Raw genomic sequence first — 72,089 nt, forward strand, 5'->3', positions numbered from 1 at the left:
GGAGCACGGAGCTCTAACCACCTGAGCCACAGGGCCACCCTATGTCTTTTGATTGGGGCATTTAATCCATTTACATGTAAAGCAATTTTTGATAGATGTGTAGTTATTGTCATTTTTATTTATATTTTTGATTGAGGATTTCTTTTTTTCTTTTTTTGTTTTTTGCAACTTAAAGAATTCCGTGTAACATTCTTTGCAATACTGGTTTGGTAGTGATTAACTCCTTTAGCTTGTTCTTGATTAGGAAGCTCCTTATTTGCCCTTCTATTTTAAATGATAGCTTTGTTGGGTAGAGTGATCTTGGTTGTAGGTCCTTGCTGTTCATCACTTTGAGTATTTTGTGCAAATCCTTTCTGGCCTGCAGTTTCTGTTGAGAAATCAGCTGACAGTCCTATGAGTATTCACTTGTAGGTAACTAACTGCGCTTCCCTTGCTGCTTTTAAGATTTTATCTTTGTCTTTAACCTTTACCATTTTAATTATGCTGTGTCTTGGTGTGGGCCTCTTTGGGTTCATCTTGTCTGAGATTCTCTGCACTTTTTGAGCTTCCTTTTCTATTTCCTTCCCAGGATAGGGAAGTTTTCTGTTACTATTTCTCCAAATAGGTTTTCATTTCCTTTCACTTTATCTTCTCCTTAAGGTACTCCTACACTGTGAATGTTGGTATGCTTGATGTTTTCCCAGAGGCCCCTTAAACTATCCTCACTGAATTCTCTCTCTCTCTCTCTCTCTCTCTCTCTCTCTCTCTCTCTCTCTCTCTCCTGTTTGGGTGTTTTCTGCTTCCCTATCTGCCAAATTGCTGATTCAATCCTCTGCTTTTCCAAGTTGACTGTTGATTCTCTCTCACGTATTCTTTATATCCGTTATTGTAGTCTTGTGGTTCTTTTTATGTTTTCTATCTCCAATTTATCTTTTCTATCTCTTTGTTGAAGTTCTTCTTGACACTATTGAGCATTCTTATAACTAGTGTTTTGAACTCTGTCTCTGATAGATTACTTGTCTCCATGTTGTTTAGTTCTTTTTCTGGAGCTTTATTTTGTTCTTTCATTTGGGACATATTTCCTTCCAATTTTGGCTGCCTCCCTGTGTTTGTTTGTATGTATTAGGTAGGGCTGCTATGTATCCCAGTCTTAGTAGTGTGGCCTTATCTAATAAGTGTCTTTTAGGGCCCAGTGGTGCAGTCTTTCTATTCCCCTGAGCTGGGTGCTCCAGATGTATTCCTTGGGTGGGTTGTGTGTGCGATCCTATTGTAGTTGAACTTTGGTTCTGTGTGCATCTCAATGGGAGGGATTGACCCTTGGGATCATTGGTTGGAGGGCTGGCCATGACTATAGTGGAGCAATTGTGGTGCAGGGGCTTACTCTAAGCAACTGGATTTACCTTAGCAGGGCACTGGTTCATTCCCAGTCTCTCCTTTGGCCTTTTCCTCCTTGGAGTGGGCCGGATGATACTCTGGCTCAGTCTGAAGCTAGCCACTTGGAAAACCAGCCTTAGTGTCTCTTGGGAGGGGACCCACTCTAGACCAAGTTCAGTCACAGCCTGTGCACTGCCCAGGTCCACCTGGTATGAGCCACAAAGCAATCAGCAGATGGCTGCTTCCCATGCTGTGCTTGGAGGTGTTTTAAGAGGCCATGCCATGAACCAAGGCTGACTGTTGCTAGTGCTAGGCTTAGTGCTGCTCAGACAGAGGTACAGGACATGCCAAAGCCAGATGCTGCTTTTTTGGGTTTTGTGAACCTTTCAGAGATTTTAGGAAAACCTGCATCATGAGCCAAGGCAGGCCATTTGTATGGAAAAGCCATTGGAAGTGGCTTGGGTGGGCCAGCAATTTGGGTGAGGAAGGGTCTCAGAAACACCAGACCTGGGTAAACGAATGGTGTTAGCCACACTGAAGGAGATTCAGGTATGGCGCCTGCCTGCGTCTGCATACTGGGAAGGGGAAGGGCTCAACAAAGAAACAATGTCTTCCACTTACTCCTCCATCTGGGAGAAAGCTGGCCCTCCAGCCCTCTCCCTAAGCCAGACACTTCAGTTCCTCCCGATATGCTCCTGGCTCCCTTCGAATTTCTGCCCCAACACTAGATCTCAGAGAGATTAAGTTTGTCAGCAGGTAAATATGTGTGTGAGCCCTTTAAGAGGAATGCCTGGATTGCGGCTGTCTTCTGTCTCACTTAGCTACAATTTTCACTGGTTTGCAACAAAAAGAAGTTATGGGGACTTCTCTGCCCAGCACTGAAACTCTGTGCTGGGGGCCTAGTATGGGGTGTGGACCCCTGAGTCCTACGTGGGGAGGCTTCCCCAGCCAAAATATCCCTCGCTATTTTTAATGGTCACAGACAGGTATGGGACCAGTCCATTCTGTGTCTCTGCCCCTCCTTTCTGTCTCAAGGTGGCTTCTTCTGTATGTCCTTAGTTGTAGGACTTTGGTTCAGCTACATTTTAGGTGATTTTCAATGATGGTTTTTCTGTAGTTAATTTGTAATGTTGATGTGGTCATTAAAGGAGGTAAGCACAGCGTTTACCTACTCTGCCATCTGACCAGAAGTCTCCCTATGCATTCTTCTTCAAGGGCCCACACATGGACATCACTGATGGACTCACACACTGAGCTCCAGTGTTGGGGCAGCAGCTCAAAAGGCACCAGGGACATACAGACAAGAGTTAACTTCTCTGGCTTCAGAACGAAGGCTGCAGGGACAGCTTTCTCTCAGACGGAAGTTCTGGCAGAGATGATTGTTCTGTTGTTGAGTTCTTCACCCTTCCAGCATATAGATACTGGCAGGCCCAATATTTGAGTATCCATCAACCTGGCTAACACCACTCACTCTGCCCTGGTGATTCCTTGAGACCTTGCCCCACTCAACATGCAGGCTCACCCAAGCTTCTTCCAGTGGCTTTTCAATACAAACAGCCTATCTTGGCTCATGCTTCAGACTTTCCTAAAACCTCACAAAGGTTCACAAATCCCAGACAAGCACCATGTGGCCTAAGCATGCCCCTTACCTCTTGCTAAACAGTCCCAAGTCTGGCATTAGTGGCAGCCAACCTCAGTGCACAGCTTAGCCTCTCCGAGGCACCTCCAAGCTCAGTGCAGGTGGAAGACATTTGCATACCACTTTGTGGTTCATTCCCTGTAGCCCCAGAGTGGGCACAGGTGGAAGCTAAACTTGGCCTATGGCATGGCCCCTACCAGGTGGCCCTGGGGCTAATAATCCTGATGGCCTGCTTCAGACCAGGCTGGAGCATCACCTCGGTACCTCCACAGATGAAAAAACCAAAGGACAGACTGGAAAAACACCAGAGCTTACTGAAGTGAATATTGCTCTGTGGTCATTCCTTGCACAACAGATCCTCCACTGTAGTCATGGCCATTCTTCATCACCTATCAGTCTAAGGGTCATTTCCTCCCATTGATGTGGAAAGCAATCAATACCAACTACAACAGGAGGGCTCACACAACCCACAAAAGATATACACCTGGAGCACCTGGTTCTAGTAACTGGGAAGATGGCACCAGAGGGTCCCATGAAACAACTACTACATAAGGCAAGTCTACTAAAACTGGGAGACATAGCAGCCCTACCTGATACATAGAAACAAACACAGAGGGGCAGCCAAAATGGGGAGATAAAGAAACATGTCCCAAATGAAACAACAGATAAAAGCTCTAGAATATAGACACAAGCAATATTCCAGATGCAGAGTTCAAAACACTGATCATAAGCATGCTCAATGATCTCAGGAAGCACTTCAACAGAGAGATACAAAAAATATAAATGGAGATATGATGTCTGACAATTAAGTTCATTAACTCATCCTAGAAAAAGTGCTACATACCTTATTGATGAATATCACTATGGTCACTTTTGAAGTACTCCCCTTGGGAAGCTATGCACCAATGCCAGTGCCTAGTCCACCTTCCAAGCAGTTTTGGAACTCTTTTTATGGAATGGCCATCAGAGATGTTGTCATTATTACTCTTGATGTCCTGAATGCCATCAAAATGTCTTCCTTTCAACATTTCCTTCACCTTATGGTAAAGAAAGATGTCATTGGGGGCCAGATCAGATGAGTAGGGAAGGTGTCCCAACACTGTTATTTGTTTACTGACTAAAAACTCCCTCACAGACAGTGTCGTGTGAGCTGGTGCATTGCCGTGATGCAAGAGCCATGAATTGTTGGTGAAAAGTTCAGATCATTTAACTTTTTCATGCAGCGTTTTCAGCACTTCCAAACAGTAAACGTGGTTAACTATTTGTCCAGTTGGTACAAATTCATAATGAATAATCCCTCTGATATCAAAAAAGTTTAAGAACATGTTTGCAACAAGTTCGTGTACTTAATTGTCACACGTCATGGAAAAAATAAAAAGGAACCGGTCAGAGATGAAGAATACAATTACAATTACTGAAATGAGAAATACATTAGAGAGAATCAACGGTAAATTACATGAAACAGAGGATCAAGTTAGAGATTTGGAAGATAAGGTAGCAGAAAACACCTAATCAAAGGAGCAAAAAGAAAAAAAATAGAATCTGAAAAAGAAAATAAGGATAGTTTAAGGGACCTCTGGGACAGCATCAAGCATACCAGCACTGACATTATGGGTGTACCAGAAGGAGAGAGAGAGAGAGCAAGGAATTGAAAACCTATTTTTAAGAAATAATGATGGAAAACTTCCCTAACCTGGTGAAGGAAATAAACATATATACTCAGGTAGTACAGAGAGTCCCAAAGAACATGAACCCAAAGAGGCTCACGTGAAGACCCATCATAATTAAATTGCCAAAAGGTAAAGACAAAAAGATAATCTCTAAAGCAGAAAGAGAAAAGTTAGTTACCTTCAAGGAGCCTCCCATAAGATAATCAGCTGATTTCTCAACAGAAACTTTGCAGGCCAGAAAGGATTGGCAGGAAATATTCAAAGCAAGCACCTACAACTAAGGTTACTCTACCCATAGAATTTATTACAAATTTTGCACTCCAAATTCACTCTTTTGTAAATCAAATTCACCTTTTTGCAAATCAAATTCATCCTTTTGCAGATCAAATTTTTCCACAAGAATGTTTTCTTAATCTTTGTAATAAAAATATACCAAATGTTAAGTTATTGATAAAATTAAATATTTTATTGCAGGTGTTTAACAATAAATGTAAAATACTTATATTTAACATCAGAAATACTTATATACTTATAGCTTCATTTATGTTTAATGGTTCTCCTGCCACTGCTCGTGGTAATTTCATATACATATTCATAAAATAATTATGACAATTTGTAGGAGTAATAGTTGCAACTGAATGATTAATAACATCTACTAAGTGTTCATGGTTTGATGGATAAGCCAAAATATTTCTTGTGCAGAACTTAATTTTTGAAAAACGAAGGCACAATCAAACGTTGATTCACCAGCTCATGTGACCATGTCAAAGGTTAGAGGACAAGGTTAGGGTTCCTTTTTCTCATACCATTCCCTAAATGTTTATTGCTGCAATTAAAGAAACATTTTGTCCTCTAACCTTTGACATGGTCACATGAGCTGGTGAATCAACGTTTGATTGTGCCTTCGTTTTTCAAAAAATTAAGTTCTGCACAAGAAATATTTTGGCTTATCCATCAAACCATGAACACTTAGTAGATGTTATTAATTTATAGATGATGTAATACAGAATTGTACACCTGAAATCTATGTAATTTTACTAACAATTGTCACCCCAATAAATTTAATTAAAAAAAAACAAAAAACATTTAGGGAATGGGGTGACATGAAGTAATTGCACATTCTACGGTTACTTCAAATATTTTTTTGTGTGTGAGTTTCTTCAGAGATTATTGCAAAAATTGGATAAAAATAATCTGGAGGAAGTGTGGATTGTTTTGGACAATGTAAGCCTCCACAAAACCCAGGAAGTACGTGATCTTGTTGGTCAGACAAGACACACTTTATTATTTCTATCACCATACTCTCCAATGAAGAACCCCATTGAAGAAGTTTTTTCAAAAATAAGTTCTGTGCAAGAAATATTTTGGCTGATCCATCAAACCATGAACAATTAGTAGAGGTTATTAATCATTCAGTTGCAACTATTACTGCTACAGATTGCCATAATTATTTTATGAATAAGTATATGAAATTATCATGAGCAGTGGCAGGAGAACCATTATACATACATGAAACTATAAGTAAATAAGTATTTCTGATGTTAAATATAAATATTTTGTTTATTATTAAATACATGCAATAAAATGTTTAATTTTAACAATAATTTAACATTGGATTTATTTTTATTACAAAGATTAAGAAAACATTTTTGGAAAAATTTGATCTGCAAAAGGATGAATTTGATTTGCAAAAGTGTGAATTTGGAGTGCAAAACCTGTGTTTAGCATCAAAGGACAGATGAAGACCTTTCCAGACAAGAATAAGCTATAGTAGTTCATCACCACCAAGCCAATATTACAGGAAATGTTAAAGGGTTTTTTTTAAGAAGAAGAAATAATAAAGATAAAAATGTGAATAATAAAATGGCAATAACTACATATCTATCAAAATTACTTTAAATGTAAATGGGTGAAATTCTCCAATCAATAGACATTGGGTGACTGAATGGAGAAGAAAACAAGACACTTACATATGTTACCTACAAAAGAATCACTTCAGATAGAAAAACACACAGAGACTGAAACTAAAGGAATGGGAAAAGATATTTCATAAAATTGACTCTGGGTGGTGAAAACACAATGTTATATATAAATGATGTATTACAGAATTGTGCACTTGAAACCTATGTAACTTTATTAACCATTGTCACCCCAACAAACTTTAATTAAAAATAAAAATGAAAATTAAATAAAAATCTGGGGTAGCAATAGTTACACCAGACAAAATAGACTTTAAAACAAAAGCTATAATTAGAGACAAAGAATATCTAGTAATTCCACTTCTGGGCACTTATCCAAAAAAACTCAAAATCCTACTTTGCAGAGACTGGTGCATCCATATGTTCATTGAAGCATTATTTACAATAGTCAACATAAGGAGGCAACCTGGGTGTCCAAAAATGGATGAATGGATAAAGAATATGTGATACATACATACAGTGGAGTATTAGCCACAGAAAGGAACAAAATCTTTCCATCTGCAACAACATGGATGGACCTAGAGTGTATTGTGCTAGGTGGAGTAAGTGAGACAGTGAAAGACAAATGCCATATGATTTCACTTATATGTGGAATCTGAAGAACAGAATAAAAACAAGTAAAACAGAATCACACTCATAGATGCAGAGAACAAACTGATGGCTGCCAGTGGTGAAAATGTGGGAAGCTGGGTGAAAAAGGTGAAGGGATTAAGAAATACAAACTGGCATTTACAAAACAGTCACAGGGATATAAAATACATCATAGAGAACACAGTCAATAATGTTGCAACAACTATGTATAGTGCCAGGAGTGTATTAGACTAATTGGGGAATCACTTTGTAAATTATATAAGTGTCAAACCACTATGTTGTACACTTGAAACTAATATAAAATAATATTGAATGTCAACTGTAACTGAAAAAAGTAAATAATTAGAAAAAAAAGTTGGGCCAAAAAACGTTCATGGATTAAAGCAGGGTTTGTCAAACTGCTCAGAAAAACCTAGGGTTATTCAGAGTATCCGCAAAGAGGAAAGTGAAAGCAGAAAATGTAGCTCCATGTCTCTTCCTGAAAAGAGTATCTTTTGTCTGTTGAACGTATTATACTCAAGAGATTTCTTTTCTATAAAATGTTCCTGGGATTTAAACAAGGAACTTCAGTAAATCTCACTGTAACAAGTCTAACTAACATCCATTATATCATACAGTTACAAAAAAAGAAAAAAATGTTTTTTTCTTGTGAGGAGAACTTTTACGATATACTCTCTTAATGACTTTCAAATACTATATAACAGTGTTAACTGTAGTCATCATGTTGTAGATTACATCCCTATACTTATTTTTCTTATAACTGGAAGTTTGTACCTTTGACCACTTTTCCTCCAATTCTCCATCTTTCCACCCCCGACTTCTAAGTGATTTTCAAAGCAGTGAACCTGAAAAAAAAAAGTCATAAAAAGTATACCCTATTAATGCATTGAAACTTTAAGATCGAGAAGTATCATACCAAAAGGATTTGACTCAATAAATTGAGGTCATAATCAGCGCTCTATCATATTACTTAAACAGTATTAAAATTAGGACTGTTTGATTTCATTAAAGAAATATGTCTTTCTGTTCCCTTGAGAATCTTAGTGGTAAGAAGGTCAAAATGATCAGTTCTTCACAAATATGAAAATTGACTTCATGAAAAAAACTAACCTTCCTCTTATATCTTTTCTCAATATATGTTTGGATAAATTAATAACCAAATCTTGAAAACTTTGTTTTTTTTCTATGGGTAGTCGTACTTTGAGAAGAAACTAGCAGTTCTTGGTAAAACATCAATTTATTGCAAAATATTTCAAACTCTGTTCTCATGCTGCTAACCATCAAGGTCTCTACTGGCAACATGTGGCTATTAAGCACTTGAAATGTGGTTAGTTCAAATTGAGATGTGCTATAATTGTAGAAAACACATTATATCTTGAAGACTTAATCCAAAAATGTAAATATATCATTCATCATATTTATATTGTTGACTTATTAAAGCTAATATTTTTCACACATTGAATTAATTAAATAAACCACTAAAATTATTGCACATATTTCTTCTTACTTTTTTAACATGGCTATCAGAAAATTTAAAATCACCTATGTATCTCATATTTTACATTTCCACAGGACAGTGCTGCTCTAAAAGTTTCTCCAAAGCAGGGATAAATTGTTGAAAGGAAACAAAAGACAGGTTTGGAGGCCTACTCTTCTACTTCAACAAGAACAGATCTGAATTAATTTGTTATACATAGCTGGTTCCTGCTTAAGTCTTTGTTTAAGAAAAGGTTGCTAAAAATAAAAAAGATCCTTGTTATTAATTACATAAAAATGTTCATATTTAGGAATGAAAGAAACTGTCTTAGACAGTTCTCATAATCTTTTTTTTTTTTTTTTTTTTTTTGGTCCTTTGTTTCACCTCTGCCTGGGATTTGATTCAATGAGTACACATTTAGGTTTGCCTGGGAGAGTTGATAAAACTGTTGTCTCATTTTAATTATTAATATCACTCACTTTCACTCTCACAAGTGTTCTAGTTTGGACTATAAGTTATAGGTTACCTGGGCTCTGACCAACTTTTTCAGGTGCAACCTCAGAGTCCCTGGTACCCTGCCATAACAGTGTGCCTCTTGCTTCCTGCCCCAGGGTTTCCGGTTAACACTGCCATAAACACTGTCATGGGAATCAGTGCCCTTGCTCATATATGGGCAACTTAGAAATACAAAACAATTAAAGCCACATGAGTAAACCTTTGACCAATGGGAGGAGCAAGTAAACAAATTATTCCTTCTGTTTTCTCCCCATGCCCTTCGCCTCTATATATAGTTTGTATAACATGGGGTGGGAGCACAGGTAATCATTTCCAAGAATTAGGTAATCACATTTAGCAGTAGAGGTCAATAGCACCTCTTCATATTAGCTGTTCCTAATTTCCTGATTTTTCTGTCTTTGTTCCTCACTCCTGCTCCCTAAGATGGGACTCTCTAATAAAACAATAGCATTGAAGCCTTCTCCATCAGGTCTGCTTTCTGGTGAACACACACAAAAATAGAGCCTCATCCTAAAAAGCTTAAATCTGCCAGGCTCTGCCAGTTTCCCTGTGTCAACAGCCACCATATACATTTTTTTGGCCCTTGGTTGAAAGCTCACATACATGGACACTAATCCTAAGTTTAGGCAAAAGAGTTTTAGGGAGCTTTATTTCAGAAGGAATCAGCATTAAAAAATCCTGTATTGATTCAAGCCTGGTTTTGATAACTGAGCTTCCTCCTCACATTTTTTTTCCCCAAAGATACAGTCACCATCTTGTACCTCATTTCTAAGAACCAGATCTATTTCCATATTCCTTTATTCTATACCCCAGACATTCCCATGTGAACGAATACCAACAACAAATATATTCTGTTCTCATTTTTTTACAGATACTGCATTCTGTACGTAGATCAACTTTTAGGTTCTACCTCTTTTCTTCTGTGATTTCATCTACTCCCATAGTTATCAATGCCATGAAAGATAGCAAACAAACTGGGGCAAGACTGTAATTGAGAAAATTCAAAGGACAATCAGGAATAAAACACATTCTCCTGCATCCTCGCCCATTGCTCTTTCTACTTAAATATTTGGGAAATACATAACTGCATGAATGTGCATGCACACACACACACAGATACACATACACAGAACTAATCTTTCAGTAAGTCATCGTAATATGAAGCTACTGAAGGTACCAAACACAAAAAGTGTACACCTTAAAGATCTTAAAAGAAACAAATCTCTAACAGTAAGTCATTTGACTTCCTGGCATACAGTGAAAAGGAAAAATAAAATAAAAAGTAGTCTGTAGCCTCCATTACTGACAAACATGTTCTTTCATCCAGGAAGTGCTAAAATACTGAGTTTCTCTCCATGAAATTTCTAGACCAAGGTTTTATCCAACTTTAATGTATATAAGACATATTTGTGGAGAATAACAGAAATATCGGTCCTTAAGGATATTATTGTACATGGCTGGGTCCTGTTTGCCTTACCTCTAATTTTTCATTTATGTGAATGAAAAACAGCCTTATTATTTAGACCAATTTGAGCTGAATTTTCTATTACTTGTTTCCTAAATAAAGTGCCTATAATAAACTGCCAACTATACGTAATACTGAAACAGGGAACAAATTCCCATTAGAACTGGCTTTCGTATATACAAGCAATGAAGATGCCTTTTATCACTCCTGTTATTTGACATGATTCTAGAAGTTCTAGCTAAAGATTAATAGATATAACTTTTAGAAAAGAAGCATCAAACACATTATTTACAAATAAAATAATTTTATGCTTTGAAAACCCAGTAAAATAACTAAAAATGTCCTGGAATTATAAATACTCTGAAATGTGGCCAGGAAAAGAGATACATTTATAAATATCATTATAATTCATGTATGTCAACAATAAACATGTTGAAGCCATAATGGAATAAAAATTCCATTAGTAACAGCAGCAATTTATCAAAAAATTTTTAATATGTAATGTCTGCAAGTATATTTTTAAAAATAATAAAAAACATCTACAAAATATGAAAGAAGGATTTTAGTTGCCCAGTTTAATTTCCAGTGTGATTCTTTATTCTTCCTACTTCCCCAAAACTTCTGAGGAAAAATAATGTACAGTTAACCTTGGAATAATACGGGGGTTTGCGATAAGTTACCAATCCCCACACAGTCAAAAATCTATGTATAAATTTGATTCCCCAAAAACTTAATGACTAATAGCCTACTGTTGACCAGAAGCCTTATCGATAACATAAATAGCTGATTAACATATATTATATATATTATATGCTGTAGTCTTATAATAAGTTAAGCTAGAGGAAAATGTTAAGAAGATCATAAGGACGAGAAAATACATTTACAGTATTCACTGAAAAAAAATCCATGTATAAGTGGACCCATGCAGTCAAACCCATGTTGTTCAAGGGTTAACTGTACTTACTATATCAGGTGAGGGGTATGTTAATTAACTTGGTTGTTGTAATAATTTCACAATGCAAATGTATATCAAATCATAACATTGTATACTTTAAATATATGTAATTTTACTTGTTAATGATACCTCAATAAAGCTGTGAAAAAATATTAACAGCAAGGACTTTATTGGAACACAATGATAGCAATTGGAGATTTTGGCATGAGTGAACAGTTTAAAAGCTCAGGCTTCTTTGTGGCATGTTGTATATTGCTTTCTTTACTTATCTTTTTTGTTTCTATTTTAAAATCACATTCTGTGGGCTGCCACAATGAATCAGGCCTGAGGCTACTTCCGTGTTTGGTGACATTCACCTTCTTCAGATAGGCCAAACTGAAACCAGGGTGAGTTCAAGAGGTTAAGGGGCATCTTCTAGGCCCCTTAGAACAGCTAGCTCAGTCTAGGAAAAGGAGTCTTCAACAGCTATCATGTTTTGCAACTCAGTGCAATCCTGGGATATACATAAGGGGAAATGTCCAAAGCATTAGAGCAAGTTTAATCAATATACTATACTAATATTGACATTTTTTCCTTGCTGAGACTTGGGCATGGTTAGATTGGCTACAGCAATTATAGATAGCTAGTAAAGGATTTACATATAACAAAGTGACTTTGATTCAAACTGAAAAACTCAAATCTTGAATATATACCAATGTAATATTTTGTGTTTCTGTAGTTTTGGTCACAGGAGCAATGCCACACTCTGGTTAGTGGCAAGCTCTTTTCCGTTAAAGAGGATTGGCTAATCCTGGAGGATGAAATGAAATAAGCCTTTCAACTGATTGGAAGGATGTCCTCAACTCTCAGATCCTAGACTTCAAGGTAGCAATGATGAGGTGTCTCTGATCATGTGCAATCATGGATGATGTAAATGTCATTCCTGAGTGCAGAATTTTTGATATGAGTATCAGTGGAAGCAGCAAAATCAGTGCAAGGGCCAGCAGTATAAAGAAGTAGAGTGTGTGTGGAGTAGCCAATATCTTGGGGAATAGCTGCAGAGAAATCCAGTTTTGTGGAGTTATATCTGAGTTCTGACCATATTGGCAAGCTATAAGAGATACTAGTGCTTACCTTCGCCAGGAAGGTAAATATGCTGATGTTGGCATCAATAGTGGCCACTTGTAATGATATCTGTGTCCAGTAAAATAAAGATATCTAGGGTTAAGACTAGTAGAAGATTCCGGGAAGAACAAGATAAATTTTTAAAAGATGGGGCAGAAATACCTGAAAATCCTATTCAGAACACACAGGTGTAAATTCTCATAAGTAAGTGGTTTGAGGAAGTGGGATGGAGGGGTGCTATGGACTAAATTGTGCTCCCCCAATTCATATGCTGAAACCATAACCCCTAAAGTGATTTTATTTAGAGATAGGCTTTTAATCCGGTAATTAAGGTTAAAGGAGGTTGTAAGCAGGGTCCTCATAAGAAGGATTAGTGTCCTTATATGAAAATAAACCGAAGAGTTCTCTCTCTCTCTCTCTCTCTCTCTCTCTCTCTCTCTCTCTCTCTCTCTCTCTCTCTCTCCCCTCCCCTCTCCACCATGTGAGGACACAACAAAAATGCAGCATCTACAAGCTGGATGCAGCATCTACAAGATGGGAAGAGAGATTTCACCAGAAACCAAATTAGCCAGCACCAGGATCTTAGACTTTCAAGACTCCAGACTGTGAGAAATAAATTTCTGTTATTTAAGCTACTCAGCCTGTGTTATTTTGTTCTGGCTTTCTGAGCAGACTAACACAGAGTTTGGTACCAAGAAGTGGAGTGCTGCTGTAACAAATACCTAAAAATGTGGACATGACGTTGGGACAGAGGCTGGAGGAGTTTTAAGGTGCATACTAGGACAAGCCTGGATTGCCATGAAGGGACTCAATAGAAATATGGATGTCAAAGGTGATTCTGCTGAGAGCTCAGAAAGAAAAGAGGACGGCTTATAGAGAAAGTCTCCATCTTCTTAAAGAAGACGTAAATAATCATGAAAAAATTGTTGGTGGAAATATGGACATTAAAGGTCGTTCCGGTGAAGTCTTAGATGGAAATGAGGAACAGGTTATTAGAAACTGTTATATAGTGACAAAGCATTAGGTTGAATTGTGTTCTAATGTTTGGTGGAAAGCAGAAGTTTCGAGGGATGAAATTGGATATTCAGCAGATGAGATTTCTACATGAAGTGTTGAAGGTGTGGTCTTGCTTCTTATAGTAAAATATAAGAAGAGAGAAATAAATTGAAGGAGTTGTCAAGCTAAAAGGAACCAGAACTTGAAGATTTGGAAAATTCTCAGCCTATCCATACAGTAAAAAATTGAGAAAGCTTGTTCTGAAGAGAACATTAATGATGTAGCTGAACAACCATTTGATAAGGAGATTAGTATGAGTGTGAACCTCAGACTTAATTATTCATCATAGCAGAAGCCAATGACAGACATGAAATCATACCAGAAGAAATACTGTGAGCTGGGACTACAGGGAACAGAAAAAGAGACCAAATGATGTAAGCCTTTCTGTTGTGATTATATATATATATATATATATATATATATATATATATATATATATATAGTGATATATATATATAATGAATATATATATAGTGCATATATATATATAGTGAATATATATATATATAATGAATATATATATAGTGAATATATATATATATAGTGAATATATATATATATATATATATATATATATATATATATATATATAGTGAATATATATATATAGTGAATGCTGCTGCCAGTACCATCCAATGGAAAGGCAGGGTTCTTCAATACGGGAAGCTGTACACCAAACCTTAGTAACAGTGTGTGACAAGTTTCAACTTGTTCTCCGTGCAGTCAGTCAGGTGTGAGCTACGGTTGAGAGGTGTGTTTTAAAGTGTGTCATAAATCATCCTCCATTATGACAATGCTCAGTGTCACACATCACTTCTGGTATATGGCAATTTCGGTCAAATACAGACATTACGGTGTGTCCTCATCCACCTTATTCACCAGATCTGGCACCGTGCGACTTCTGGCTCTTCCCCAAAGTCCAATGTTTCAGGACATCAAGACAGCCGTGACAACACAACTAAAGACACTCATGAAAGAGGACTTCTAGAACGGCTTCAGAAAGTGGCAAAAACAATGGGATAAGTGTGTTCTAAGTGAGGGGGAGTACTTTGAGGGGTATTGATGGCAATGTGTCTTTTACTGTAATAAATCTTTTTATTTTATCATTCACCATATTTGTTTGATCACACCTCGTAAGGGAATGGATCAAAATATTGACAGCAGTTTTCTATGGTATTGGGTTTATGAGTGGCAGTGTAGAGATGAAGAGTGTGCGTTCTCAAGCTAGACTTCTTGGGTTTGAATCCTGTCTCACACTTACAAGTATGACACCCTAGGAATAAGACTTAAGTTTTCTGTACCTTTGTTTGTTCATTTGTAAAATGGGAATAACAATAACATCTTCTTTCTCTGGCTGTCATATGAATTAAATGAAATAATCCATGGGGAAAAAATGCAGAGTATCTGACCCATAGTAAATCCTCAGCCACTGTTACACTGTTAGCTAGTACTTTCTTCAAAAATTTCAGTTTTCCACAATACACCTATATTTGTTTATTATCAGAAAATGTTTTATTAAAAGATATATAACACTATTGAATATATACACATATATGGTTTATTTATTTTGTATACCTTGCAATTTTGGATTTGGATAAGGTTTGAGATAAGAACATGCTATTAGCGTTTATTTTGTAATCCAGCTAATCTGGATTCTAGACAAAGAATGTGTGTACAATCTACATTTTAATGTCCATAGCTGTGGCATTCTGTTTCTGACAGCAATTAACTCTGGGGTTTTATGCATGTTATCTAACCCCTCTGTGAAAATTGAGAATAATACAGAGCATCTGTGGTTGTGGTGATTATTAAGTTAGATAAACTTGAAAGGCTCCTCCCTGCATAGTGAGTGGCATACAATAGCCACTCAATCAATGTTAGTTTCCATCACCTGCCACTTAACTTTTAACAGGTTAGACCAAGTAGTCTGGCATGTACTACATTCCAGTACAGTTGTTTTCCAATATAGGAATCAAGTCCAGGCCACTAAGTTGAACTTTTTGCCAATGTTTTTGTATAGAAAATTCCCAGGTATACTTATCATGTTTCCCTGAAAATAAGACCTAGCCAGATAATCAGCTCTAAGGTGTCTTTTGGAGCAAAAATTAATATAAGATTCAGTCTTATTTTATTACAATATAATATCGGTCTTTATCATATCATGTCATATCATATCATATCATATCATATCATATCATATCATATCATATCATATCATATAATGTCATATATCATATCATATCATAATATAATAATATAATGTAATGTAATGTAATATAATACAAAACCGGGTCTTATATTAATTTTTGCTCCAAAATATGCATTAGAGCTGATTGTCCAGCTAGGTCTTATTTTTTGGGGAAAATGGTAGGTTGTGTAGCCAAAACACAGTTGTATTAACTTTTGGGTATTTTTGCAATAACCACGGTACAATCTGTAAGACAAGTCTTCAATGTCAGTTTTCTATATGGTACACAAATGACTTGATTATTTTAGGAAGCTTCTCTAAGGAATACCTAATCCTTACTGAAATTAAAACCATGTACAGTCTAAAATTCCATTATCTGTACAATTTGATCAGCCAGAAGATGTGAGTTAGGGAGATCTTTTAACATCAGTGCTTCCATAGAGACGACATATTATCATCTGAGGTATAAAGTGGCAGACAACTGTTCATAGAATAGCAATTTATTTTTGCCTAAAATACTCAGGTACTGTGACTATGGTGGCATAATTAACATTGTGGTTTACCCTGTGAAGAATCTCCAAAGACACTTGTAATTAATATGTGAACACAAAGCAATTGTGGGATATCTTGAGTTTTTAATGCTAGCAAGGGCTTCTTTTGTCAAAAGCTGTTTATTTCTAGTTTGTGCATGTAATTGCCCTTGAGTCAGTAGCAATGGGTGTTTCAATGCCATCTGGCAGTTTGTGGATAGGCACATCTCCAAACTCATAAGGTAAAATATCAGTTGTGAAAAACAGAGGTTTATGTTCTCTGTAATGTACTAGCACAGGCTCTGAAGTCAATAACTGTTTGCTAGTCTCAAAAAGAACTTAAAACTGGAAATTCAGCACCATAGAATATCAGCCAGCCCTACTCCCACAATCCAAGCAGGTGATACACTTCAGCAGAAGTTGTCTTTTATGAAATAAAAATTGATATATTGAATAATGCCAGCAACCCTCTTGAAGCCTGCCCATTCTTAAAGACAGCTTAAAAACTTAAAAGGTTTTGGAGTAGTCATCTTACAAATTCTATTAAGTGAACATTAGAAGCACTGATACAGTAAATTTCCCGTGATGTTTAATGAATTACCTAATCTCCCTGAATCTCAATATTCTCATCTGTTAAATGGTAATAGTCCCCAGGTTTCTTAGTCACCAAGTTTGTTCCAAGGACTAAATACGTTCACATCTCCTGTTCACTAGTTTTTCTATTTCAAACTTCTACACTCAGAACGTCACTAAAACAGCAACTGTCAAGGTTAAAAATGACTTCCATATTACCCTCCCAGCAGCATTAAACCAAGCAGATCATACCCTCCTGAAGCATTTTCCTCTCTTTACTTCTGAGACACCACGTCTTCTTTACTGTCTACTGAGTTCCTTGACCCTTCTCAGGCTCCTTTTGGAACTCAGACTTCTCCCTACAATCTTGAAACCTGGTGTGTCTGAGAACTCATTCTTGGGGTCTTTCTCTTTCATTTTCCTCTGTTTTCTCTATACTCCACTCTTCTTTTTCCTGTATAATCATTTCCTAAGTAATTTAATTTTACAACATGCCTTTAAATAATACTCATATTTAGATGATTTCCAAATTTAATTCTACAACACAGACCTCGATCCTGAGTCCATATTTTTATTTTACAATTTCTTTGACATTGATACTCAGATATTCAATAGACATCCAAAGTTAATGTGTCAAAAAAAAACCACAAAAAACCTTCCTGATTTTCATCCAAAATAACTTGCTGCTCATTCACTTATCCTCAGTTTACTAAATGTTCTACAGTAAATTTTAGTTCCATAAACTGAAAACTAGATTTCATCATTAATGTTTCCTTTCCTTTATTCTCCAAATCTAAGTAAAGCATTCCCAAATATTATGGTTTTATTTCTAAAACAAGTCCCCCAAAAGTTCCCTTCTCACTATTTCTAGAACTACCATTATGATCCAATACAACATCTACTATGACACTGAACTAATTCAACAGCTTCCTAAAAGGGCTCCCTGATTCCATTTTTGACCCTCACTATCTATTCTCCCCACAATGAATAGAAGAAGAAAAATTAAAGTTTTTTTTTAAAATATATTTTTTATTTTTTTAAATTACAGTTGACTTACTATATATATATATATATATATATATATATATATATATATATATATATATATATATTAGTTTCAGGTATACAAAATAGTGAGGCTAAATTTATATAATTTACGAAGTGATCACCCTGACAAATCTAGTACCCATCTGACACCATACATAGTTATTGCAAAATTACTGAGCATATTCCTTATGCTATACTTCACATTCCCGTGACTCTTTTTTAACTACCAATTTGTACTGCTTAACACCTTGCCTCTTTTTATCCAGGCCTCCAGCAACCCTCCCATCTGGCAACCATCATATTGTTTTCTGTACAAGTTTTGTTTGTTTCTTTGTTCTTTTATTTTGTTCTTTACATTCCACATATAAGTGAAATCATATGGCATATATCTTTCTCTGTCTCACATACCCCACTCAACCTCTATGACCTCTATGACCATCCATGATGTTGTAGATGTTGTAGATAGCAATCTTTGGTTTTTATGGCTGAGTAATATTCCACTGTAAATACATACCACCTCTTCTTTATTCATTCAACCATTGATGGACACCCAGGATACTTGCATAGCTTGGCTAGTGTAAACAATCATGCATGAACATATGGATTCATATGTCTTTTTGAATTGGTGTTTTGGATTTCTTTGGATAAATACCCAGAAGTGGAATTACTGGGTCCTTCTGTGTCTCCTATTATAACTTTTGTTTTGAAGATTATTTTTTCTGGTATAGGTATTGCTACCCCAACTTTTTTCTTCATTCCCATTTTGATGAAATATCTTGTTACATTCCTTTACTTTCAGTCTGTGTGTGTCTTTTGATCTGAAGTGAGTCTCTTGTAGGCAGCATATATACAGGTCCTGTTTTCTTATCTATCAGCCACCCTATATCTTTTGATTGGAGCATTTAATCCATTTTCACTCAAAAGTAATCATTGATAGTTATGCAGTTATTGCTATGTTATTATGAATATATATATATATATATATATATATATATATATATTTCTTCTTTTTATTTTATTTTTTAAAGTTTATTGAGAGGATGGACCTTGGGTTCAAAGATCATTTTATGAATATTGACTCCAAAGGCAAGGGAAGTAAAAGCTGAAATAAATGAATGGGACTATACCAAACTAAAAAGCTTCTGCACAGCAATAGAAACCATCGACAAAATAAAGAGGCCACCAACCGAATGGGAGAAGATTTTTGCTAACAATGCCTCCAATAAGGAGCTAATATCCAAAATATTTTCTTCTTCTTAAAGAAGTTTTTTTTTTTTTTTTTTTTTTTTTTTAACAATTCTTGTAATACTGGTTTGGTTGTGATGAACTCCTTTAGCATTTTCTAGTCAGGAAAGCTCTATATCTTTCTTTCAATTCTAAATTACAGCTTTGCTAGGAAAGATCCAAGATGGTGGCTTAGGTAAGCACTATGGCTACTCTCTGCCAGGATCACATCAAAATTGCAACTAAATAATAGAAGAATCAACTTCAAGAATCATCTGAAGACTACCTGAACAGAAACCCTATAACAAAAGATATAAAGAAAAGGTCACATTAAGACCGGTAGGAGGGGTGGAGACATGGAACTAACTGATTCAAACTTAAAAGTAGTGATTGAACACCAGGAGACACTCCTTGGTGGTGGAAGTCCCTCATGAAAAGAGAAGGGTCCCAGCCCCACACTGGGCTCCCCAACTGAGGGGTCCTGTACTGAGAAGAGCAGTTCCACAACATTTGCTGTGAAAACGGTGAGGACTTTGTCCATCCCAGTGACAGAAAAGGCAGCTGGAAAACAAGACGTCCTCTTAAAGGGCTTTCAAATAGACTCAATTGCTTGCAAACACACCTGGGCTCTGGTTCAGGGGCACTAACTCAAGATGAAGCAGAGACATATGGGAAAATACTGAATTGTGTGGCTATAGGGTGAGGGCTTTTTGCCTATATGAAGCCTGCCTCACATGTAGCCTACAGGAGAGCAACATCTTTTCTATGTTTAATCCTCCCCCAAAGGGCCAAATCTGAGAATGCATTGGTCTGGTAAAATCTGCATGTGCACATATTAGTGATGCCCTGGGTTCCTGCCCTGTCCTAAGCTACCCAAGGCACAATACTAGTGGTAGCCAGCCTTGGTTCACAACAAGGCCACCCACACACAACTTCAGGTACAACGAAGGCAGCAACTAACCACATAGAGCTTTGTGGTTCCTACCAGGTAGCCCTGGGCCAGTCAAAGGCAAGGCTGAAATTGGCCTGCACAGAAGCCTCCCAAGAGTCATCAGAAAAAGCACACCCAGAGGCCAGCTTCAGACCACACTGAGCACTACCTGATTAGACCCACCAGTGGCATACCCACAAAATTGGCTCAATAGGCAAAAAGGCCCATCAGGGTGATTCTGCTCTGAGAGGTCAGCCCCCAAACAGAAGCTCATACATTGTAGGCATAGCCATTCTGTATAACCAGTAAGCCTGGGAGTCAATCACACCCACTGATGTGCCAAAAGCAATCAAGGCTCAACTATAACATGAGAATACAAGAAACACACATTAGGGACATTCCCAAAACACATGTAAAGGTGATCATCAAGACTGCACCACTGGACCATACAAGACACATATGAGTGCTAAATAAGGAATCCTGGAAAAAACTGAGAGACATAAGAAACCTACCTAATATTAGGTTGGTATAAAAGTCATTGCGGTTTTGGCAATTGTTTTTAACCTTTTAAACCACAATTACTTTCGTACTGACATAGACAGAAACAGACTTAGGCAGTCACAATGAAGAAACAAATAAATAGATCCCAAATAAAAGAACAAAAGAAACCTCCAGTAAAATAACTAAATGAAATGGAGACAACAAAACTACCAGGGACACAGTTTAAAAAACTGGCTATAAGAATGCTTAAAGAACTTAGTGAGAACTTCAACAAAGACATAGTGAGGATAAAGAAGGACATAGAAACCATAAAAAAGAATCAGTCAGAAATAAAAAAAAAAAAAAAAACACCATAACTAAAATGAAAAATCCACTAGAAGGAATCAACCACAGAGTAGATGAAGCACAGGATCAAATCAGCAGTTTAGACAACAAGGTAGCGGAAAACACCCAATTGGAGCAAGAAAAATAAAAGAGAAAAAAAAACTGAAGATAAAATAAGGGACCTCTGGGACAACATCAAGCATAAGAACACTCTCATAGGAATATGAGAAGAAGAAGAGAGATCAAGGGATTAAGAACCTATTTGAAGAAATAATGACTGAAAACTTCCCTAATGTGGTAAAGGAAATAGACATAGAAGCCCAGGAAGTACAGAGTGTCCTAAATAAGATGAATCCAAACAGGCCCACTCCAAGACACATTATAATTAAAATGGCAAAAGTTAAAGACAAAGAGAGAACCCTAAAAGTAGCAAGAGAATGACAACTAGTTACTTACAAGGGCGCTCCCATTACACTATTAGCTGATTACTCAGCAGGAACTTTGAAGGCCAGAAGAGAGTGTAAGGAAATATTCAAATTGATGAAAAACAAGGGCCTAAAACCACAAATACTACACCCAGCAAGACTATCATTTAAAATTGAATGAGTGATAAAGAGCTTCCCCGAAAGAAAGGAAAAAAAAGCTAAACGAACTCATTACCACCAAGCCAGAATTATAAGAAATGTTAAAAGGACTTCTTAAAGAAAAAGAAGGCAGGAAACAAACAAACAAAAGGAGATCAATAATATGAATGATTAAATGGAAAAAACAATGTACCTATCAATAATCACTTTAAATGTAAACGGACATAATGCTCCAATAAAAAGACGTAGGGTGAATAAATAAGAAAACAAGACCCATATATTTTCTGTCTACAAGAGACACACCACAGATTGAAAGACCAGATAGACTTAAAGTAAAGCAATAGAAAAATATATTTCATACAAACAGAAAACAAGTTGGTGTAGCAATAGTTATATCAGACAAAATAGACTTTCAAATGAAGACTATAATAACAGAGAAAGAAGGACATTACAAATTGAAAAAGGGATTAATCCAACAAGAGCATATAACCCTAGTTAATATCTATACACCCAACATTGGAGAAGCTAAATATATAAAACAAATATTGACCCATATATAGGAAGAGATTGATAGTAACACAATCATAGAAGGGGAATTTAACACCCCACTGACACCAATCGACAGATGTTCCAAACAAAAATTCAACAAAGAAACAACAGCCTTAAATGACACAATAGAACTGATGGATTTAATTGATATTTTTAGAGCATTTCATCCCAAAGCAACAGAATACATATTCTTTTCAATAGCAATTGGAACATTTTTCAAGATAGATCACATGTTAGGCCACAAAACACTTCTCAATAAATTTTAAAATATTGAAGTTATATCAAGTGTCGTCTCTGACCACCATGGTATGAAACTAGAAATCGATTACAAGAAAACAAAACAAAACAAAACTGAAAAACACAGAAACACTTGGAAGCTAAATAACATTCTACTAAATCCTGAATGGGTCAACAATGAAATAAAGAAAGAAATCAAAAAGTACCTTGAGACAAATGAAAATAAAAACAAAATGACCCAAAATTTATGGCACACATAGACATCTTTCAAAAGTGGGAAATTCATAGCAATGCAAGCCTTCCTGAAGGAACAAAGAAAATCTCAAATAAACAGTCTAATTTTACAACTAAGAGAATTGGGGAAAAAATCTGCAAAAAAGCCCAAAGTGAGTACAAGGAAGAAAACTATAAAAATTAGAGTGGAAATAAATAAAAGAGAGGATGAAAAAAATACAAAAGGCCAATGAAAGCAGGAGCTGGTTCATCAAAAAGATAAACTAAATTGACAAATGTTTAACCAAACTCATCAAGTAAAAAAGTAGAGGACCCAAATAAATAAAATTATAAATGAAACAAAAATGACAACAGACACCACAGGAATAGTAAACAAACAAACAAACAAACAAACAAATAAATAAGGAAAATAAGAAAATATTGTGCGCAGCTATATTCCAACAAATATGACAATCTGGAAAAAATGGATAAATTCCTAGAACCATACACTTTTCCAAGGCTGAATCAAGAAGTAATAGAAAATCTGACCTGACTGATTGCTACAAATGAAATAGAATCACTAATCAAAAAGCTCCTAACAAACAGAAGTCCTGGACCCAATGGATTTACAGGTGAATTGTACCAAATATTTTATAAAAAATCAACACCTATTCTTCTCAAACTACTCCCCAAAATTCAAGAGGAGAGAAATCTCCCAAGGTCATTTTATGAGATCATGATTACTCTGATTCCAAAACCAGACAAAGACAGTCAAAAACAAAGAAAGAAAGAAAGAAAGAAAGAAAGAAAGAAAGAAAGAAAGAAAGAAAGAAAGAAAGAAAGAAAGAAAGAAAGAAAGAAAGAAAGAAAGAAAAACCCATAGGCCAATATCTCCAATGAACATAGATGCAAAAATCCTCAACAAAATATTAGCAAACTGAATTCAGCAATACTTTAAAAATACCATACACCATGATTAATTGAGATTCATTCTTTTTACACAAGGTTGGTTTAATATCTGCAAATCAAATAACGTGATACACCACATAAAAAATGAAACATAAAAATCATGTAATCATATCAATAGATGCATAAGAAGCATTTGACAAAATTCAGCATCTATTCATGATAAAAACTTTCAGAAATGTGGGAATAGAGGGAACATATCTCAACATAATAAAGGCCATATATGACAAATGTATATCTAGTATCATACTCAATGGGAAAAAGCTAAAAGTATTCCCCTTAAAATCAGAAACAAGTGTCAACCTTCACCACTTTTATTCAACATAGTACTGGAAGTTCTAGCCTGAGGAATCGGACAAGAAAAATAAAATACAAGACATCCAAATTAGAAAAGAGGAAGAAAAAAAAATTATTATTTGCAGATGATGTTACACTATATATATATATATTTTGTACCCTGCTGCTTTCTAAAAATTCATTTATCAGTTCTCATAGTTTTGAGTGGAATCTTTGGTGCTCAACGTGGTTAGCATCAGTGTCCAGACACTTCTGATTATGTTGAACTACTGCTTGAGCAACGTTGACCAAAGTGTCCACTTGTATACATATTTTTGGCACTCCCCATATTATTTCAGTTCTTGTATTCTTCATTTCTCACTCATTCTTTTTTATGTTTTTTTACCTCTATTTTTATGTTTCATATTTCTCTGTTGCAGTTTTCCCTGAGATCACTGAGCATCCATACAACCATTGTTTTGAATTCTGTATCTTAGATTGCTTGTCTCCAATTTGTTTAGTTCTTTCTCTGGAGCTATGTTCTGTTTTTCATTTGGGACAATTCCCCCCCCCCCACTCCGGATAAAGCCGTTGTTTCTCAGTCTAGTTGTGTAGGACCCATGCTGGTATTATGAGCCTTGCACTCTCCCCGGCTGAGGCATTTGGTCACTGGTCATTGGTCGGCTGCTCCAATGCTCCATGAGCTCACGGCAGCTCATGGCAGCTCTTGCAGGCTGCTGGCTGCTCACAATAGCTGCCAGCCACTCATGCTGGCCACCGGCCACAAAGCAGCCCACGGCAGCCCATGGCAGCTCACGCCAACCTCCGACTGCTCACGGCAGCCCAGCTCCAGGGAGAGCCACTGTTCACAATCTTAGCTATAGAGGATGCAGCTTACTGTTTCATGTGTGAACGGAACTGGCGACCTCGACTTTTGGAGCACAGAGCTCCAACCACCTGAGCCACCGGGCAGGCCCTTGGGACATGTTTCTTTGTTTCCCAATATTGGTTGCCTCCCTGTTTTTGTTTCAATGTATTAGGCAGAGCTGTTGTGTCTCTTGGTCTTAGTAGATTGGTCTTATGTAGTAGGGGTCCTGTGGGGCCCAGCAGAAGTGTTTCTCTGGTCACTTGAACCAGGTTCTGTAGGTGTGTCCATTGTGTGGTTTGTTGTGTGCCCTCCTGTGGTAGTTAAACCTTTTTTTGTTTATGTATCAGTGGGAGGGACTGACGCTCAGTCTAATTAGTTTTGAGTACTGACCATGAATACAGTGGAGGAGCTGTTTTTCAGGGGTTGATCCTATGGAGCAGAATTCACTTTAACAGGGCTCTGGTGCTTTCTCAGTTACCCCTTTCAATGTTCCATTTGTGGAGGTGGTTAGGTGGTGCTCTAGTGTGCTTGGAAGCTGGCCACTAGGTGTGTTGGTTATGGGGCCTCTTGGGATGGGCTCTGGCGGAGGCCATTGTCTGCTGCTGCCTGTGTCCTGCCCAGGGCAACTTAGTGTGGGCTAAAAAGTGATCTGCAGATAGTTGCCACTTATACAGGGCTTGGAGCTGTCTGGAAGAGGCTTAGCTGTAAACCACAGCTGGCTGCTGCCAATGCTGGGCCTGAGGTTATTTAGCAAGATCTATGGGGCATGCCAAAGCCAGATGCTGCTTCTATGTGATTTCTGAATCTTGTCTCTGGGAGAACGCTGCCTCTCCAATCTTGTCCGAAAGCCAGATAATTTAGTTCCTCCCCATATGTCCCTGGCATCTTTTGAGCTATTGCAGCAGCACTGGAGTTCAGAGAGAGTAAGTCTGTCAATGAGTAAATCCATGTGTGTGCATTTTAAAAGGAATGCCTGGGACTCCAGCAAACCTCGGTTTTACTAAGCCACAGTATCCTCTGTTTTTTGACAGCCAGGAGTTATGGAGACTTCTCTTACCAGTTCTGGAAACCTGGGCTGGGGAGCTTGGTGTGTGGCTGGGCAGCTTAGTGTGTGGCTGGGCCCCCTCACTCCTCAGGGGTCCTCTGCAGCTAAGACAAGTGTCTTGAGTTTTAACTTCTAATGTGGCTGTGGGACCAGCTTCTTCTGCATCTTTGCCACTCCTACCAGTCTTGATGTGGCTTCTTCTGTATATTCTTAGTTATAGTATGTATGTTCAGGTAGACTTTAGGAAGTTCTCAATGATGGTTTTTCTTAGTTTAGTTGTAATTTTGATGTGGTTTTGAGAGGAGGCAAGCCCATCATTTACCTATTCCACCATCTTGACCAGTAATAGAAGGAAATTTTAAAAATACAAATGAGATCATATATTTTCCTTGTGTAAAATACTTCAATGGAGTGCCATTTCTCAGGACAAAATCCATATGTATTACATTAGCCTATAAAGTTTCTAAATAATCTAGTTCCTGATTATTTAGTTCTCTAACATCATCTCATGTCATTCTTCCTCATGAGCTTTAGCCAAACAGTCCTCCCTCTCTAACTTCCTAAACTACTTTGTAACCTATGCCTGGAATGTTTTGACCCCAGATTCTTGTATGGCTGACTTCTTTGCATCTCAACCCAAATGTCACCTTCTCAGAGAGGTCTTTCTTAACCCCTCACACCCTTTAAACTGTTTCATCACCCTGTTTACATCCTTTAGCGCACCTAATATAATCTATAATCAGTTTATTCATTTACATGCTTATTCCTTTCCTCAAGTGCAATATAAGCTCTATGTATACAAAGATGTTGTTTCCTAGAATAGTTTCTATGACTTAGAAATGTTCAAATGTATTTGTGGAATAAATGAAGAATTGTACAAACATTTGGAACAATATCTATGTTCAATAAATGGTAACTATAATTTTTATTAAATGAAGAAAATGAAGATGAGAAACCGGAGTGAAAAGGAAGACAGGACAAAGATAAGCAAAAGTAGAGGAAGGACATTGGAAGAAGGTGAGGAATTTCTTAAGTATCTCTATCAATTAATACTTTGTTGATTCAATGAAATGATGCATATAATTGAAGAAAAATATATTTCCATTAAGGTAGGAAAATTGCAGTGGCAAAATCAATTTTGAACTGATAGATAGCTTAATCACTGTGAGGGATGTTTGGACTCATTTGTAGCATCATATTTCATATTACTTACAGGGCACTGACATTTTCCAATTAATATTGCTAATCAAGCTTTCCTGCAAGAACCTACTTGGGTTCCTCAAGCTTTCAAATTATTTTCTTCTTTGAAAAAACTAACATATCTCTTATTTACAGATGGATACACAAACATGGTTGTAATGATGCTAATTCTGCCTTATAATACTTCCTTTCCCAAACAATACTTTAGAAATCTGTAACTGAGTATTTTAATGAATTTATTAGACCATGATTCCCAGAGTTGTAAACCATTTTCTACCCAAACGTCTTCTAATCCAAGCCCCTATATCTCTAAATGCAAAATATTCTGAGCAAGAGTACTCCTGTGTGTGTGTGTGTGTGTGTGTGTGTGTGTGTAATCTACACAACATTAATCTTCATTGCTACCATAGTTGATGTAGTGCATTGCTCTGCAACAAATAGTTTGAACACTATTTTTCTGTGCTATGCTAATGTGTTGTTCAGGGCCCTATGTCATCATGATATGTTCTTCTTTTATAATGGAGACTATATCACTTGATTTTTAATGTCAGACATTTTCCTATACCATTAGGAATGTCACGTCTGGTTTAATCATGTAGAACCACCATTGGAAGATCGTTGCATGAACTCTGCAAAATTAATCTCAAACACATTCTCTTATTTGTCTTTTTTTCTCTCTCCCTCCTCCCTCCTCCTTCTTTCCTCTTCCCTTCCTTTCTTCCTTCATATATTCTGGCATGAATATTTACTCTGTATGAGGTATCATCCTCTAAACAATCCCCCATATTGTAGTGTTAAAGTAGACAGTACAGCCCTAAACCATTTAGAAGAGCATCCTCATTTGCATAAATGAACATCTCTAAAAAATGAGTGACGATATTGAAGATATGTGGCTTTAAAAAACAATGTTTTCATCAATTTACTTATTTGCAGCAAGTATGGTGTGTGTGAGACCTTATTATTCCATATATTAGCACCCCAGAAAGTAGCCATGATTATTTTTCTGGTTCCATTAGGCAGATTAGTTGGTATCAAACTCTTCAATGTGCCAAAAATAAGTAATTTTAACCACCCTCCTACCTCAGTTTCTGTGGTGGAACCCATATTCAACTGTTTGCTAGAAGTTTTCCCTTGTCCTACTTTATTATTAAAGAAACAATACTTCTTACCATAAATCAAAAATAATAATTTAAGTAAACATTCTATCATTTCAATGACACTCTACTCTGTACCACACCTACCCAAAACTATACCAGCTTAAAACAACAGGGATCTACAGAGGGTAAGGGGCAAGGGGGGTGGTAGATGAGGGTAAAGAGTATCAAATATGTGGTGATGGAAAGAGAACTGACTCTGGGTGATGAACACACAATATGATCTATAGATGATGTATTACAGAACTGTACACCTGAAATCTATGTAACATTACTATTGTCACCCCAACAAACTTTAATTGAAGACAAAACAAAACAAGGATCTAAAGAAAACGCTAACCAGCATTCAAGGACAACACAATTACAGATGTTTAAGCAGTTTCCTTTGCTACACATAATAGATTTAAAAATACAAACTCTAAGTAAACATTATCCATACTCTTCTTCCTACAGTTTTTCGTTTTCATGGGCTTTTGGTCTGGATGTTTCTAAAGTGCTAAACAGATTAGATAGTAGATATCCAGTCTCTTTGGAAATGAATCCCACCAGGGAGCCATTAAATTTTGTAGAACTGAGAACTTTAATCATTTTACCTCCAACTCTTCTTTGGGTGTTTTAAGCAGCATGAATGTAGTAAAAATATTACTGCTGTGAGGCATAAAATGAGCAATGAAAAATACAATACATTGACTTCATGGTGGCAATTAAGTAGTGGGCATATCATATTCTTTGAACGAAACTTTCAAATTGGAGACTATCATATAGTTAATGAATTATTTTGGCAGGTTTTATTTTAGAAAATCATGGATATAAGGTCATGTTTCCTAAAATAATTTTTTGTGGAGCACTTATTCTGAGATGTTGTGAAGGGGAAAAAAATATGTCAGCTTTAGGGAATCCTGGACATTCTTTTCTAGAATATTCACTGTGCTACTGGTATATTAAAGACAGGGCTATGAGCAGCAGTAATAAATCATTTAACCTCCTGAACCCAGAGATCTCCAAATGTATTTGCTTAACCTAATATTCCTCCCACACACACCACATGACCCTTATTTATTCATCCTGAAAAACTTGCTGTAGAAAATGTTGATGAAACAATTTATTTTCTAAACCAAATAGGAGTCCATTCCCCATTTCAAAGTCCCAGCCTTTTCCCTTTACCCAAAGTAATTTATTCTTCAGATAGTATTTCTTAATAACAGTTCTATTAACAAAACGCTGTCTCCTTTCAAAACTGAACATGAATATGTCAATGCAATAAAACAGAAAGATATATTACAACAGTCAACAATGACTTCTATCTTCCCAGTCTGCCAACTAATAGTCAATTCTTTCATTTACTCTAAAAATCTTTCCCTGGATTTCTATCCTCAAAACAAGGTTTCATCTCTCTCTTTTCACCACCAAAATACCAATTGGTTACTTGTCCCATCAAGTCTATCTCAGAAAATCTATTTGTATCTACTCAAACATGATATATATTTTCATACCTCTGTGCCTCTGCTTCTTTTCTTCACTCCAGAAACAAATGACCTCCTTCCAACTTTTCACTTGTTGAATTAATAAGCCACTTATTTTTCAGTTTCACATATTACTTGCTCTTGAATATCTTTCCTAATTATTACTTTCATAATGAATCCCTCGTTTCTTAGTATTTTTCATAAAAAAATTGCCCATGAAACCAGTCCATCTTAAATCTGTGCTTAATTTCACATCATATTAAGATTGCTTTTTCCTATGTTTATAGACTCTAAACCTCTTGAGAGCAGGAGGCCATGAATTATTCTCCTCTATATTATGTGCAGCAGTGCCTTACACAAAGTGGCATTAAATCTACATTTGTTGATTGTGTGAGTAAATGTCAATAATTTGAACTTTGAAGTGAGCTCTACTTACTCCCATGGAGGAAGACCCACATTTAAATTTTAGATTTTTGTAACAATCAAACCCGGAATTTACTCAAAACCTGTTTTCACCCTTTCTTAGGTTGTATAACTTTCATTCGTTAATGTGTTAATGCTCACAACCTTAAGTCTTTATTCTAGAGAAAAGGAATATGTTTCTTTTCTAAATATTTCATGAATAATCTATCACTTGAATTACATTTTGAATTAATAACATCAAATTCTTCTAGTCGGAGTTATATGACTAGTCTCTGTGCTTACAAAATCATATTAATATAGGCATGGGACATATAGAAGATACAGGGGATTAATACAAAATAAAAACTTAACACATAATGATTAATGATAATTACCGCATTACCTTCATCTCTCTGTCTCTTTCTCCCCACCCCAACTCTGGAGCTCAGAATGCTGCCTAATTAAAATATAATATAAAAAAAAAATAATACCATAAAATGCAAGTTCAAGTACTCGGGTAAAGCCTCAATGAATATAATTATCTTTATTTTCTTAAAAATGCTAATGACAATAACATAATAATGGAAAAGCAAAAAGTAGAGCCCAAAGCAGTACTGACAGTAATGAAAGAATACACATTCAGGGAATGGCATTAATGACCCCAGGTATTTATGAGTTTGAAAGTGAAATGATCAATAAAAAAATCCTAAAGGAATAAGGGATGTATGGTCATAGTTTTCCTGGGTTATTGTTCTCCTTCTTCAACTGTGCCATGAGAAGAACTCAATTATGAACACAAAGCGTAATGAACCATAATCATTCCTTCAACTCAACTCTGAAAATAATCTAATTTAAAAATTACCTGTAAAGTGTAAGTATCAAATTTTGAATACGTTCATATATCCCCCAACAGATGCTAGTAAAAATGAGATGACATATTTTCTACAGTTATCAGACATTTAATTGATATAAAGCCAGAATATTGTTGGAAAGATATTTAACAAAACTTGCACTTAATTCACTTTGATTCTCTCCTCTCAAATGTGCTTCACGAGGAATTATTTCAGGTCCCATGTGTGATGAGCTTGTTTCCCCTTATAACTCGGTTCAAAACCCCCATGCCACCAATATACATCAGTTCCCATACTCCAAGGTATTAATATTAAGTTTAAAAAAAATGAACCACCCCGAAACAATAACAACTACAACAAAAAACACTGTGCACAATTCTTTTGTAAAGAAAGATACACATTTCCCAAGATGAAAAAATTTTCCTACTTCGTAAACAAATGCTGGTCCCAAAGCACCAACATGCTAAAACCCTGGGAAGGAGGCCCAGGCAGCAAAATAAAATCTCTCATCTCCCTGTGAGTCACAGAACATAAATAACAGCAACACAGAGCTAATAAGTGGACTCATTTACCCTTTGCTGTGGCTTTCAGGAAACCTTTCATCAAATTTATTGCCAAAGCTGCTGCACATTATTGTGTTCTTTATTAGGCATTCTTCCCGGTGAAGATTAATTCAGGACTTTATGAGTCTGCATGTTCCAGAGTAATAGATGATTGCAAGTAAGTTAAGAGGTGTCACATTCACATCACTGTAGACCCATGGAATTGTGACCAAATATCCGATGAATTTCTTAACATATTATATTGGTTTAAACTTGACTTGACAACTCTCTTTTTGGATGAATGCCAAGTGAGAATGTTTAAGGGACATTCAGATTTGTGGAAGATGGATAATGCAGAATAAAAACAGTTGTAGTATGTTCCCTCAACTACATCTATAAGATGGAAATACAACTTGTAGGAAAGTGAAATATTGTGTCAAATCACAGGGACTTTTTCTTTCTTTCTTCTTTTCTTTCTTCCCTTTCTTTCTTTCTTTCTTTCTTTCTTTCTTTCTTTCTTTCTTTCTTTCTTTCTTTCTTTCTTTCTTTCTTTCTTCTTCTTTGTTTATTTTTTTAGGAGGGCACAGCTCACAGTGACCCATGCAGGGATCGAACCAGCAACCTTGGTGCTACCAGCACCATGCTCTAACCAACTAAGCTAACCGGCCACCCCAAAAGTCATAGGGTCTTGTTTCTCATCTCCCCGATGTCATCTGTGCCAAAACCTTGATTGAACTAATAATAATGAACCATATGTTTTATACATCTATCTAGGACCTAAGTTGTATGGGAATGAATTAGCACTGGTTTAACTTGCATATTTGAATCTAACTTTGAATATACGATAGTATGCTGACATAAATGACACTTTGAAGTTCTTTACATAACTTTGAATCAAATCAATCTTTCCATCCATTCATTCAATAACTATTGAGTGCCTACTATCTACTAGATACTCTTCAGGTAACAGGGAAACATTTGTTTTTTTGTTTGTTTGTTTGTTTGTTTGCTTGTATGTTTTTCCCAATTGGAAAAAGAAAGCTAAGTTATGCTGATGGTTTAAGTTGTATGTAATGGAAAAATTGAAGGTTGATTAAATTGACCATACAAATACTATCTAAGCATCTTTGCAATCAGAGCTATGTGTAAATCACAAAGCATAATGTCAGACAGATATTTAATAAACCTATGAGGTATATTCAACATAGAGGACCCACCTGTATTATCTACAACTTAAAGTGGGCTTTTGATAATGTTGTTTGATCAAATTTACTGAACACTCAAATTGCCTTTTCTTTTTTTTTAAGAAAAAAAAAAGCGTTTTGTATATCTGAACTCGATGTTAAAATGATGATTACAAATATTAATATCTATATGGCATACCTTTCATCTTTAGTGCAAATGATATCAAATTAAAGGAATTATTGAACAAAAACAACATATACTTTTAAAATTTAAGAGTACTGGGGTGACAATTGTTAGCAAAGTTACATAGGTTTAAGGTCTACAATTCTGTAACACATGATCTATATATCACTTTGTATGTTCACCACCCAGTCAGTCCTCTTTCAATCACCATATATTTGATCCCCTTTACCCTCATCCAACACACTGTTCTAAGTACCTTACAAATATCAACCAAAGATGCTATGAGTTAGGTACTATTATCCTCATTTTACAGATGATGAAAACAGAGATAGATGTTCATAAAGCTAGTGAGAGGAGATGGCAGGATTATATAGCAGGGAGAAGCAGAATTGTTAGTCCCTATATTGAGAGAGAGAGAGAGAGAGAGAGAGAGAGAGAGAGAGAGAGAGAGAGAGAGAGAAGCAAGTTCCTTGGAAACCAGGAACTGTAAATTTTATAAATCTCCTGAATTATTAACTACATTCGTGACATTTTGATACTTTATTCAAATTTCCCTATACTTAAAAAGTACTCATTTGAAATAAAAACATAAATTTTATTTTTAACCATTCTCTTGAAAGAGATTGCTTTATAGTAATCAATTGTGGATGGCATAGAGTTTTACATATGAGGTCTGACAATTAAGGTTGCAATGATGTTGCTAATCTTTTTTTATATCAAAGGGATTACTCATTACAAATTTGTACTAACTGGAAAAACAGTTAACCAAGTTTACTATTTGGAAAGGCTGCATGAAAAAGTTAGATGAAAACTATCTGAATGTTTCAACAATTCATGGCTCTTGCATCACAACAATGTATCAGCTCACACAGCACTATATGTGAGGGAGTTTTCAGCCAGTAAATAAATAACTGTATTGCAACACCCTCCCTACTTACCTGATCTGGCCTGCAATGACTTTTTTCTTTACCCGAAGATAAAGGACATATTGAAAGGAAGACATCTCAATGACATTCAGTACATCAAGGGTAATATGACGACAGCTCTAATTGCCATTCCAGAAAAAGAGTTCCAAAATTGCTTTGAAGTGTGGACTGGAAACTGACATTGGTGCACAGCTTCCCAACGAGAATACTTCGAAGGTGATCATAGTGATATTCAGCAATGAGGTATGTAACACTTTTTCTAGGATGAGTTTGCGAACTTAATTGTCATACCATATGCTATCTTTCCTAACTAAATGGATACAGTGATTCCTTTGTAATTCTAAAATTTAATGCTTCATTCATTCACAAATAGAAAAATAGCACCTGCTAGTGAAAATGTGGTCACATAGATAATACAGGATAAAAAGCAAAACTAAGGGGCCCAGAAATGGACTCTCATTATTTAGTCTGAAATAAAGTTATTGTTTTCTTGATTTTGTTTCACCAGTTAAAATAGGCAATGCAAACAGGTTGGTTGTGTTTTTGTTCTAAGAAATATTGTTTTAAAATTTTCTTTCTGCAAGCCATTTTCCCCCTACAAAAAATGTTCCATTATTTCTAGAACAGTTTGCTCACTGCTCAACAGGAAAATAATAAGCATGCTCTCTCATATTAAAAATAAAACAACTATATATAACTAGGCTATTTCTATGTAGAAATATACTGGAACAATGTCTGAAGAGTTTAAATAAGTCTACTCATTTAATCTCTACTTCCAGATTTATTTACAAGCTTCCCTAATACCATTCTCACCTTAGTGTGGAAATTTTCTAGGACAAAACCGTTAATTGGCTCTTGTAAGCTTCTCTTGGACAGACTTTGTAGCAGAAGCCACTTACTAGGTTGTGAATACATTACGATCAATCTAAGTTTTATAGTATTACTAATGTTAATAATTTTGCTATTTATGAATTGATGTAGGAAACCTTGACAAAACATCTTTTAAAACCATGCATATTATAGACTCAACTACATATTTGCATATTATTAAGTCATCTGATATTTTCTCAAGACTACAGTAACATAGGACAAATTGAAAATAAGGAAACACACAAACAAAACCTTAGGAATCCTGGAAATTAGGAATTAGGGCACATTTTTGTACAGGACTACAAGTTATTTTTGTTGATAAAAAATATCCTTTTGGTATAACATTTTAAAGGTGTGAAATATGTGAAGCAGCAAAAATATTTTAGAGATTCATATGTAGACATGGAGAATATAAAAATTAGTTGTTATGCTAACTATTAACTGCTACGACAAATGATTCAATTATGTCCACTAACTGAAATATCCATTTGATAATAACTAATCACTTTAGTCTTTCAAAAGGAGCAGGAAGACATATGCCACTTGATTTTTGGAATAGTGAAATAAATATCATAATTAATGGTGAAAAACTGAAGCTCTTTGCTCTATATTCAGGAAACAGACAGGGCTGTCCCATATCACCACTGCTTTTCAATGCAGTATTGGAAGTCTTAGCCAGAGCATTCAGGCAAGAGCAAGAAACAAAAGGCATTTGATATGGGAATGAACAAATTATACTGTCACTTTTTGCAGATGACATGATGCTATATGTAGAAAACCTAAGACCACCAAAAAGCTATTAGACACAATAAATGAATACAGCAAAGTTGCCAGCAACGAAATCAATGTACAAAAACCCATTGCATTTTTATACACTAACAATGAAATCTCAGAAAAACAAACAAACAAAAGAAAACAAACAAAAATATTCCTTTTGCAATTGCAACAAAAAGAATAAAATACTTAGGAATAAACTTAACTAGTGATGTGAAAGACCTATACATTGAAAACTACAAAAACATTTTTAAAAAGAAATTGAAGAAGACAGAAAGAAATGGAAAGAGAGTCCGTGTTCATGCATTGGAAGAATCAACATAGTTAAAATGGCCATATTACCCAAAGTAATATACAGATTTAATGGAATCCCCACCAAAATCCCAATGCATTTTTTAAAGAAATAGAACAAAAAATCATCAGATTTGTATGGAACCACAAAAGACCTCGAACAGCCAAAGCATTCCTAAGAAATAAGAATAATGCTGAAGATATCACACTCCCTGGCTTGAGCTTCTACTATAGAGCAAAAGTAATCAAAACAGTGTGGTATTGTCAGAAAAACAGACACACAGACAGATTAAATAGAATTGAGAACTCTGAAATAAACCCACATAAATATGGGCAGATAATTAACGACAATTTAGCCAAAAACATACAATAGAGAAAAGACAACCTCTTCAATAAATGGTTCTGGGAGAATTGGAAAGCCACATGCAAAAGAATGAAACTAGATTGTTATCTGTCACGATGCACCACAATTAACTCAAAATGGACCAAAGACCACAAAATAAGTTCTGAAACTATAAACTGCACAGAAGGAAGCACAGGTACTAAACTTATGGACCTTGGGTTCAAAGAGGATTTTATGAATTTTACTTCAAAGGCAAGGGAAGTAAAAGCTAAAACAAATGAATAGGACTATAACAAACTAAAAAGCTTCTGCACAGCAAAAGAAAACATTGACAAAATAAAGACGCAACCAACCAAATGGGAGAAGATTTTTGCAAACAATGCCTCTGATAAGGAGCTAATAGCCAAAATATATCAAGAACTTATACAGCTGAATAACAAAAACAACAACAACAAACAATCCAATTTAAAAATGGGCAGAAGATCTGAATAGATATTTCTCCAAAGAGGACATACAGATGGCCAATAGACGTGAAAAGATGCTCAACATCACTAATCATCAGAGAAATGCAAATCAAAGGTACTGTGAGATATCACCCCACACCAGTTAGAATGGCTATCATCAAGACAAATAATAACAATTTTTGGTGAAGACGTGGAGAAAAAGGAGCCCTCATACACTGTTGGTGGGAATGCAGATTAGTGCAGCCACTATGGAAGGCAATGTGGAAGTTTCTCAAAAAATTAAGAATAGAAGTATTATATAACCCAGCAATCTCTCTCCTAGTTATCTACCAAAAAAATCAGAAAACATTTATCCAAAAAGATATATGTGCTTTAGATATTCACTGCAGCTATATTTATGGTGGCTAAGCCATGGTAACAACCAAAGTGTCCTTCGATAGATGATTGGATGAAGAAGATGTGGTATATAAAACTGAAAACAACAAACAGACAAGACAAATGAAGAAACAAAAACTCATAGACACTGACAAAAGTTCAGTGTTTACAAGAGGTTAATGGGGGGAGGGTAGTAGATGAGGGTAAAAGGGATCAAATATATGGTGATGGAAAGAGAACTGACATCTAGGTGGTATGTAGATGATGCATTACAGAATTCTACACCTGAAATCTATGTAATTTTACAAACAATTGTCACCCCAATAAACTTTAATTTAAAAAAAATGAAGTTGCTATAGGGCTCAGGAGCAGATTTGAGCTGATAGTGGAAAGAATCACTGGAGTTGAAAATAAATAAATAGAGACAATCCATACTGATATATATATATATATATATATATATATATATATATATATATATATATATATATATATATTCAGAGCGTAAAGACTTGGGGCAACACAGTCCCTAACTCACAATGGGATTCTTACGGTCAGAAGAGTGACATAAAGAAGCAGAGAAAATATTTTAGGAAATAGTGACCAAAACATTTCCAAATTTGATGAGAAATATTAATGTACACATCCAAGAAACTCAATTGAATCAACATACGTAAATGTAAACAGACTCCTGCCTAGAGATATGTAGACAAGGTGGAAAGACAAAGTCACAGAGAAACTTTTAAACAGCAAGAGATAATCAGCTTAACAATAGAACCAAAGTGAGGTTAACATCTTACTTCTAATCAGGATCAATGAGGGCCAGGAGGCAGTGGGTTGGCCTACTCAATGTGTGGGAAGGAAAAAAAAAAAGTCTGTTAAGCATTCTATATCCAGAAAATTTTTTTTTAAAAAAATGATGGGACAAAATAGATACTAATACATATGCAAAGATTGAAAGAATTTCTACCATTTATATCTGCCTTGCAAAAAAAATACTAAAGTAGATCATCAAAATGGCAGCATGAGGTGAGCCTCTGGAAATCTTTCCTGGAATTTACAACAAGTCGAACAACTATAACTCTACAAAGGACTCCTTGCACAATAGACAGGCAAGAAGAATCTCACTACTAAATTCATCTAAAGGTGGGAAAATTGTGCGAACAGGGGAGGAGGGAAGGGAGAACTGCTGAGACAGGGACACAAGGGCGAAGGACGCAGACCTACCTCAGTGCTTCCACCTCGCTGCATCCCAGAACTACTGCAGCTGCAGGAGAGGGAAGAACTCGGACTGAAAGAGCTCCGTTTATGGCCCACAGGGCTGAGGGGACAGCATATAACACGGCTGAACCTAACATTCACAGCAGAGAACTCGGAGCAAAGACTGAGGGAACAAGGCTGAAAATGGTGGTTTAAGCTCTCACTGCCACAGAGACCAGAAGACTTAGGCAGTGAGACTAGCCGCCCCATTCCTACCATCCCAGAGCTTGCCCTGCCCACAACTGCCCAGTGCTAGAAACAGAACAGTAGCAGTGTCAGATCAAACAACACAATATTTGCAGTTTTGAGAACTGTGGTCCGCAGACACAGATTCACAGCCCAACTAGCTCCAGCAAAGGGGAGGGAGCTGTGGAAGGAGGACCATCTGTGGAGGTGGTCACTGCCATTGCTCTCGGCTAATTCTAACAACTAACCCCGCTCTGTCCCCACCTATCCTGGCAGATCCTGGCAAGAGAAAACAGAACTGCTGAAAGACATGGGCTCTGAATCAGGTGCAGGAAGAGCTCTGGAACTTCAAAAGCTCTCCGCATCCCCACAGGGATGCAGTACCCTATGACCCAGGCCAAATGTTAACAGAGGAGAAGCGTGCCTTCCAGGGAATCCCCGCATTGTGTGAGAGGATGGAATAGTGCAGAGAAAACAAAACACTACAGTATAAGACAAAAAAAGGCTGCAGTCGGAGAGAAACTAAACATTCCACACACACGTACTAGAAAACAAAAGAAAGACCTCTTCCTATCAACCTGTTGCAGAACCCATCCCTGTAGATGTCTAGGAAGAGAAACAATAAATCATTAATTGCTATGAAAAACCAAGCAACAAGACAGCTCAGAAAGAAAGTGACAAGTCTCCAGAAAAGGAACTTAAAGATATGGAAATATGTGACTTAAATGACAGAGAATTCAAGATTGCAGTTCTGAAAAAAATCAACAAGATGCAAGAAAACACAGAAAGGCAGTTTAGTTAACTCAGAAACACAATCAAAGTACAACATGAACATTTTACCAAAGAGATTGAAATTATAAAAAAGAATCAAATAGAAATTCTGAGGATTAAGAATTCAATAGAAGAGGGGGTTCTGGAAAAATGGCGGCATGCGGTGAGCCTCTGTAAAGCTCCCCTGGAATTTACAACGAATCCAACAACAAAAACTCGACAAAGGATTCCCTGCAGAGCAGACAGGCAAGACAAAGAGGCCCACCACTGAAATCACCTACAGGTGGGAGATTCACGCGAGCGGGGTTAGGAGGAAAGGGAGAAGTGCAGAGAAAGAACCGCGCAGGCACAGGATGCAGAACTAGCTCTGTGCTCCTAGCTCGATGATTCCCGGAACTACCGCAGCTGTGGGAGAGGGAAGAACTCGGATTGCTAGGGCTCCGCTTATGGCCCACAGGGCTGAGGGGGCAGCATAAAATATGGCTGAATGCAACGCTCACGGCAGAGACCTCGGAGAAAAGCCTGAGGGAAGAAGGCTGAAAACGGTGGTTTAAGCCCTCACTGCCAAGCAGAGAACAGAAGCCTTAGACACTGAGACTAGCCTCCCCCTCCATACCCTCCCAGAGCTCGCCCCGCACCCACCTGCCCGGCGCTAGAAACGGAACAGTAGCAGTGTCAGATCAAAAGAATAGAATATTTGCTGTTCTGAGAACTGTGGACCGCAGACAAAGATTCGCAGGTCAACTAGTTCCGGCAAAGGGGAGGGACCATGGAAGCAGGACCGGATGTGGTGGTGGTCGCCACCATTGCTCTGGGCCACCTCTCACAACTCACCCCGCCCCTGACCCCACCTATCAGGGCACATCCCTGCAGGAGTAAACAGAACTGCTGAAACATACAGGCTCTGAATCTGGAGCTGGAAGAACTTTGGAACATCAAAAGCTCTCCGCATACCCACCGGGACACTGCGCCCTGTGACCTAGACGAACTATTAACAGAAGAAAAGCCTGTCTACCAGGAAATCCCCCCATTCTGTGAGAAGCTGGAATAGTGCAGAGAAAACATAGCACTACTGTGTGAGCGAAGAAACATAAGCTACAGTTGGAGAAAATATAAAACATTCTACCAACAAGGACTGGAAAACAAAAGAAAGACCGCTTCCTATCAACCTGTTCAGAAGCCACTCCTGTAGATGTCTAGGAAGACAAATAGTAAACCAGTAATCACCATGAATAACCAAGGCAACAAGACAGCTCAGAAAGAAAGTGAAAAATCTGCAGAAAAGGCACTCAAAGCTACAGAAATATGTGACTTAAATGACAGAGAATTCAAGATTGCAGTTCTGAAAAAAACTTAGCGAGATACAAGAAAACACAGATAGGCAGTTAAATGAACTCAGAAACACAATCAAAGAACAGCATGAGCATTTTACGAAAGAGATTGAAATTATAAAAAAGAACCAAATAGAATTTCTGGAGATTAAGAACTCAATAGAAGAAATTAAGAATGAAATAACCAGCTTAGGTAGTAGAGTTGACCAGATGGAGGAAAGAATCAGTGACATCGAAGATAGAAACCTGGAAATGACACGGATGGAAGAAGAAAGAGACTTGAGACTTAAAAGAAATGAAAGAACTTTCTGACTCCATCAGAAAGAGCAATATAAGAATAATGGGCATACCAGAAGGAGAAGAAAGAGAGAAGGGAACAGAGAATATATTCAAACAAATTGTCGATGAGAACTTCCCAAATTTGTGGACAGAACTGGACCCTCGAATCCAAGAAGCAAATAGAACACCTAGTTACCTCAATCCCAACAGGCCTTCTCCAAGGCACATTGTATTGAAGCTGTCTAAAATCAACGACAAAGAAAGAATCCTCAAGGCAGCCAGGGAAAAGAAGACGGTAACTTACAAAGGAAAGCCCATTAGATTATCATCAGATTTTTCAGCAGAAACTCTACAAGCCAGGAGGGAGTGGAACCAAATATTCAAACTATTGAAAGAGAGAAATCATGAGCCAAGAATAATATATCCAGCAAAGATATCCTTTAGATATGAAGGAGGAATAAAGACCTTTCCAGACATACAGAAGCTGAGGGAATTTTCTAATACACGACCTGCACTACAAGAAATACTAAAGGAGGCTATTCGACCACCATCAACAGGGACAATTTGTGGCAACCAAAACTCAAAAAGGGGGAGAGTAAAGGCCTGAACCAGAATATGGGAATGGAGAAAGTAAGCGTGCTGAAGAAAATGGAATACTCTAAACATCAAACTTTCTTTTACATAAACTTTAGTGTAACCACTCAAAAAAATCCAGAACTGAAATATATACTGAAATAAAAGAAGAAACAGAGGGAAACATCATAGAATACCACCACACAGAAATAATAGACAACAACAAAAAGGCAAAGAAACAATGGAGACACAGCCTTACCAGAAAAATAAAGATAGAATGACAGGAAATCCTCACATATCAATAATCACCCTAAATGTAAATGGACTGAACTCACCAATAAAAAGGCACAGAGTAGCAGATTGGATCAAAAACTAAACCCAACCATATGCTGTCTCCAAGAGACACATCTCAGCTACAAGGACAAGCATAGACTCAAAGTGAAAGGGTGGAAATTGACACTCCAAGCAAATGGTACCCAGAGAAAATCAGGTGTAGCCATAATGATATCAGATGAAACAGACTTCAAGGTGAAAAAGATAACAAGAGACAAAGATGGACATTTCATAATGGTGAAGGGACTGTACAACAAGAAGACATAACAGTCATCAATATTTATGCCCCCAATCAGGGAGCACCGAAATATACCAAGCAACTACTAACAGAACTAAAGGGAGAAATTGACCAAAACACAATTATACTAGGGGACTTAAATACATCATTGACAGCTATGGATAGATCATCCAAACAGAAAATAAATAACGAAATAGTAGCCCTAAATGACACATTAGATGAAATGGACATAATTGACATTTATAGAGCACTTCATCCTAAAACATCAGACTATACATTCTTTTCTAGTGTACATGGAACATTCTCAAGGATAGACCATATATTGGGACATAAAATCAGTCTCAACAAATTTAAGAAGATTGAAATCATACCATGCATATTCTCTGATCACAAGGCTTTGAAATTGGATATCAACTGCAAAAAGAAAGCGGAAAAACACAAATACATGGAGATTAAACAACATACTTTTAAAGAAGGACTGGGTCAAAGAAGAAATTAGAGGAGAGATCAAAAGATACATAGAAACAAATGACAATGAAAATACATCCTACCAAAATTTTTGGGATGCAGCGAAAGCAGTTTTAAGAGGAAATTTATCTCATTACAGGCCTATCTCAAGAAACAAGAAAACTCCCAAATAAATAACCTCATGTTACACCTTAAAGAACTAGAAAAAGAAGAACAAGTAAAACCCAAGGTCAGCAGAAGAAAGGAAATAACAAAAATTAGAGCAGAACTAAATGAAATAGAGAACAAAAAGACAATAGAAAAAATTAATGTGACAAAGAGCTGGTTCTTTGAAAAGATTAACAAAATTGACAAACCCTTGGCTAGACTCACTAAGATAAAAAGAGAGAAGACACTAATTAACAAAATCAGAAATGAAAAAGACGAAGTTATCACAGACACCACAGAAATACAAAGGATCATCCAAGAATACTATGAAGGACTATATGCCACCAAATTCAACAACCTAGAAGAAATGGACAAGTTCTTAGAAACATATAGCCTTCCAAGGCTGAACCATGAAGAACTGGAAAATCTAAATAGACTGATCACCAGTAACAAAATTGAATCAGTCATCCAAAACCTTCCCAAAAGCAAAAGTCCGGGACCAGATGGCTTCACTAGTGAATTCTACCAAACCTTCAAAGAGGATCTAATACCAATTCTGCTCAAACTCTTCCAAAAAATTGAAGAAGAGACAGTACTCCCTAACTCATTTTATGAGGCCAACATTACCCTGATACCAAAACCTGGTAAGTACAGCACAAAAAAAGAAAACTACAGACCAATATCGCTAATGAATACCGATGCAAAAATCCTAAATAAAATTCTAGCAAATCGAATACAACAATGCATTTAAAAGATCATTCATCACGACAAAGTGGGGTTCACCCACGGGGCACAACGATGGTTCAACATCTGCAAATCCATCAATGTGATACATCACATAAACAAAATAAAGGACAAAAATCATATGATTATATCAATTGATGCACAAAAAGCATTCGACAAGATACAATATCCATTTACGATTAAAACACTTAATAAAATAGATATAGAAGGAAAATACCTTAACATAATAAAGGCCATATATGACAAGCCCTCTGCTAATCTCATAATTAAGAATGAAAAACTGAAGCCCTTTGCTCTACCTTCAGGAACACGACAGGGCTATCTCCTATCACCTCTGTTTTTCAACATAATGTTGGAAGTCCTTGCCAGAGCAATCAGGCAAGAGAAAGAAATAAATGCATCCAAATTGGGAATGAAGAAGTTAAATTATCACTCTTTGCAGATGATATGATGCTATATATAGAAAACCCTAAAGACTCCACCAAAAAGCTATTAGAAACAATCAACGAATACAGTGCAGTTGCTGGCTACAAAATCAACGTACAAAAGTCCATTGCTTTCCTATATACTAACAATGAAATCTCAGAAAAAGAAATACAAAAAACAATTCCTTTTGCAATTGCAGCAAAAAGAATAAAATACCTAGGAATAAACTTAACCAAGGATGTGAAAGACCTATATGCTGAAAACTATAAGACATTTTTGAAAGAAATTGAAGAAGACACAAAGAAATGGAAAGACATTCCGTGCTCATGGATTGGAAGAATCAACATAGTTAAAATGGCCATATTACCCAAAGCAATATACAGATTTAATGCAATCCACATGAAATTCCCAATGGCATTTTTTAAAGAAATAGAACAAAAAATCATCAGATTTATTTGGAATCACAAAAGACCCCGAATAGGCAAAGCAATCTTAAGAAAAAGAACAATACTGGAGGTATCACACTCCCTGACTTTAGCTTGTACTACAGGGCAACAATAATCAAAACAGCGTGGTACTGGCAGAAAAACAGACATGTAGACCAATGGAATAGAATTGAGAACCCAGAAATAAACCCTCATAAATATGGACAGACAATTTTTGACAAAGAAGCAAAAAACATACAATGGAGACAAGACAGCCTCTTCAATACATGGTGCTGGGAGTATTGGAAAGCCACGTGCAAAAGAATGAAACTGGACTGCTATCTGTCACCATGTACCAAAGTTAATTCAAAATGGATCAAAGACTTAAGCATAAGACCTGACACAATAAACTGCATAGAAGAAAACATAGGTACTAAACTTATGGACCTTGGGTTCAAAGAGCATTTTATGAATTTGACTCCAAAGGCAATGGAAGTAAAAGCTAAAATAAACTAATGGGACTATATGAAACTTAAAAGCTTCTGCACAGCAAAAGAAACCATTGACAAAATAAAGAGGCCACCAACTGAATGGGAGAAGATTTTTGCAAACAGTGCCTCCAATAAGGGGCTAGTATCCAGAATATACAAGGAACTCATGCAACTCAACAACAAAAAAACAAACAACCCAATTGAAAAATGGGCAGAGGACTTGAAGAGACATTTCTCCAAAGAGGACATACAAATGGCAAATAGACATATGAAAAAAAGCTCAACATCACTAATCATCAGAGAAATCCAAATCAAAACCACAATGAGATATCACCTCACCCCAGTCAGAATGGCTATCATCAACATGACAAATAGTAACAAGTGTTGAGAGGCTGTGGAAAAAAAGGAACCCTCATACACTCTTGGTGGGAATGCAGACTGGTGCTGCTGTTATGGAAGGCAGTGTGGAGGTTCCTCAAAAAATTACGAATAGAATTACCATATGACCTAGCAATCCCTCTCCTGGGTATCTACCCAGAAAATCTGAAAACCTTTTTACATAAAGCGCGTGTGGTCCAATGTTCATTGCAGCTTTATTTACGGTGGCCAAGACATGGAAGCAACAAAAATGTCCTTCGATAGATGAATGGATAAAGAAGTTGTGGAATATATACACAATGGAATACTATTCAGCAGTTAGAAGAGATGATATAGGAACATTTGTGACAACATGAGTGGATCTTGAGAGTATGATCCTAAGCAAAATAAGTCAGACAGAAAAAGCAGAGAACTATATGATTTCACTGATATGTGGTATGTAAACCAAAAACAACAAAAGAACAAGACAAAGAAATGAGAAAGAAAAACTCATAGACACAGACAATAGTTTAGTGGTTACCAGAGGGTAAGGTGGGTGGGGGATGTGAGATGAGGGTAAGGGGGTTCAAATATATGGTGATGGAAAAACTGACTCTGGGTGGTGAACACACAATGGGATTTATAGATGATGTAATACAGAATTCTACACCTGAAATCTATGTAATTTTACTAACAATTGTCACCCAAATAAATTAAAAAAAAAGAGAAAGATAATTGGATAAACAAGATGTATATATACACACAATGGAAGATTACTCTGCCATTTGCAATAATATTGATGGACCTTGAGATTATTATGCTAAGTGAAATAAGTCAGACAGAAAAAGTTGAAAACCATATGGCGTCACTCATAGGTGGGATATAAAACTTCAAGTGACAAAAGAACAAGACAAACAAATAAAGAATAAAAAACTCAGACACAGACAGCAGTTTAGTGGTTATCAGAGGGTAAGGGGGAAGGGAGAATGATAGAAGATGGTAAAGGGGATCAAATATATGGGGATAGAAAGAGAACTGTCTCTGGGTGGTGAGCACATAGTTTGATATATGCATAATGCATTATAGAATTGTATACCTGAAACCTATGTAATTTTACTAACTATTGTCACCCCAATAAAATTAACTACAAAAATTAGAGGCTCGAAACAAACAAAAAAATTTCATAGTAGAAGCTTGTTACATGTTACTGTCATCTCACAATAGTGACTAACACTGGAATTTCTAGAGGAAGATGTAAGTGGGGAAATTAAACCAAACCCAAAGAAAAAACATGTGACTGTATGTTAACCCATGAAAAAAGAAAATACTGTGCTATCAATTCAGAGAACTCACTGTATGTTCGCAATTATACTCGAGGTATAAGGAATTGATAGTTTTTATTAAAACAGGATCTCAGCAATTGGTGTGACAGAGACTAATGATTAGTGAAATCACAGTGATAGCATCAGTAGCTAACAAATATTAATAACTCTGCAATATCATTTGGATACAGTAGTACATTGAAATAGTCAAAAACTTTGTGGCCAGAAAGAAACAAAAGAAAATGAGGCAGAAAAACAACATTTATTGAGCTTTTATAATGTGCCACACTGTTTCATACACCTTATCTCATTTGATCCTTGTATTTCCCTTCCAAGTTTGGTATTATTAACCCTATTTGAGAACTCAGGAATCTGAGGTTTACCGGTTAAGGAACTTGCTAAGATAAAATAGGTACTAGTATTTGAACCCACAACTGTCTGAGTCTATCCACTATACTGTTGACATGTTTGTTTGTAAAACTAAGTTTATTGAGGCAATAGAATGAGATAAAAATCCTGATGCCCAATTTGTACTATCAAGATTTTATGGGGAGCAGACCCAGGCATTACAATTTTTTAGAGCACCAAAAGGGATTCTATCTTGAAGCCAGAGTTGAGAATGGCTGCTAAAAGAGAAATGGGATTTTCCAGGGGAAATATTATAAGTCTAGGAATCAGGACACTCCTTTAGTTTACTCTCACTGCCACTAATTTCCCCTGTGACATCTGGTAAGTCACCCATCCGTACTGCCATAGAGCTTACATATTAAAGGGGGAAGGCAGAAAATAAAAATTAAATGTTCAATTGATATAGTATGATAGAAGGTGATAAGTGCATGGAAAAAAATAGAGCAGGATCACAGTAGGGCAGGAGAAGGGGAATAGAGCTTTCATTTAAATAGCAGGGTCACAGAGATCTCATCTAGAAGGTGAATACATAAAAAACATTGTACAAGTATTAAACATTATATGTTGATGTAAGATGGTGTTATAGGACACTTCTAGACTCTTGATTCAAGAGGGAAAACAAAAGCTATGTGCTTATATCTGTGTAAGCGAATAAGTATTTTCATTGAAACACATTAGCTATTATAGAAGATGCTATTTAGGTTGTAACTTCACAATGTCAAACAACCAATTTGACTTTTTAAAAACCATTCTGTTGACCAATTTTTGACACTTGTTTGACTCTGACATGATTAATACTGAGATAATGCTATATAGTGCCCCTCCCCCAATTAAAACCATTAGTCATATTTGATCTACTGAGTCCCAATTAAGTGAAGACAAAAATTGGACAAAGTGGTTATCTGATTATGTTTTAAAATGGCAAATTCAGTAACCCTCTATGGCTATGGCCATATATTCTGCTAAAGTTTTCTAATACACTCAGTGATGTTTTCTGGACTTAACAGCTTCTGAGTATGTCCATATGCCATTGCACTCAAATAACATTGTGAGATAATAAAAATGTGTCAGCTACCAGTGTTGTCAATGAATTTTACTGTTCATTAGCCTCCTTTGTGTTATACTCCATGTTTCTGAATTTTAGTAGAACACGCTAATTTCTGTATACCTTCTGCATAATTATGAGTTTTCTGAATTAACAGCACAACATTTAATGTCATGTGTTTAAAAAGTAATATTTTTTCCTTTTTTCTGTTTTCAGAATGCTAGCTTTTATTAATTTGTCTTCTTCATATAAACCTTATATTACCTATGTTAGTCATCTGGGTTCCCTGGTGTTCCCAGTCTACTCAGTGACCTTCAAAGAGATCAAAAAGCTATGTTTATGCAGTTGATACTGGACACAGGTTTAGCTACATATGGATATTCTGAGTGGCATTTAAGGATGGCTGTCTGACTTCAAAAGGTAAGTAATCCTGATGCCAGAGAGTCATCTGTTACCCCTGAGCTTTTTCATACTGTTTTTTTCCTGAAATTTCCTCCCTTACTCTCCTTGCTCAACTCTAGCCACCTGTTCTTTAAACATATTTCATGTTCTAGGCTCAGAACATTTACATTTGCTGTTCCCTATGTCTACAAAACTAATCCCCAGCTCCCCACATAGCCAATTTCCTCACTTCATTTAATTCTCACCTCATCAGAGAGGCATTCATGCATATCCTATGGAAAACATTTCTAGCCACATCCTTTTCCTCTATCCCTTAACCAGGGCAGCTGGCCTGGCCATGGTCTACTGAGCTGTAATATTGAAAATTAGATGCTGAATTATCTAATAGTCAGACACCAGCAAAACAGAATCACCAAAACATCTTTTTAAAATAATTCTGCATCATCAAGTTAGGCACCATGGGACTTCCTTAAAATTATTTTTAATTACATGTGGGGGATGAGTACAGGGAACAATTTTCTTTTTAGTGCCTTGTATCTCTAAAGATCTTACTCCTACCCTAGAACTATGTCACCACTTTTTGACAAACTATTCCATGACTATTCCATGCTAAGTTCATATAGATCACATACGTCATACATCTTATTTATCCACTTCAAAAAGGGCATATGTTAAATTATTTACTTCATAAAAAGAGGGCCCTCAAGATAAAAAAGAAGAAAATACATTTACACCACTCACTTCCTTATTTTAAAGGCATCGTGTTCATTATGTTGTTTTATTATTTAAAAGATTGGTGGTAAGCACATTTTCTAATCATACTCTAGTTAATATTACTCTAGATTGATTTTAATTAATATATTAATTTTAATTAAGATTAGATTAATGCAATCTTTTATAAATTAAAATTTATTGGGGTGACAATTGTTAGTTAAGTTACATAGCTTTCAAGTAATTATGTAATACATCATCTATATACCATGTAGTGTGTTCACCACTCAGAGTCAGTTCTCCTTCCATCACTATTAGAATTAATACAAAAACACATGATGAACAAAATATCAAAATTTAAATAAAGACAGAAACTGGACCTACACTTGCACAACTCAGCCTCACTCAATCCACTCTAATCCTAACACTGTTGAATTTTTTATCAATCTTCCTCTGGATGTCTTGTATCCTTTTCCTCTGTCATCTTTCTGTTTTGTTATTTTTTCTTTGGCTTTGTTTTTCCTTTTAACTTTAGGTATGACGTGCCTAAGTGCATTTTTTAAAATTTATATTTCAGTTTGCTTAAATTATTGATTCTACAAGTACATTTTTAACAAAATTTTGTCTGTCCCATTCCCTTTGGCTCCTTTCTTTCTATGGCTCAGGTTGTACAGATTTTAGACAAGTAACTATTATACCAAAAATTGCTTAGTCTCTGTTCATTTTCCTTTGCAATCATTTTTTCACTCTCTTTCATATATATATATATATATATATATATATATATATATATATATACATATATATATATATATATTTAAAGTTCACATACTTTTTCTTCCCAAAATTTCCAATCTGCCATTGAGACTATATAATCATTTTTCCTTTTGTTTTTAAATTTTTGCTTTATTTATTAATTTTTTTTTTTAGTTTTTTTTTTTTAGTTTTGGGGGATTTTTTTTTTATTTATTTTATTAAATTTATTGGGGTGACAATTGTTAGCAAAAGTATATACATTTTGAGCGTACATTTCTATAGTGTATCATCTATAGATTGCTTTCTGTATTCACCACCCAGAGTTAGTTCTCCTACCATCACCATATATTTGACTCCCTTTTTCCTTTCCTACCACCCCCACTTCCACATTATCATCTGGTAACCACTAGATTGTCGTCTGAGTCTATGAGATTTGTTTCTTTGCTTAGCCCTATGGTTCATTTGTTGCTTTCATGTTTATATCCCACATATGAGTGAAATCATATGTTTTTCAAATTTTCTGTCTGACTTATTTTGCTTAGCATGGTAATCTCAAGATGCATCCATGTTGTTGCAAATGGCAGTATTTCATCTTTTCTTATGGATGAGTAACATTGTATATATGTACCACATCTTCTTTATCCAATCATCTATCAAAGGACACTGGTTGTTTCCATGTCTTGGCCACCATGAATAATTTTGCAGTGACCATAGGTGTACATATATTTTTACAGATAAAATATTTAGATTGTTGAGTAGATATCCAGAAGAGAGATTTCTGCATCATATAATAATTCAATTCATATTTCTGGAGGAACCTCCATACTGTTTTCCATAGTGGCTGAACCAATTTACATTCCCACCAGCAGTGTATGAGGGTTCCTTTATCTCCACTGCCTCTCCAACACTTGTTATTGCCTGTTGTCTTGATAATTGTCATTTTAACAGGTATGAAGTGGTATCTCATTGTGATTTTGATTTGCACTTCCTTAATAGTTGGTGAAACTGAGCATTTTTCATTATATCTGTTGGCCATTTGTATGTCATCTTGGGAGAAGTGTCTATGTCCTCTGCCCATTTTTAAATTGGATTGTTTGGGTTTTTGTTGTTGTTTCTGTTGTTAAATTCTACCAGTTCTTTTAATATTTTGGACATTAGCCTCTTATAGGAGGCGTTATTTGCAAATATCTTCTCCCATTCAGTTGGTTCTCTCTTTGTTTTGTTAATGGTTTCTCTTGCTGTGCAGAAGCTTTTTAGTTTAATATAGTTACATTCATTTATATTTGCTTCGACTTCCCTTGCCTTTGAGGTAAAATTCATAAAATCCTCTCTGAAAGCAAGGTGCATGAGTTCAGTACCTATGCTTTTTTCTACGCTGTTTATTGTTTCAGGTCTTATGACTTGCTCTTTGATTAATTTTGAGTTAATTTTGGTATATGGTCACAAACAGCTGTCTAGTTGCATTCTTTTACAAGTGACTTTCCAACTCACACAGCACCATTTATTGAAGAGGCTTTCTTTTCTCCATTGTATGTTTTTGGCTCCTTTGTTGAAAATCATCTCCCCATATATATGTGGTTATATTTCTGGGTTTCCAATTCTATTCCATTGGTCTGAGTGTTTGTTTTTCTGCCAATAACATGCTGCATTGTTTACTGTTACTTTGTAGTATAAATTGAAGTCAGGGAGTGTGATACCTCTAGGCTTGTCCTTTTTTTGTAGGATTGCTTTGGCTATTCAGGGTCTTTTGTGATTCCATACAAATGTGATCATTGTTAGATCTGTTTCTTTAAAACATGCCATTGGGATTTTGATGGGGATTGCATTATATCTGTATGTCGCTTTGGGTAATATGGCCATTTTAACTATGCTGATTCTTCCCATCCAAGAACAGGGAATATCTTTCCACTTTTTGTGTCTTCTTCAATTTCTTTTAATAATGACATAATTTTCAGTGTATGGGTCCTTCACATCCTGTGTTAAATATTTTCCTAGGCATTATGTTTTTTTGGTTGACATTGCAAAATTAATTATTTTTTCATTCTTTTTCTGAAATTCCATTGCAAGTATATAGGAATGCAATGGATTGTTGTACATTGATTTTGTATCCTGCAGCTTTGCTGTATTTCTTTATGGTTTCTAATAGTTTCTTTGGAGACGTCTTTATGGTTTTCTATATAAAGAATCGTGTCATCTGCAGAAAGTGACAATTTAACTTCTTCATGCCCAATTTAGATGTCTTTTATTTCTTTCTCTTGCCTGATTGCTCTGGCTAGAACTTCCAATACTATGTTGAGTAACAGTGGTGAAAGGGAACACTGCTCTCTTATTTCTGATCTTAGAGGAAACGTTTTCAGTTTTTCTACCATTATGGTATTTGCTGAGAGTTTGTCATATATGGCCTTTATTATGTTGAGGTACTTTCCTTCTATACACATTTTATTAAGAATTTTAATCATAATTAGATGTTGTATATTTTCACATGCTTTTTCTACATCTACTGCTGTAATCATACATTTTTTATCCTTTCTTTGAAAATGCGGTATATCACATTGATTGATTTGGTGAACAATCCTTGTTCCCCTGAAATTAACACCACTTTATCATGACACATAATCTTCCTAATGTATTGTTGTATTTGATTTGCTAGAATTTTGTTTAGGATTTTTGCATCCATATTTCTCAGAGATATCAGCCTGTAATTTTCTTTCTTTTTTTTCCAACTTAAAGTTTATTGGGGTGACAATTGTTAGTAAAGTTACATAGACCTCAGGTGTACAATTCTGTATTACATCTTCTATAGATCACATTGTGTGTTCACCACCCAGAGACAGTTCTCTTTCCATCACCATGTATTTGATCCCCATTACCCTCATCTACCACCCCCCTTTCCCCTTACAACTAAACCATTGTCTGTGTCTATGAGTTTCTGTTTCTCATTTGTTTGTTTGTTCTTTTGTTGTTTTTGGTTTATGTACCACATATCAGTGAAATCTCATGGTTCTCTACTTTTTCTGTCTGACTTATTTCGCTTAGCATTAAAATCTCAAGATCCATCCATGTTGTCACAAATGGTCCTTTTCCATCATTTCTAACCGCTGAATAGTATTCCATTGTGTATATATACCTACAACTTCTTTATCCATTCATATATCGAAGGACGTTTTGGTTGTTTCCATGTCTTGGCCACCATAAATAAAGCTGCAATGAACATTGGATCACACGTGTCTTTATGGATAAATGTTTTCAGATTTTTTGGATAGATACCCTGGAGAGGGATTGCTGGGTCATATGGTAATTCTGTTTGTAATTTTTTGAGGAATCTCCACACTGCCTTCCATAGTGGCTGCACCAGTCTGCAGTCCCACCAACAGTGTATGAGGATTCCTTTTTCTCCACAGCCTCTCCAACACTTGTTACTACTTGTCTTGTTGATGATAGCCATTCTGACTGGGGTGAGGAGATACCTCATTGTGTTTTTTATTTGAAATTTTCTGATGATTAGTAATGTTGAGCTTTTTTTCATATGTCTATTTGCCATTTGTATGTCCTCTTTGGAGAAATAGCACTTCAGGTCCTCTGACCATTTTTTAATTGGGTTGTTTGTTTTTTTCGTTGTTGCGTTGCACGAATTCATTGTATATTTTAGATATTAGCCCCTTATCAGAGGCACTGTTTGCAAAAATATTCTCCCATTTGGTTGGCTGCCTCTTTGTTTTGTCGATGGTTTCTTTTGCTGTACAGAAGGATTTAAGTTTGATACAGTCCCATTCATTTATTTTAATTTTACTTACCTTGCCTTTGGAGTCAAATTCATAAATTACTCTTTGTACCCAAGGTCCATAAGTTTAGTACCTATGTTTTCTCATATGCAGTTTATTGTTTCAGGTCTTATGCTTAAGTCTTTGATCCATTTTGAATTAATTTTGGTGCATGTTGATAACTATCAGTCCAGGTTCCTTCTTTTGTATGTGGCTTTCCAGTTCTCCCAGCACCATTTATTGAAGAGGCTGTCTTTTCTCCATTGTATGTTTTTTGCTTTTTTCTCAAATTTATCTATCCATATTTATGTGGTTTTATTTCCGGGTTCTCAATTCTATTTCATTGTTCTATGTATCTTTTTTTCTGCCAATAGAATGCTGTTTTGTTATTGTTGCCATGTAGTACAAGCTAAAGTCAGGGAGTGTGATACCTCCAGAATTGTTCTTTTTTCTTAAGATTGCTTTGGCTATTCGGGGTCTTTCGGGTTCAAAACAAATTTGATGACTGTTTGTTTTGTTTTTTTAAAAATGCCATTGGAAATCAAAACCACAATGAGATATCACCTCACCCCATTCAGAATGGCTATCATCAACAAGAAAAATAGTAACAAGTGTTGGAGAGGCTGTGGAGAAAAAGGAACCCTCATACACTGTTGGTGGGAATGCAGACTGGTGCAGCCGTTATATAAGGCAGTGTGGAGGTTCCTCAAAAAATTATGAATAGAATTGCCATACAACCCAGCAATCCCTCTCCTGGGTATCTACCCAGAAAATCTGAAAACATTTATACATAAAGCACGTGTGCTCCAATGTTCATTGCAGCTGTGTTTACGGTGGCCAAGACATGGAAACAAACAAAATATCTTTCGATAGATGAATGGATAAAGAAGTTGTGGTATATATACACAATGGAATACTATTCGGCGGTAAGAAAAGGTGATATAGGAACATTTGTGACAACATGGATGGCTCTTGAGAGTAATGCTGAGCGAAATAAGTCAGACAGAAAAAGCAGAGAACCATGTGATTTCACTGATATGTGGTATATAAACCAAAAACAACAAAAGAACAAGACAAACAAATGAGAAACAGAAACTCATAGACACAGGCAATAGTTTATTGGTTACCAGAGGGTATGGGTGGTGGTGGTGGGAGATGAGGGTAAGGGGGTTCAAATATATGGTGATGGAAGGAGAACTGACTCTGGGTGGTGAACACACAATGGGATCTATAGATGATGTAATACAGAATTGTACACCTGAAATCTATGTAATTTTACTAACAATTGTCACCCCAATAAATTTAAAAAATAAATTATGAAAAAAAAATGCCATTGAGATTTTGATGGGCATTACATTAAATCCGTGTATTGCTTTGGGTAATATGGCCATTTTAAGTATGTTGATTCTTCCAATCCATTAGCAAGGAATGTCTTTCTATCTCTTTGTGTCTTCTTCAATTTCTTTTAAAAATACCTGATAGTTTTCAGCATATAGGTCTTACATCCTTGGTTAAGTTTATCCCTAGGTGTTTTATTCTTTTTGCTGCAATTGCAAAAGGAATTGTTTTTTATATTTCTTTTTTTGAGATTTCATTGTTAGTATATAGGAATGCAATGGACTTTCGTACTTTGATTTTGTAGCCAGCAACTTTACTGTGTTTGTTGATTGTTTCTAATAGTTTTTTGGTGGAATCTTTAAAGTTTTCTATATGTAGCATCATGTCATCTGCAAAGAGTGTCAATTTAATTTCTTCATTCCCAATTTGGATGCCTTTTATTTCTTCATCTTTTCTGATTGCTCCGGCGAGGACTTCCAACACTATGTTGAAAAGCAGAGGTGATAGGGGAAAGCCCTGTCATGTTCCTGAGCTTAGCGCAAAGGACTTCCATATTTCACCATTAATTATGAGATTAGCTGAGGGTTTGTCATATAAGGCCTTTATTATGTAAAGGTATTTTCCCTCTATACCTATTTTATTCAGTGTTTTAATCATAAATGAATGTTTTATCTTGTCAAAGGCTTTTTCTGCATCAATTGATATAATCATATGATTTGTGTACTGTATTATTTTTTCTTTTTTTTTACTATCTTTACCCCACCGTACAATCTTGCTTCCATTGTCGTAGATTAAATGGCCATATAGTCATGGATTTACTTCTGGACTCTCTATTCTTTTCCATTGATCTATGTGTCTGTTTTTATGCCAGTACCATGCTGCTTTGACTACTGTAGCCTTGTAGTATAATTTGATATCAGGTATTGTTATACCTCCGACTTTGTTCTTATTTCTCAAGATTGCTGAGGCTATCCGTGGTCTTTTTTGGTCCCATATAAATTTTAGGATTATATGTTCTATTTCTTTGAAAAATGTCGTTTGCAGTTTGATAGGAATTGCGTTGAATATGTATATTGCCTTAGGCAGTATGGGCATTTTAACTATGTAAATTCTTCCTATCCATGAACATGGTATGTGTTTCCATCTATCAGTATTTTCTTTCATTTCTTTCTTCAGTGTCTTATAATTTTCTAAGTACAGATCTTTTACTTCTGTGGTTAAATTTATTCCCAGATATGTTATAGTCTTTGAAGGTATTGTAAATGGGATTGTTTTTTTAATTTCTCCTGATGTGTTATTATTGGTGTATACAAATGCAACTGATTTCTGAATATTAATTTTGCATCCTGCTACTTTACTAAATTAATCTATCAGCTCTATTAGTTTCTTGGTGGAGTCCTTAGGGTTCTCTCTCTATAGATAGTATAATGTCATCTGCATATAATGACAGTTTTACTTCCTCCTTACCGATTTGGATGCCTTTTATTTCTCTTTCTTGTCTGATTGCTATGGCTGGAACTTCCAGCACTATGTTGAATTACAAGTGGAGAAAATGGGCAACCTTTCCTTGTTCCTGATCTTAAGGGGAATGGTTTTAGCTTTTCCCCATTGGGTATGATGTTAGCTGTGGGTTTATCATATATGGCCTTTATTATGTTGAGATATGATCCTCTATTCCCACTTTCTTAAGGGTTTTTATCATAAATGGCTGCTGGATTTTATCAAATGCTTTTTCTGCATCTATTGATATGATCATGTGATTTTTATTTTTCATTTTGTTAATGTGGTGTATCACATTAATTGATTTATGATGTTTGACCCCCCTTGCATACCAGGGATGAATCCCACTTGATCATGGTGTATGATTTTTTTATGTATTGCTGAATTCTGTTCGCTAAATTTTTTGTGAGGATTTTTGCATCTATGTTCATTAGAGTATCGGCCTGTAGTTTTTTTTTTTTTTTGTTTTTGTTGTCTTTTTTTTTCATCAGGGTGATGGTGGCTTAAAAAAAAGTGTTTGGGAGTCTTCCTCCTTCTGGATTTTTGGAAGAGCTTGAGGAGAATAGGTGATAATTCTTTTTGAACGTTTTGTAAAATTCACCTGTAAAGCCATCTGGTCCAGGGCTTTTTGTTGTTGGGAGATTTGTTGATTACTGATTCAATTTCCTGGTGGTAATCAGTCTATTCAGGTTTTCTGTTTCTCTTTGAGTTAGCCTTGGAAGGTTGTATGCCTCTAGAAAATTGTCCTTTTCTTCCAGATTGTCAAATTTGTTGGCATATAGTTGCTCATAGTATTTCTTTAAATTTTTTTATTTCTGTGTCTGTTGTCACTTCTTTTCTTTTTTTTTTTTTTTTTTTTATTTTTTTTTTCCTCTTTTTTTTTTTTGTTCTCTTTAGGTTTTTTGTCAATTTTTGTCTTCTCTTCTAAGAACCAACTCTTGGATTTTTTGATCTTTTTTGTTGTTTTTCTGGTTTTTATTTCATTTATTTCACTCTTCTCTATTATTTCCTTCCTGATCTTTTGTTGTGTTTTTTTTTTTTGCTGTTCTTTTTCCAGAGATAAACTGTTGATTAGTGATGTTTCTTGTTTCTTTAGGTAGGCCTGCAATGCTATGAATTTCCCTCTTGGGACTGCTTTTGCTGCATCCCATAGATTTTGGGTTGTCATGTTTTCATTTTTGTTTGTCTCGAGATATCTTTTCATTTCTTCCTTGATCTCACGTTAACCCATTCATTATTTAGTAACATGTTATTCACCCTCCATGTCTTTCAGTTTTTTTTCCTGTTGTTGATTTCTAATTCCATAGCACTGTGGTCAGACAAGACAATTGGTATGATTTCAATTTTCTTGAGTTTATCAAGATCTGTTTTGTGGCATAACATGTGGTCTATCTTTTAAAATGTTCCATGTGCCCTGTGAAGAACGTGTATTTTGCAGCTTTGCGGTGAAATTCTCTGAAAATATCAATTAAATCCAAGTGGTCCAATGTGTCATTTAAGGCTGTTGTTTCCATATTGATTTTCTGTCTGGAAGACCTGTCCCTTGTTGTCAGAGGTGTGTTGAAGTCCCCTACTATGATAGTGTTACTGTTGATCTCTGTCTTTATGTCAGTCAATATCTGTTTTATATATTTAGGTGCTCCTATGTTGGGTGCATAGATGTTTACTAGGGTTATGTCCTCTTGTCGGATCGATCCCTTTATTATTATATAGTGCCCATCTTTGTCTTTTAATATGTTCTTCATTTTAAAGTCTATTTTGTCAGATATAAGTATTGCAACTCCAGCTTTTTTCTCATTTCCATTTGCATGAAATATCTTACTCCAACCCTTCACTTTCAGCCTGTGTGTGTCTTTTGATCTGAGGTGAGTCTCTTGTATACAGCATATACAAGGGTCTTGCTTTCTTATCCACTCAGCCACCCTATGTCTCTTGATTGGAGCATTTAATCCATTTACATTTAAAGTGATTATTGATAGGTACATAGTTATTGCCATTTTTAAGTTTGTAGTTAGATTGTTTTCATCTTTCTTCTATTTACAGAAGTCCTTTTAGTATTTCTTGCAATGCTGGTTTGGGGGTAATAAATTCCTTTAGCTTATCCTTTTCTGGGAAGCTCTTATCTCTCCATCAACTTTAAATGATAGTCTTGCTGGATAAAGCAATCTAGGTTGTAGGCTTTTGTTTTCCATCATTTTGAGTATCTCTTGCCACTCACTCCTGCCCTTCAATGTTTCTGTAGAAAAATCATTTGATAGTCTTATGGGAGTTCCCTTGTATGTAACCCTGTGTCTTTCTCTTGCTGCTTTAGGATTCTCTCTTTGTCTTTAACCTTTGCCATTTTGACTATAATATGTCTTGGTGTGGACCTGTTTGGGTGTATCCTGGTTGGAACTCTCTGCACTTCCGGGGCTTGTATGTTGGTTTCCTTCATCAGGTTAGGGAAGTTTTCTGACATTATTACTTCAAATATGTTCTCAATCCCTTGCTTCCTCTCTTCACCTTCTGGTATTCCTATGATGCGCATGTTGTTGCACTTGATGTTATCCCAGAGGTTTCTTAAACCATCTTCATTGTTTTTTATTCTTTTTTTTTCTGTTGTTCTGTTTGGGTGATCTCTGCTAACTTGTCTTCTAAGTCGCTGATTCGATCCTCTGCTTCATCTAACCTGCTGTTAATTCCTTCAAGTGAGTTCTTTATTTCAGTAATTGTGTTCTTTAGTTCTAACTGGTTGTTCATTATGATTTCTATATCCTGCTTATGTCTTCTCTAAGCTCCTTAAACATTCTTATCATCAGTGTTCTGAACTCTGTCTCTGATAGGTTGGTTACCTCTGTTTCATTTGGTTCCATTTCTGGAGGTTTCTTCTGTTCTTTTATTTGGGACATGTTTCTTTGTTTCCCCATTCTGGCTGACTCTCTGTGTTTGCTTTGATGTATTAGGTAGATCCCCTAGAGTTCTTAGTTCTTGCTGGGTTATCTTATGTAGTATGTGTCCTTTATATTTGACTTGCAGTACTTCGTTCTTCTCCTCTGCGTATCCTCCAAAGGTGACTCTTGTGTTGTGTATATTGTCCTGTTAAAGAAGATCTGTAATTGCTTTTCGCTTGTGAGTAGGTGGGGTTAACTCCTAGGCTGACTAGTTGTGAGACTTGGCTCTCCCCACTGCAGGGTGTTCTGCTGCGTGAGGGTTGACTACTTAGATGTGGTTTGGTCTCTATGGGCTCTTGTGCCTGTAGAGAATTCCCTCTGGGTGTGTCACTTGTAGGTCAAACCCGGTAGTACTCTGGTTTGGTCTGGAGTTGGCCTCTGGGTGTGTGAATCTTGTGCCTCTTAAGCTGGGCGTGGTGTAGGGCAATTTCAGAACAAAGCAAATCACCAAGCACAAGAACAACAAAGACAAAATCAAATTCATTCACATGTAAAAACAACCGACAACTCACACTCAACACAGGCAAAGATATCAAAGATATAAAGTCAAAACAAAACCAAAAAAAAAAAAAAAAGCAGTGCCAGTCTTGGCTTAAGCCCACCAAGTAATCTCCACATTGTCCTCTGCTGTACCAGAGTCCTTTGTGTATTGTGCAGGCAGAGCCGCTCACCTGGTGCCCAGAGTGACGTTAGGACTGCAGATTTAGACGAGTGGGTCTGAGGGGTCTGGATGGTAGTTTCTACAAAGCCAGTGCAGTTTCTGCCCTTGCCTGCACATATGCGCACTGAGAGTAGCACCACCAGCCCTGTGTCCAGTTCTCCTGAGTCTTAGGGTACTTCTTCCTTGTGTGTGTGTGTGTGGCGAGCGTGATATTTCTCAGCTGCTAAAAGCCCAGAGCTGTGTCTGCTGCCTACTGCTGATCCCTGGGAGTGTCTCCACCGATGTAATTACACTGCCCTAGGCAGGCCAGAAAGGGTGGGGGCTGGGGATGGAGGGGTCTCTTCTCTTCTAGCCCAGCAAAAATCACACTCTTCCCAGCCTCTTCCCTGGGTCAGAGCTGCATGCCGGTCTTCCCATAGCCTGAGCAGTAAGCTTCCTCTGTAATCTGACCTGTATTATTTTTATGTGATGTATTACATTGATGGATTTGCGTATGTTGAACCATCCTTGTGCCACTGGGATGAACCCCAGTTGATAGTGATGAATAATGTTTTTAATGCATTGTTGCATTTGATTTATTAAAATTATGTTTAAGAGTTTTGAATCATTATTTATCAGAGATATTGGTCTGTAGTTTTCTTTCTTTTTGTTATCATTACCAGATTTTGGTATCAGGGTAATGTTTTCCTCATAAAATGAGTTAGGGAGTATTGCCTCTTCTTCAATTATTGTGGAAGAGTTTGTGTCAAACAGGTATTAGGTCCTTTTTAAAGGTTTGGTAGAATTCACTAGTGAAGCCATCTGGTCCCTAACTTTTGCTTTTGGGAAGGTTTCCGATGACTGATTCAATTTCCTTGCTGGTGTTCAGTGTATTCAGATTTTCCAGTTCTTCATGATTCAGCCTAGGAAATCTATGTGTTTCTAACAACTTGACCATGTCTTCTAGGTTATTGAAATTGGTGGAATGTAGTCCTGCATACTATTCTTGGCTGATCCTTTGTATTTCTATGGCATCCATGATAACTTCCCTCTTTCATTTCTGATTTTGTTTATTAGTGTCTTTTCTCTTTGTATCTCAGTGATTCAAGCCAAGGGTTTGTAAATTTTATTAATATTTTGAAAGAAGGAGCTCTTTGTCACAATAATTTTTTCTGTCTTTCTCTTCTCTATTTCATTAGTTCTGCTTTGATTTTTATTGTTTCCTTTCTTCTGCTGACCTTGGGTTTCATTTGTTCTCCTTTTTCTAGTTCTTTAAGGCATAATGTGAGTTTATTTATCTAGGATTTTACTTGTTTGTTGAGATTGGCCTATAATGATATAAATTTCCCTCTTAAAACTGCTTCGCTGCAACCCCAAAATTTTGGTAGGATGTATTTTGTATGTATCTTTTGATCACTCCTCGTATTTCTTCTTTGACCCGGTTGTACTTTAAAAGTATGTTGTTTGATCTCCACATATTTGTAGTTTTTCCTGCTTTCTTTTTGTTGTTGATATCCAACTTCAAAACTTTGTAGTCATAGAATATGCTTGGTATGTTTTCAATGTTCTCAAATTTGATGAGGCTAGGTTTATGTCCCAATAGATTGTCTATCCATGAGAATGTTCCATGTACACTAGAAAACAATGTATATTTTGATATTCTAGGATGAAGTGCTTTATAAATGGCAATTATGTCCATTTCATCTAATGTTTCATTTAGGACTGCTATTTCTTTATTTATTTTTTGATTGTTGATCTATCCATAGTTGCCAATGATGTATTTAGGTCCCCCATTATAATTGTGTTTTGGTCAATTTCTCCCTTTAGTTCTGTTAGTAGTTCCTTGGTATATTTCAGTGCTCCCTTATTGGAGGTATAAATATTGATGACTGTTATGTCTTCTTATTGTGTAGTGCCTTTTATCATTATGTAATGTCCCTTGTTTCCATTTTTATCCTGAAGTCTGTTATCTGTATGGATACACCAGGTTTTCTCTGGATACCATTTTCTTGTAGTGTCCTGAAGTCTGTTTCATCTGATATCAGTATGACTTCATCTGATTTTCTCTGGATACCATTTTCTTGGAGTGTCCTGAAGTCTGTTTCATCTGATATCAGTATGACTCATCTGATTTTCTCTGGATACCATTTGCGTGGACTGTCCATTTCCACCCTTTCACTTTGAGCCTATGTTTGTTCTTGTAGCTGAGATGTGTCTCTTGGATGCAACATATGGTTTGTTTAGTTTTTTGGTCCAATCTGCTACTCTATGCCTTTTGATTGGTGAGTTCAGTCCATTTACAGTTAGGATGAATACTGATATGTGAGGATTTCCCTTCTGTCTATCTTTGGTTTTCTGGTGAGACTGTGTCTCCATTGTTTCTTTGCCTTTTTGTTGTTGTCTATTATTTGTATGTGGTGGTATTCTATGATTTTTCACTCTGTTTCTTCTTTACTTACATTATATAATTCGGTTTTGGATTTTCTTTTTGAGTGTTTACCATTAAGTTTACGTAAAAGAAAGTTTCATATTTAGAGTGTTCCATTTTCTTCAGCATGCTTACTTTCTCCATTTCCATATTATGGTTCAGGCCTTTACTCTCCCCCACTTTTATGTTTTGGTTGTCACAAATTATCTCTATGCTGGTCGATACGCCTCATTCAGTATTTCTTATAGTGCAGGTCGCGTGTTAGAAAATTACCTCAGCTTCTGTATGTCTGGAAAGGTCTTTATTCCTATTTCATCTCTAAAGGATATCTTTGCTGGATAAATTATTATTGGGTCATAATTTCTCTCTTTCAATAGTTTGAGTATTCCATTCCATGCCCTCCTGGCTTGTAGAATTTCTACTGAAAAAATTGACAATAATCTAATGGGCTTTCCTTTGTAGGTTACCGGCATCTTTTCACTGGTTGCATTCAGGATTCTTTCTTTGTCGTTAACTTTTGACAGCTTCAATACAAAGTACCTTGGAGAAGACCTGTTGGGGTTGAGGTAACTAGGTGTTCTATTTGCTTCTTGGATTCGAGGGTCCAGTTCTGTCCACAAATTTGGGAAGTTCTTGTCAACTATTTGTTTGAATATACTCCCTGTTCCCTTCTCTCTTTCTTCTCCTTCTCTTATGACCATTATTCTTATATTGCACTTTCTGATGGAGTCTGAAAGTTCTTTTAGAGTTATTTTATTTATTTTGAGTCTCAAGTCTCTTTTGTCTTCCATCCATGTCATTTCCATTTTTTTATCTTCAATGTCACTGATTCTTTCCTCCATCTGTTCCACTCTACTACCTCAGCTGGCTATTTCATTCTTCATTTCTTTTATTGAGTTCTTAATCTCCAGAAAGTCTATTTGATTCTTTTTTAAAATTTAAATCTCTTTGGTAAAATGTTCATTTTGTTCTTTGATTTTGTTTCTGATTTCATTAAAATTCCTGTCAGTGTTTTTTGTTTGTTTGTTTGTTTGTTTGTTTGTTTGTTTGCATCTCGTTGAGTTTTTTTAGAACTGCAACCTTAAATCTCTGTCATTTAAGTCACATATTTACATGTCTTTAAGTTCATTTTGTGGAGACTTTTTTTTTTTTTTATTAATTAGTTTCAGGTGCACAAGACTTTTAATTTTCTTTCTGAACTGTCTTGTTACCTTGGTTATTCATGGCAATTAATGAATTGTTTCTCTTCTTGGGCATCTACATGAGTGAATTCTGCAGCAGGTTGATATGAAGAGGTCTTTCTTTTGCTTTCCAGTAAGTATTCCTAGAGCAGTTTATTTTCTCTTGCTTTGTTCCAGCTTCTCACAGAGGGAGATTTCCTGTGGCAGTGAGCTTCTCCTCTGTGACATGGTCTCAGGGCACCAACCCTGTTTGAAGATATGGTTAGTGATGGGATTGTGAACCCCTCAGATCCCAGTGCTCTGCCTGCAGCCAGATGCAGAGCTATGTGCCTCAGTAGCACTGGATGCCCCTCATTGAAATCAGCTAGGAAAAGGTGGGGGAATGATGGGCTGGAAGAAGCAGGTTGCTGTGGTTTTGTTCTTCTCTGAGTAATGGTGACTGCCAGACCACAGTTGTCTTGCCTCTATAGCTCCTTCTTGTCACTGGAATTAGCCTCAGTGTGCATCTGCTGCTCAGGAATTGTCTCTGCAGTTCTTGGGGCTGTAGATATTCTACTATTTAATCCAACACTGCTACTATTTTGGGGGAACCCATTGCTAACACTAGAAGGGTGTAGGGGAGGAAAGCTCTTGCAGCTTTAGGGGAGACAGCCAGGATCCATGGCTTCATTATTTACCTAGCATTGAGGGATTTTAGACCACTGTTGTCACACTTCTGTGTTCAATCTTTGCCCCATGGTCTCTGCCCTGATCACTGGATTCAGCTGTATTATATGCTGGTCACTAAAGCAGAATTGCTGGGGCCACAGAGAGTGCACCTTCAGTATTAATACTTCCCTTTCCCAGGGCCACAGTGAGCTCTGGACTGTGTCCCATGGAGCCCATCTCTGCAATTCTTCTTTTCCTCCTTCCCTGTTTGCCCTGATTCACTCACTTTCAGATGTCTGGATGCATAGATCTCTCAGATGTGTCTGTGTGTTGGGTAGGGAATCCTTTGTTGAATGGTTTTTTCAACTTGTTGTAACTTCAAGGGGAGATATCAAGGAGTACCTCTCACATCACCAGATTTCTGAACTATTCTACACTGACTTTGAAGGTGACTCCTCAAATAGAGGATACACTAACCCTGAGATTAAAGAGAAGCTAACCAGCTTCTATCACTGTCTCTCTTAAATGTATTTGTGTGCCTTATGATTCCAGAGATTGTTGTGTAATGGTTAAGAATGATTGTGTAATTTAGTGTTGAATGCCCAATATTGCTAGAGCAGACACATAATTGTAGATACTGTGAGGTGCCTGATGCTTATGCAATATTTTTTGAACTCCAAGGCACTGTTGATCCTACATAATTCAGTCTCTTACATTTCCCAATTATCATCATCAGCATATCAATTCTCTTCATCACCATCCTTTAGGGGTATGCCACATATCACAATCATTATCCTTTGAAACATATGGCCTGGAACTATTCAATAGCTGCAATATGATGATGACTCTGGGCTGCTGAGCACAAGTGATTGGCACATTAAACTGCTAAGAGACTCTTGTCTGGGGTAGACAGAATTCTCTCCAATATAGTCCTAAGAGACCCTCTAGCAATTAAAAAAAATAGTAATTTGAAATCCTTCCTACTTGTCTGTTGACAGCCCACTCTAAATGGAGTCTCAGTAGTTTATCTTTTCTCATAACCCATATTAAAACAATTCAAGTGTAAGCCAGTAGAAGTTGGAGCGTTTTACAGACCCTGCCATTATCAATTTAAGAAGTATTTCAAAGTCTATTCATTCCCAGATATAACACTATAAATCAATTTGATGTATGCAAGAGATTAATTTTCTTAAACTGTGATCAGTAAATTAGCTCATCAATTAAAAATTTCACACTTACCCTTACACATATTTATATATATGTGTAATGATTTTTAAAAGAAGTTTTAAGAAAACTTAAGCTTTTATAAAGCTGATATGTATTCTAAAACCTAAAGAAATCTCTCATGTTTTCCCATCCACACTATATCCAGCCTATTGAGAGCACATTTTGGAAATGAGGAAGCTCTAGCTAGTTAAAATAAAATGACACCTGATTGAAGATTCTGAGTTTGAAGACATATTTCTTCAAATAAAATTTGAAAACTTAAATTTGAAAACTTGAATGTTATTCAAACATTTTAAACTTGGTGCCATCATTAAAACTGATGTATTTTTAGAATTAATAAATCTGTAGTTGAGTGGCATTTCAATTGCAAATTTTCCAGAGATGAATGAAAACAATGCTGGATTGGCTAGTGTGCAACAATTGCATATTTGTGTGTTCTAATTGCGTCTGATGTTCTTTTACTGCTTCTGACTAATTGTTATATAGAGTTGCTTCATATATGTAAATACCTCTTAATTTCTTCCCTAGGTAGCCGCAAACTGCACTAAGTGATTCATGTATTTGTTGTAAACCACCTGAAAATTATAAGGCATTATTATCTGAAAAACCTGTAAGATAGAGTAGTTATTTTTTTTTTAATTTTAATAACTTATTTTAGTTTTCAGTTATACATGACATACAATATTATATTAGTGTCAGGTGTACAACAAGGTGAATAGACATTTAAATAGCTTATGAAGTGATCACCCTGATAAATTTAGTACTCATCTGACACCATATATATTTATTACAATATTACTTACTATACTAGTTATGCTATGCTTTACATCCACATGAGTATTTTGCAACTACTAATTTGTACTTCTTAACACCTTCCCGTTTTTCATGCAGGCTCTTAACCCCCTCCCATCTGACAACCATCAAAATTTTCTCTGTATCTATGAGTTACTTTCTCTTTTGTTTGCTTATTTTGTTCTTTAGATTCTACATATAAGTGAATTCATATGGCATTTGTCTCTCTCTGACTTACTCTGCTCACACAGTACACTCTAAGTCCATCCATGTTGTTGCAGGTGGCAAGATTTCATTTTTTATGGCTGAGTAACATTCCATTGTATATATGTACTACCTCTTCTTTATCCACTCATCCACTGATGGACACCAAGATTGCCTCCATAACTTGGGTAATGTAAATAATGCTGAAATGAACATATGGATGCACATGTCCCTTCAAAGAAATGCTTTGTGTTTCTTTGGATAAATACCCAGAAGTGACATTACTGGGTCCTTCTTTGTCTTTTGTTATAGCTTTGGTTTTTTTTTGTTTTGTTTTTTTTTTGTTTGTTTTTTTTATTAATTAGTTTCAGGTGCACAAGACAAAGCAAAACTTAGACATTTATCATTTATATCCCTCACACTGTGTGAACCCCCCTCCCCCCATCCACTATCCCTCTGTACGTTCCCAAAACCTCTCACCTTCCCCTTATCCCCACCCCCCCGCCCCTCTAGCAACCCTCTGTTTTTCCTCCATGTTTCCAAAACTGTTTCTGATTAGTTCATTCACTTATTCTTTTCTTTAGATTCCGCATATAAGTGAGATCATATGGTATTTGTCTTTCTCTTTCTGACTTATTTCACTTAACATAATGTTCTCTAGGTCCATCCATGTTGTTGCAAATGGTAAGATTTCTTTCTTCTTTATGGCTGCGTAATACTCCATTGTATAAATGTACCACAGTTTCTTAATCCAGTCATCTACTGATGGGCATTTCGGTTGTTTCCAGGTCTTGGCTATTGTATATAGTGCTGCAATAAACATAGGAGTGCATAAAGATTTTTGAATTGGAGTTTTGGATTTCTCCGGATAGATACCTAGGAGTGGGATTGCTGGATCATAAGGTAGTTCCATTTTCAGATTTTTGAGATATCTCCAAACTGTTTTCCATAGTGGCTGCACCAATCTGCATTCCCACCAACAGTGCACCAGCGTTCCCTTTTCTCCGCATCCACGCCAGCACTTGTTGTTTGTTGATTTATTGATGATAGCCATCCTGACTGGGGTGAGGTGGTATCTCATTGTGGTTTTTATTTGCATTTCTCTAATGGTTAGTGAGGTTGAACATTTCTTCATATGTCTGTTTGCCATCTGTGTGTCCTTTTAGAAAAATGTCTCTTCATGTCCTCTGCCCATTTTTTAATTGGGTTGTTTGTTTTTTTGGAGTTGAGTTGAGTGAGTTTTTTATAAATTTGTGATATTAACCCCTTATCAGATATATCATTGGCAAATATCTTTTCCCAATCAGTAGGATCCCTTTTTGTTTTATTGATGGTTTCCTTTGCTGTGAAAAAGCTTTTTAGTTTGATGTAATCCCACATGTTTATTTTTCCTCTTACTTCCTCATGAGGATATATCAGTAAAAATCTTACTCGGTAATGTCTGTGAAGTTTCTTCCTATATTTTCTTCTAGGAATTTTATGGTTTCAGATCTTACATTTAAATCTTTAAGCCATTTTGAATTTATTTTTGTATGTGGTGTAAGGAGGTGATCCAGCTTCATCTTTTTGCATGTGTCTGTCCAAGTTTCCCAGCACCATTTATTGAATAGACTGTCTTTACCCCACCGTACATTCTTGCTTCCATTGTCATAGATTAAATGGCCATATAGGCATGGATTTATTTCTGGACGCTCTATTCTGTTCCATTGATATATGGGTCTGTTTTATGCCAGTACCATGCTGTTTTGATTACTGTAGCCTTGTAGTATAATTTGAAGTCAGGTATTGTTATACCTCCCACTTTGTTCTTATTTCTCAAGATTGTTGAAGATATCCGGGGTCTTTTGTTATCCCATATAAATTTTAGGATTATATGTTCTATTTCTGTGAAAAATGTCGTTGGTAGTTTGATAGGAATTGCGTTGAATATATATATTGCCTTAGGCAGTATGGACATTTTAACTATATTAATTCTTCCTATCCATGAACATGGTATGTGTTTCCATCTATTTGTATCTTCTTTCATTTCTTTCTTCAGTGTCTTATAATTTTCTGAGTACAGATCTTTTACTTCTTTGGTTAAATTTATTCCCAGGTATTTTATAGTCTTTGGAGCAATTGTAAATGGAATTGCTTCATAATTTCTCCTTCTGATGTTTTATTATTGGTATATACAAATGCAACTGATTTCTGAATATTAATTTTGTATCCTGCTACTTTACTAAATTCATCTATCAGCTCTAATAGTTTCTTGGTGGAGTCTTTAGGGTTCTCTAAATATAGTATCATATCATCTGCATATAATGACAGTTTTACTTCCTCCTTACCGATTTGGATGCCTTTTATTTCTTTTTCTTGTCTGATTGCTGTGGCTAGAACTTCCAGCACTATGTTGAATAGAAGTGGAGAAAGTGGGCAGCCTTGCCTTGTTCCTGATTTTAAGGGGAATGGTTTTAGTTTTTCCCCATTGAGTATGATGTTAGCTGTGGGTCTATCATATATGGCCTTTATTATGTTGAGATATGATCCCTCTATTCCCACTTTCTTAAGGGTTTTTATCATGAATGGCTGCTGAATTTTATCAAATGCTTTTTCTGCGTCAATTGATATGATCATATGATTTTTATTTTTCATTTTGTTAATGTGGTGTATCACATTGTGTGATAGTTTCATTTACAAGGAAGCAAACAAAAAGTTTTTTGAGTTTTTAACCAAGTACTGTTCTTTAGGGTATTGTAGTATAATTAGCTCCACATCCAATTACACAAATGTGCTCCAATTTTTGACATGCTTTTATTATTTCCTGGTCCAAATCTCTCTGAGTTTATTCCAATGGTCTATTAAGGTTGAATAATGTGGGTGTAAGAATTGTAAACAGTGCATGAGTGGTCCAATCCATTTCTGCTGGTGAAAGGGTAGTTTTGGTTTTGTTAAAAATTTTTGAAGGAGATAAAAAATTGTCCAAAGGGTTATACCAAATATCAAATAGTGAGTTTCTCACACATTTATGGATACAAAAATTCCAAAAGACTGGGAAATTTGGAAAATCTGTCAGTTTATATATATAACAGATCCTACCATTTTGTCTGTGGAAGTAATATTGTAGGAAAGTGGATATCCAAATCTTCCTGTTATAGGTGTTTTGTTAGGTGATAAGTGGAAAGAATGATAGTTTAGATTGAGAATAGATGGTTTAGCTGTAGTTTCTGCTCTAATTCTAGTGCTGGTAGGTGTTTTAAATGGAGCACTACTGTTAGGTGTAGTACTGTTAGTAGATGTAGTTATTGCTCTCCTCCTTATAATCCTCATAATCCTCCTCATCATAATCATCATAAACATCGTCTTCCTCTTCTCCAGGTACCCACCAAAAGTTATAGATTAAATTGGTAAAGCCCTTGTAAGATTCTAGTATTAACTGGAAGCATGTAGAATCAGGACTGAGACTATAAAAGTGTGATGTTATGTTATTAAAATTCTGATTTGATGTACAATAAGCCAATTCTGTACATTCTATCAGTGTATCCTTGCATGTTTGGACATCTTGTCTTTGTGGTGCTTGGTGTGTAAATTCTCTCCATCCCCTGGTTGTCTGCAGTCTTTGCAATATAACTTGCATGTATCTGTCCTGTGCCTTGTACAGATAGCAATTGGATCAAGTTCATACTCTTCTGTTAAAAAATGTACTCAAAATCCTAGAAATGTTGTATAGAATGAATTCAGGAATATGTTCCTCTAATCCTGGTGCTGGAAGGAGTGGAACCTGTGGGTACCTTATACGTTGCTTTAGAAAGTGGTAACAAAGTAATGTGAGATGGAACTACAGTATGAATTGTAGCAGAGATTGTGTTATTAGTAGGGTCTACACCTGTGATATAAGGAGGATAGATAGCAGAAGTTTCTGAAAGCATTTGTTCTAATAGTGGCACTGCATAATGACTAGGAGTAGGTAATTCAGGTCTAGCAAGCAAGATTTCAGGGTTATGTTCTCTCTGACACTTATGCAGCAACTGACGAATACAATGTACCGTATATACTAAAAGCCAAGCAAATCCTACATTTTCATATTCAGTTTGATGTCTAGCCAAAAGCTGTATGCTTGAACAAATTTGTATCAGTAAGTCCTTATGTTCTTGCATTAAGGTCCCATTCCTTACAGGAGTGAGAAGATCAAATCTACATATCCAAGAAGAGTCATCTTGTGGTTCCCATCTAGAGCCACAACGTTTCCAGAAGACATAGTATTAGCTCGTTTTGTGTCTCTGCCCCTCCTACCAGTCTCAGTGTGACCTCTTCATTATATACTTATTTATAGTGGTTCTGTTCAGCCAGTGTTAAGAAGATTCTTAAAGTTTACTGTTCTGTAATTTATTTGTAATTTTGGTGTGATCCTGGGGTGCAGAATGTACAGCATTTTACCTAATCTGCCATCTTGAATCGCTCTCTTCTTTCATTAAACCTCAGTATTTAGAACAACAAAAACAATGGTGAATTTTCTGATTGAAGCAGGGCAATGGAGTCATATGGAGCCTTGATACCTCTCTTTACCACCTCTTTACCATCTCTTATAATCTAGCCAATTCTAAGACTCCTCCACAGAGGGTTAGGGTTACAGAAAACAGTTTGATTATAACTAGGTATTAATATAGTCAAGTTGTGACTATCATAAAAATGCTGCAGAAAAAATCACAGTAGATCACCACTTTTTCTCACATGGCATCTAAAGTCTAGAGAAAATTTGCTAAACACACAAGGCTATATCTGACATTTTATTTATTTATTTATCTATTTATTCATTCATTCATTTATTTATTTATTTAAATTAAAGTTTATAGGGGTGACAATTGTTAGTAAAGTTACATAGATTTCAGGTGTACAATTCTGTACTATATCATCTATATATCACATTGTGTGTTCACCACCCAGAGCCATTTGTCTTTCCATCACCATATAATTAACCCTGTTTACCCTCTTCTACAACCCCCCTTCTCCCTGACCCTCTGGTAACCCCTAAACTATTGTCTATGTCTATTAGTTTTTGTTCCTTCATTTGTTTGTCTTGTTCTTTTGTTGTTTTCAGTTTTATATACCACATATTAGTGAAATCATATGGTTCTCTACTTTTTCTGTCTGACTTATTTCTCAAGATCCATCCATGTTGTCACAAATGGTCCTGTTTCATCTTTTCTTATTGCCGAATAGTATTCCATTGTGTATATATACCACAACTTCTTTATCCATTCATCTATCGAAGGATATTTTGATTCTTTCCATGTCTTGGGCACTGTAAATAAAGCTGCAATAAACATTGGAGCACGCATGTCTTTATTGATAAATATTTTTCAGATTTTTTGGTAGATATCTGATATTTTAAAAGGCCTTGAAATGGCATAGTATTTGACTTGCAAAAGATTGTGGGTACACTTCTAATAGAACCTGTATCATATTTCAAACTGTGTTGATGTGTGATGAGAAAACCAATGGGGCCTGGACTAAGAAGATGGACCCAGTTGTCAGAAAACAAGACTCAAACCTTAATGTGGCTTTACTTTGACTGGACTTTTGATTTCTTTCTAGGTCAACCCCTCAAAATAAACTAAGTAACTTTGTTGTAAGTGGTAAGCTTCCCACACTTTTGTCCATACTAATTTGTTTCTATGGGTTTTAAAAATTAGTATAGAATAATACAAGATAATGGAGATTCATATGGATTATTAGGAAGATCAGTCTTGGCAAACAGAATAGATTATTTAACTATGTTGCAAATTTAGATGCTGTAATTTAATTGTTATAATTTTCCTTTCAAGGAAATTAGAGTTATATCTTAGATTCCAGATAATGTCTTCTAATTTGTTATCTTTAGTTTGAAATATTTTTTTCCCATTC

At 36.0% G+C, this 72,089-nt stretch overlaps 1 non-coding gene across 1 annotated transcript; it reads right to left on the reverse strand.

The window, feature by feature from the left end:
• Positions 1 to 32,067: 32,067 nt before the first annotated feature.
• TRNAT-GGU (transfer RNA threonine (anticodon GGU)) lies at positions 32,068 to 32,141 on the reverse strand. Its single transcript has one exon. It is a non-coding gene; the product is annotated as a tRNA-Thr (tRNA).
• Between the last annotated feature and the right edge of the window lie 39,948 nt (positions 32,142 to 72,089).

The sequence above is a fragment of the Rhinolophus sinicus genome, chromosome X, assembly GCF_036562045.2.
Source record: "Rhinolophus sinicus isolate RSC01 chromosome X, ASM3656204v1, whole genome shotgun sequence".
In the NCBI taxonomy this organism is placed as follows: domain Eukaryota; kingdom Metazoa; phylum Chordata; class Mammalia; order Chiroptera; family Rhinolophidae; genus Rhinolophus; species Rhinolophus sinicus.